This window comes from Syzygium oleosum, unplaced genomic scaffold, assembly GCF_021117445.2.
Source record: "Syzygium oleosum isolate NSW1041296 unplaced genomic scaffold, Sole_v2.1 Sole_v2.07, whole genome shotgun sequence".
NCBI classification, from domain to species: Eukaryota; Viridiplantae; Streptophyta; class Magnoliopsida; order Myrtales; family Myrtaceae; genus Syzygium; species Syzygium oleosum.
In genome coordinates, this window is record NW_026607491.1 from 1,666,015 (window position 1) to 1,729,738 (window position 63,724).

The window sequence follows — 63,724 nt, forward strand, 5'->3', positions numbered from 1 at the left end:
CCTCCTGATTGATCTTAAAGGCACACTCTCTTACGTTGATCCAGTGCATTCAGCGTTATACTTCTTGAGTGTTTCCAACAAAGCTAGAACTCAAGACTACAAAAAGAAGAGTTAATGTGACGCCCCTACCTCGGGGTCATTCATGCGACGTCCCGTTCATTATTATATTTCGTTACACACAGGCGGAAGCATATCACGGGACAATCACAATCAATATACACAGCGGAAATAAGACAAACAACATCATGATCAAACCTTATATTTACAATGCATACAAACATGTTTTAACAAGCCCTTCGGGCCATGACAACACATATTTCATAGCCGACTGAGTAACAAAACTCGGCTTGGGTGATCCTATCCCCTCTACGGCTTCTCGCTCCTCGCTTCTTCACCTTCACCCCGGTCCCGTCCGCCTGGCCATCTCACATCCCACCCGTGGCTTTATCCCGGAGCCGGCCCGCCCTGAGGCACCAAGTCCGTTAGGCCCTCATCGAACATCACAAGCGTCGTGATTCGACGGTAGGCGCGGTCTTTACTGACATCTATCACGGTGAGCACTTCGGCTCTCTGCTCCACGGGATTGCCAACGCGGGCTGGGGGAGACGCCATCCTACGGACCTGAAAAAGGGGAAACAACGGGGGATGAGTCGAGGAGACTCAGCAAGTGAAAACACTAATATCAAGCGAGGACGAGACAATCGTCGTTCACACAAGTCAATTCTTACCGTACCGGCATCAATGGCATTTAAAATAGCAAAGTCATGCTACAAAACCAACCAAACAAACATCAAACGTGAGTATCACACGTGAACATCATTAGATGAGAAACAACGAACAACCATGAAACTAGGAAACGGGCCAACCAACCCATGTTACAACGTATCGCAACTTCCTTTCCCGATATTAGGGAATTCACTTACTTAATGACAAACAAAACTAGAGAACGGGGTTCGAGACGGGCGAGCTCGGGAAATTTCGGGCTCTTTCCTTGCTTCCTCCTTGTTTGGCCGACCAAGACGAGGCCTACCAAGGCCAAACCGTGGCTCTTGGATGGGAACGAGTAGGAACACGGGCCGGTTCGGGGTTGGTTTTGGGCGTGAGCTTCTCGGCCAAAGTGAGAAAACAAGAACAAAGGAAGAAGAAGAAGATGCTGGCGTGGGATTGGAGGATGGCGTGAGAGAGGAGAAGGGGGGGGGGGGGGCTTCACGTGAGGCTTCTTGCTTCCTTATAGACAAATAGGCTTGGAGAAGAAGCCAAGTATTAATGTGCACCATAGTCATGATGGCCTTGCTTGAGTCATGGCATATGTCATCCAAGTATTTATGAGCATTTATGGGTTAATTGATGAAGGCTAAGACTCATCCTTTCCCTATTGGTTCTCTCTCTCTCTCTCTTTTCCTTCCTCACGGCCGAATGGCCTTCACGATGGTTCCCTTGGTTGGCCTTGCCTTGTGTCCCATAATGATAGGACCTCCAAAGTCTAATGTTATTAATGCTTGTCATCATGAAATAGGGCTTCTAAGTCAAGGGCCATTTAATGGCATTAATGAAACTTAATGATGGAAGCTTGAAGGAGAAGCTTTGACCATGACAAAGCCTTATCTTCTAGTTTCTTCCCAACAAAACAAACACGGAGCCTATTTCGGTCTTCTAGAAATGTCGGTTCGGCTCACAATGACTCAGCACCATCAGTTTGCACAATAACAACTAATCGACACTCAAGTCGTAAACCCGCATCATAATCAATTCCTTGATTTCCGAGGGTTTTCTACGACAAAACACGTATAATAATCTCATTCAACCCGAGCTTCGGCGCGGAAATGTCCTTAAATATCACCAAAAGACATCAAGTTGAGATTCCAACGTTCTCAAATAGAAATTGATAAATCTTGGAAATCTTATAAAACCGAACAGCTTTGCACTGTTCACGAAATCGAGCTTGAAAATATAGTAAATGGACTCCGAAAATTCTAAAATTTGAATATGTCATAAAAAAGACTTTACCAAACATTTCTTGTGAAGAACACAAATTTCGGAATCTTTCTGTAAACACCATTTTTAGTAGCTCAAAGACAGACTAAAAACAGTTCGCTGAAATGGGACTCTGGTTTCTCAAATTAAGCTTTGTCCAGAATCCAAATCATCTCGGAAAATTCCCAAATTTATACATGTTATAGAAAAGGACGTTCTCAACAACTTTTGTGAAGGAAACTTTTCCAAAATCGTCCCAGAAAAGCTTGTAGAAAATCAAGACAGTGTGAACATCACCGAAATACCCATTCTGGGCAGTTTTACACGGTCCGAAAATCAGGCCATCGTACCACTCATATCAATTCCAAAAATTCTGAAATTAAAGTATGTAAAACTTCATGATATTTGGAACAACTTTCAAGAAGAAAGTGTTTGGAAATTCGGATCACAAAAGTCTCCCCAAAAATAGCAAAACGAAGGGGTACCAAGGATCCGAAATATCGTTTTTCCAAAACAAGAGTAAAAATTTGGTTCCAATTGGAAAACTACCAAATTTAAACCATAGCCATTTTCCAGGGACTGAAATTGAGGATGTGACAGTTAACTCCTTCAATATGCTAGTTCTTTCGATTCTTTCTTCTTTTTCCTTCTTCCTCTAGTCTAATTTCGCCATCATGAGCCTATCTCCCCACTTATTTAGAGGAAGATCCATAAGCTTAGTGTCAGGGACCGAAGGTTTTCAAGGCATGATAGGCTGAGGAGGTGGCCAAGATGACTGAGCATGTCTTGAAACTTCTTAGAGTCCAAGATTTGATGAGAAATCTAGAATGTTCACAATGATATATTGGTAATGTACACTTATATTCTAGAAGATTCTTGTAATTAATGAGTTTAGTTGGTAGGTAGGAAAATTAGATCTGCATCTGGGGATCAAGGGAAGATCTACATACTGAAGTATGTATATAGGGGTCACATTCCCTTTGTATCATCGATCAAATTCGACACAACAAAATTAATAGAGCATTTTGTCCCAAAACATTCCCCTCTCCAAACTTCCTCTACGATCCGGGATGGGGAAAGGCTAAGCATAAGGGACTCATTAAGAGTGGAACGACTAGGGGTGAGCACAATTCCAGAATAGAACTGGGAACCGGAGAATTGGATCGGTGGTTCCGTTTTAATTCTCGGTTATAGGGTGGGAGGTTCCAGTTCTCAATTCCATTTTTTTAGGAACCGTCGATTTTCGATTCAGTTCCTGATTACTATAGGAACCAAACTAGAACTGGGAACCCTAAATCTAAAATCCCTAATTTATGCATATATTTGACATTGATATTTCCACCCCTTACAACAGTTTCTAGCTTCATCTTTACTATTTCCTTTTAGTATTGTAGGTGTGCTAGTTTGTTGACATTTTTATAGATATTTCTTCTGATCTTCTATTAATGCCTCATGTCTTAATGCGTGCTTTCATTGTCGTAAAGTTTATAGGTCCTATGTTCCTAAGTTGTATCATGTCTTTCTGTCAAAGAAATTTTGGCATGAAAATTTTCTTGTGTACATGTGGTACCCATAACTTTCAAATCCGACTGTCCAATTTGTATGATTTTTGTAGGATTGGAATGCTCGTCTCTAGAGCTTTTTGTAAGAGTTTTTCTGATGTGGGCTACATTAATTGATATTGTAATTTACCGTTTTTACGGGCTTGATCTAATAAGGTCAGATATAAAGTCTCTTAATTAGTCTAATATGGGATTGGCTAGTGTGAGTCAAATAAGGCCCGACCCGTGATGAGAGAGCATGACTTAAAACTCAATAAATAGTGCTCAAGTCCCTCCTCTAACCCTAATGCACACATACCTCACATAAGTAGCAAACACTATACATCGAGCCAGTGATATAGAGGGTAATAGAGGAGAAGACTTGCGCTGGGGATCATCGCTATTCCGCATCAAGAACGACGGATTCCAAATCAGGTGCACAAATTCCTTTTACTCTATTACTGTGTTCTATATTCTAGCTATGGAGATCTTGGGTATTGTTTTATCGCGATTAACATGTGGTATCAGAGCAATTATATCATAGAATTTGAAGGTACGAATTTTGACTTTTTCAGAATTTTTTGTTCTTAAAAAATAATTTTTAATTACATAAACGAGAAGAGCTCGATGAGACGAACATTTTGAGTGGTGGTGCGCCACTGGTGGACGCCGTACGTGCCCCTATGCGTGGCCACCCGTCGCTGTGCGGCGGCGTGCGGCGCCCACGTACCTCTACATGCTCACACGCGCAGTGATAGTTAGCACGTGCAATGCACGCGCTAGGACTGACGTCATTACGACATCAATGAATGGGGGATGACTCGACTCGGATTCGACCGGGGATCCGACCTAGATTCGACTGGGGATCCAACCCGGACTGGAATTGACTCGAATCCGACCCGACTTTGACCCGACCTGGTTTACTCGACCGGTCCGTTGATCGTGACCGGTCGGACCGGCAGTCAACCGGTCGGACCGGCGGTTAGATAGGTTTAGACCAGTTGACCGTGGGTCTTCACGTGCTGCACATTCAAGCGGCGTGTGAGGGCTCGTCCAACGTTCGATTTGGACGTTCTTGGTATGGACGCACTCGTATTGAAATTCTCTATAGTGGTATATTTATTTTACATGTTTGAGGCTTTTAAGAATGTGAAAATACATATAGAACCCTATATATGTGTATTTTTTAGGGTATTTTTACGTATTTTCTTGTATTTCTCTATGGTTTCGGAAATACATATGGTAGCTCACATGTATATCACCACATAAGGAATGTGTAGGGTGTAATTCATTGTCTATCAATGAATGAAGCAATGTAATTGGCATGGCATGTGATTTTAGTGACAAATTGCCCCTATCTTCAAGAAAATCACATGTATATGGTAAATGTGAGACATAAAGCTTATATCCCTGGTATATGAGAGTTTCAAGGATTCAATTGGGTTGTGACCGCCAAAGTAGCACACTTGATTGGGTTTGAGAAATAACGGTCTCATATTGTGGTATGATGTCTCCTATTCTAATGCGTGGTCATACTCCCAAAGGAGTTGATTGTGCATTAGTTTATAGAGGGACACATGTACCGCATATGCTTGAGGAGTGACTGATCATAGTGGTTCATACACCCAAAGGTGGTGAATTCACGAAGGTTGGAATATATTCTCATGACTGTTGTCAGGTGAAGAGTATACAACTGCATGTCATATATTCTGCCCAAAGGTGCTTGTATGATAATGTATGTAACTCTCAGGATGTGTACTTATACGGTTTTAAGTTACACAGAACTCACATATAATGCTAAATGTACATTGCTTATCAAATTAGTCACCTTATATGAAAACGGCAACTCTATTAGGATTGTGGTTCTTTCTGGTTCATACTTTAAGAAGTGAGAAGAGGATTTTCCGTTTGGAACAGAGTTGGCAAATGTTTGTATTGCTCTTACTAAGGCCATCAGTACGGATCCTGAAAAAGCACATTTTGCTACTTGGGAAAAGAGCAATAGGATTTGCTTACTATCAATGAAGCAATCCATTCAGGAACACTCGAAGAATGGTTTGCTAGCTGACAGCACTGCTAAATGATGGAAGCTTTGTTGGTTTGGAATCGTGTTTCATTCAACACTGAGATTGGAACATATCTGCAAGGACTCTTCAACATGAAATTTGATGGTTATGCTGAGGTTAGGGACAAGAAGAGTAAGAGGTCCAAAATCATATTCATAAAGGAAATCATGATATCATCGATCATTCTGACTATATGGGTCCTAAGAAAGCATCGTTCAAGCAGGATGGTGACCGCTACTTCTTTTGTAAAAAGAAAGTTCACATAAAGAAAGGCTGTGATAAATATAAAACTTGGTTGTTCAAGCGTGAGCATGTAGGTAATGATTCTTTGGCATTTGTTTGTGAATCCAACCTATCAAAAGCCCCGTCTAATTCATTGGTGGCTAGATAATGGTGCAACAAATCATGTTGCGTTTACCATACAGGGATTCATAAATCAAAGGAAGTCAAATAAGGATGAATCAAAGCTCATTGTAGGAAACAACAATAAAGTTGACGTCGAATTCGTGATATATATCATTTTAATTCTAGATACTGGTTTTAAAAACACATTTTAAGTATTTTCCTTTAGACGGAACTTAGTTTCCGTATCATGTTTAGACTTGTGTGGCTACTCATTTGAAATAAAAATAAATAAATATAAATATTATTTCTATGTTCTTTGGTTTAAATAAGGTTGAGTGTTACAGTATGTTGAATGGATTATACAAATTGTGTTTAACTCCTACTGATATGTACATCACTTCTACGGTTGAAAATTTTGTTTCTAAAAGACCTCTACCTAAAGAAGAATCTTATGCATTTTGGTATAAACAACTTGGTCACATCTCTAGGAAAAGAATAGAAAGGTTGATAAAGGCCAACATTATGTTTGCTCTTAAAAGCGACCTAGAGACTTACATAGACTGTTGTAAAGGTAAGATGACTAAGATAAAGAATAAAATTGTAGTCTATAGTTCTGACCTGTTGGAGGTCATTCACACTGATATTAGTGGGCCTTATACGACGATATTGTGTAGAAATTTTTATTTCATCATATTTATTGATGATTATTCCCAATATGGTTATCTGTACTTGATTAAGGAAAAGTCTGAGTCCCTTGATAAGTTCAAGATTTTTTCAGACTGAAGTCGAGAAACAGTTGGGAAAAGTCATAATAGTTGTCAAATTTGACCGTGGTGGAGAGTATTTAGGTAGGCATGGCGATGTTAGACAACTTAAAAGGGCCATTTGCCAAATACTTAAAGGATTCTGGGATAGTAACTCAATTTACTATGCCTGAGAGTCCTGAACAAAATGGTGTGGCCAAAAGGAGCAATTTCACCTTTATGGATATGATGAGGAGTATGATTAGAAGGACCAACTTAAATGATTTTTGTGGGGTGAAGCTTTGAAAGCAGCTCTCCATGTACTAAACTGTGTTCCTACCAAAGTTGTTCCATTGAACATTTTGAGTTATGAATGGGACGTAGATCTAACTTGAATCATCTTAAGGTCTAGGGATCTTCTGCAGAAATAAGGAACATTAAGTAAGTTAGATTTCAGAACCACTCAGTATTACTTCGTAACTTACTCAGATCAATCGAAGAGATATCAATTTTTTAAAATCTCAATGGAGGCACAAGAATTGTGGAATCACAAACGGTGAAATTTCTGGAATTTGACATGACCAAAGAGAGTAGCTACTCATAGATTTTTAAGGATAATAGTACGGTGGGGATCACTGTATCTATTTCTCAACCTATACAGACGATTGTGGAGCACCCTACACCACAGACTGAACCTGTTGAGGTTTAGGATCTTGTTTTTGAGGCACTTCCTAATGAAGTTATTCAAACCCCTCAGGTGCAGCATGAGGTTGTAGTAACTCCACTCAAGAGATCAATCAGGTAGAGACGATCAGCTTACCAATAGATTATATAGTATATCTAGAAGAGCATGACTACGATATCGGATGTGTGGTCGACCTAGTGACTTATGCAGATGTTGTTTCTTGTGCTCAGTCAGATCTGTGGTTAGATGCAATGAAAGACGAGATGCAATCTATGAAACATAATGGTATTTGGGAGCTTATTGAATTGCCTCAAGGTCATAAACCCATCGGCTGCAAATGGGTATACAAGACTAAAAAAGACTCCAAATGGAAGATTGAGAAGTTCAAAACCAGACTGGTAGCTAAGGTTTTCACTCAAAGAGAAGAAATAAACTTTAAAGCAACATTTTCCCCAGTCTCTTCTAAAGATGCTTTCTGTGACATTTTGAATTTCGATCCATTTTCGGGATTTATGAAATGAATATTTCTTCAATACGCTTTCAGTAAATCTCGCTCGGAATTGATCACTCTCGAGTAGACTAACCGTTAGAGAATGGCTAGCTAGGAATCAAGTACGTGGACCTAAGAACTTGGCCATGAATTGACACTTCGACCATAAAGATTGGCGAGGGAATATTTTGGCCCATTAAAGGTCGATCCAAGGATAGTTACGAAACGATTCGCAAATGTCGTGCAATTGGATCGCGGGTAATTCTGCTTGGCCATTGTATAAATTTGGAACGATCATAAACCTAATCCAAACAATCGCGTCATTTAGAACTAGTGATTGATCCTTGCAATTACATGACAACCGAGGTCGCCATGGCTCGAGTAAACTTAGATGTGTCTCGATATCAAATCGGCCATGAGTCGATACGCGTAAATTCCTAAAAGCCGCCCGTTAGTTCGAGATGCACTAAAGTCGCATTCGATTGAATTTGGCCATTAATTAGAATCCGAATTGGGTATTGAAGTTTCAAGATTTCCACGACTAATTTATTAGACGTCGTCTCGTTAAAGTGTAGCCAATTATCGGGTTGATCAGAATGGCGGAACAAGGAAAATTACGAACAAAATATTTGGGTGGATAATGTTGAAAATCTCTCTCTCTCCTCCCCCACGTTGCCGCTGCCCCACGTGCGGACTTCTTTCCGCTTACCTCCCCCACGTTGTTTCTGCCTTTGCTTTGCTGGTGCTTCTGCTTCACATTGCTGCTTTCCCCCCTGCTGACTGCTGTTTTGTTGACCACTGCCCTCACGTGATTTCTGTTTCTGCTCTGTTTTTGCTGACTGCTGACTTCTCCTCTGCTGCTGACTCCTTCACGTGTTATTGCTGCTTCTGTTCTGCTGCTTTTGCTTCTGCTTTGCTTCTGTTTCTGCTTCTGCCTTTGCTGCTGCTGCTGACTTCTTTCACCAACTCCACCATCCATCATCACTCCCCCATGCTTCAGCTGACTCCCTCACGTGCTGACTTCTCCCTTTCCCTCTTCTTTTCCGCTTCTGCTCCTTCGTTTTCTGCTGCTTCCTGCTCACTGCTTCTGGTTCTGGTTCTGCTTCTGCTTTTGCTTCTTCTTTGTTCTGCTGCTTCTCGCCTTTCTTGTTCAAGGCTGACCGGCCCACTTTGCTCAGCCTTGTTCCGACCAGCAGCCGCCGTCCGGGTCGTCGGAAATCGCCGAGCCACCCGTCTGACCGCCGGAGCAGCTGCTGCTTGCTTGGCTTGGCTTTGTTAGGCTCCCTAGCTTGAAAATCTTGCTTAGGCCTTGAGTAAGTACTCCCTAAACCTTGGTTAGGATAATGGGTTACTAATGGACATGTTTAGGGGTAGATTAGAGGCTGTGGATAGTTGGATTAGGGGTTGATTGAACTTGGCTTGCTAAATGATTCTTGATTGGTTGATTTTCGAATTCGCTACTGCACTGCCCTTGTGTTTTGTTATTTTTGTAGAGACTTGTGTGGGCCGAATTTGAGAAAGTGTTTCTTCATGAAAGTTGCTCATAACATCTTGTAGTATAACATATATTAAATCTGGAATTTTTGGAGATCATTTTGGTCCATTCGTAAGTCCACGGATTTCGTGCCATCTTCTATGTGAAATGTTGGGATGTGGTGAAGGCCCAGATTATCCAATTTGTACAGCAATTTTTTCGCACATGTCATTTGCCCCACCTCATTAATCATACTTTCATAGTACTTCTCCCAAAATCGCAGAATGCACATACCTTTACCCAGTTTCGTCCCATAAGTTTGTGTAATGTGAGCTACAAACTTATCTCTAAGTTGTTAGCCAATAGACTAAAAGGGTTTCTTAGCCGTTTGATTTCACCTCAACAATCGGCTTTTGTCCCGGGTAGAAGTATACAAGAGAACTCAGTTATGGCACAGGAAATCATAGACTCCATGAAAAAGAAACGAAATGGCAGGGCTTTTGTGGGAGTAAAGGTGGATATGTCCAAAGCTTACGATAGGGTTGATTGGGTTATTCTCGATACAATACTCCATAGCGTGGGGTTTTCTGATCACTTTTGTAGACTCATAAATCGGTGTATTTCAACAGTTCATTATACTTTGCTCATCAATGGTAGGCCGGCTGGAGGTCTTACACCTCAAAAGGGTCTACGACAAGGTGATCCTATCTCACCATACCTGTTCGTAATTTATTCTGAACTTCTATCTCGAATACTCAATCGGGCAGAGGACTTAAAGATGATCACAGGGATAAGAGCAGGGCGGGACAGTCCACCTTTGACACACCTTATGTATGCCGATGACTTCTTGTTATTTGTTCAAGCCACAAAGAGACATGTGAGAGCCGAAGGAAAGCATTCAAATTTCTTGCTCCTGGTCGGTCGAGCTTAAATCATCAAAAGTCGTCTGTTTTCTTCTCAAAAAACACTTCCACAAGAATGAAAAAATTTTGCATGGACGAACTCAACATGAAGAAGACCAATCCTGATGCACTGTACCTTGGCAACCCTCTCTTCAAACGTGGAAATGGCTGAGCTAGATACCAATTCCTTGAACAGAAGGTTGATAACAAACTTAGTCATTGGAAAAGGAAGTCCTTGTCTTGGGCAGGTAGAGCAACGTACATTCGATCGGTTGTTCAGAATAGTTCGATCTATGCTATGCAATCCAATAGGTTGCCAAGAGTCACATGTGACAAACTCGATGCAGCCACTAGGAAATTCTGGTGGGGTGTCCCGGCGGAGAAAAATAGGTTCTTCACACCTAAATGTTGGGACTCTTTGTGTAGAAATAAGAAAAGTGGTGGATTGGGTTTTAGACATACCAGGGATTTCAATAATGCTTTGATCCTCAAACTCAGCTGGGGACTGATACAAGATAGAGGCAAGTTATGGGTTCGACTCCTTGAGGGAAAATATTTACGGAGATCCAATTTTTGGAACCATGAGGTTAAGGCATCAACATCTCGGTTATGGAAGGCAATCATGGAGACTAGAGAAATACTCAAACTTGGCACTCTTTATCAGGTAGGAGATGGTAAGTCAATTGAGGTTGGTAATCATCCTTGGATTCCACACGTACCAAACCATCTCCCTTCTTTTATTGATCCTGATCCTATATTAAAGCAAAGGAAAGTAGCGAGCTTCTTTATCCCAAGGACAAAATCTTGGGATGTAAACAGTTTAACTCAGGTGTTTTGCCCAACCTCGGTCCAAGACATTCTTCAGATTCAAGTTCCATCCTCCATTTGGATGGATAAACCGATTTGGCAGCCAGCTATTGATGGAATTTTTACCGTTAAATCCGCTTATAAGCTCATCAAAGTGCCTATAGCAAATGGCTTTAACTCTGGAATCTGGACCAAAATTTGGAAAGCTAGAGTTCATGAGAGGCACAAGATGATGTTTTGGAGGACAACGGCCAATGTCTTGCCCTGTAGAGCTAACCTGGGTAGGTTATTTCACATTCCAGACCATTCATGCCCATTGTGTGGAAATTCAGAAGAAACTCCTGTCCATCTATTCACAGCATGCCCTTTGGCCCAGATTTTATGGAGACAGAGCCCATGGGGTATCATCTCATCTGTTTGGAACTTCACATCACCAAAGGAAATGATAAACCACTTCCTTGACCCAGGACGAATTGCAGAGATAATGGGATTCGATTGCAAACTCTTCACTCTCTATGCAGCGATTCTATGTACTAGAATGTGGTTTTATAGGAATTCCATTTTACATGATCAAGCCATTCCAAATCCTTCCCAGGCAATTAAGTTGGTTTTACAGGAGTTCATGGAATTTTCGAACAAGTTCAAGGAAGAAAACACAGTAGCACCAAGTCCAGAAGCCGATTCGATTGGAGTAGGAATAGACACTTGGCTCCCACCGTCAGATCAAGAGCTCAAATTTAATGTAGATGGTGCGTGGAAAGATGACAAAGGAGCCATAGGTATCATTGCACGATCAGCTAGCGAATTAGTAGTCCAAGCTTGGACAAGAAGAGGTCGTTGGAACTCGCCTTTGGAAGTGGAAGCAGCAGCTCTCCTTCTCGCCTGCAATTATGCTCAGTCTTTGGGCATTCGAAAAGCGATCTTTGAAAGCGATTGTAAGGTCTTAATTGATGCCATCCAACAAAAGGGTCTTTGCCCTTGGAGTATTCAACCTTTCGTTGCAGATTCTCGCTTTCAATTTCAGCACAATCCAGGTTGGAGCTTGGACTGGACCCGTAGATCCAAGAATGGAGCTGCTCATGCACTTGCAAATTGGGCCTCCAATCATATAGGCACCAAATCCTCTTTTCTTTACCATGATCTCCCTTCTAGAGTTAAAAATATTATACTAGTAGAGTCTTCTTTTATATTTCGCTCTAATGTAGGTAATGCTTCCTTTTTGTAATTGCTTTGTTTGCAATATAAAGTTTAATTTCTAGCAAAAAAAAAAAGTCCATTTTCAGACCATCACAAAACTGCTTGATTTACTGTTCACCCGACCTTCTTGTCTTTCCGAATTTTTATAAAATTTTCCAGGCCTTGTTTCAACAAACTTACTTCATGAAACTTGTTAAGAACACTTGTTTCTATGGAATATAAAAATTTCAAGGCTTTCCAAAGTGATTTGGATACTGAATGAGATGCATTTTGATGGTCAGGCGGCCTGACTAGACGGGTTGAATTTCGTCTGATTTCAATTGACAAAAAGAGGTGTTTACAGTTAGAACTGGGTTCCGAGTTCTTCACGGAAAATGTTTATCAAGATGTTTTATACGATATATCCAAAATTTAGAATTTTTGGAGTTGATTTACTATTTATTTAAAAAATATTTCGGTCACTGCGCAACAGCCCAGTTTGGCTCCGGTTTTGTACATACTCGGTTTTTCTCTCTCTCGGGAAATAATCGGTGTTACCATGACATTTTGGTGGATTTAGTTGGCATTGGGCTAATTTACAAAGATAAGAATTTGTAATGATTGCTGAGGTGCGTGCATGGTCACGACACGTTCCGTCTAGGCGGGATTTCTAGACGATGCCCGGCGAGAGTTCGGATGCCGTCTGGTACCCGGGGTTGCCGGGGGGTGTTCGATCCCAGATGATGCCGATCGTGGTGGAGGCCAGATCGATGCTTCTAAGTGGAATGCCGTTGGGTACCCGGCTTGCTGGGGGGTGTTCGATCCCCAACGTTGCCATCGTCGACGTAGCGGGACGATGCCTGATTACGCTAGAAGACCGGCGAGAGTTCGGTGGCCCGAGGGGTCGTTAATAATCTAGACTTAATGAGTACGATTTGCATTGGGGAATGCTTTGCCTGAGTTAATTGATGAGCACGTCTGGATTATTAATCATGTTATGCTTGATTATGCCATGAATTGCTTGCGCATGCTTGATGAGCAATTAGCCATGTTATGGCGGGATTCTAACGTGCATGGCTTGCGTATGTGCCGAGACGAGGTAAGGGCGCCTGTGATTGTTATGACATGTTAGATGTCGGTATTTCATGATTAGGATTGTTCGGAGGTACGTGTTAGCCTAAGCGAGGCTTAGGTAGTTACTTATTGAGATTTATCTCATCCCCCGTTGTTAAACATTTTTAGGCTTGGAATGACGAGTAGTCGTCACGTGCGGTTCGGAGTTCTGGAGTGATATTGGGCATTTGATGCTTCATTCCTTTTTGGATGCCTTTTTTTTGTAGAGGAGTTAAGCTTACCAACCACCCGATCCTTTTTGTTGTGCATGGTTTGTAGATAGTGGCCTCGTAGAAGGCTTGCAAATGTATTTGTTGTAATCAATGTTCTATTTATAAAATTGTCTTGTTGATGTGTATTCTTTGTCTCTCTACTATCCCATGGTTTATATATTGTATGGAGAGTTCGAGGTTGCTTTCGCATGCGTTGCTCGTTAGTGTTTCGATTGGGTCGGCGACAAGTCCTGGGATGTCGCATACATTACGACCTTTAAGGGATGATCGCGCACTCGTAGGGTTCGGGCCGTGACACTTTCAGAGTGATCATGCATTAATAGCTCATTTTGACTTGGAGTTACACTAGATCGATGTTAAAATTGCATTTCTAAATGGAGACCTTGATAAGAAGGTCTATATGGTACAACCTGATGGTTTTGCAGCAAATGATTCAAAAAAGCTTGTGTTTTGTTCGTAAAATTCTGTACATGTCAATGAACGTGTTGAACAAGTAATACAATGATGAGAAGAGTATCATCCCATAGAGATTGATGATAATAAATCAATTAAATATTAAAATAGACTAATTCTAAAATTTATCTAACAGATCAAAATAGAATTGAGATTAAATAAAATTTGACAATTTTTAAAAACGAAATTTTATAAACTAAAGGCACATAATCAATCAGGTAAAATATGTTAGAGCATTCGATTTCACCATAACCACTAGATATGAATTTCGGATCATTATGCATACAAGAACAATATCAAACATGTGATAGCGGAATTTCCTAGTCTATTTACTATCCTATCTCTAGGTATAGCAAACCTACTAAGTTTATCAATACACTATATTTCTATGTGAATTTAAATAAACATAAGTGCATTAAAATCTGTGAATATTCCCAGTTTACAATGAATCTTTTGGACCACCTTATCACCGAAGGCTACACAAATAACATGATATATTTCTATCCACATTTAATTCATGGTCATATATTATAATGAGCAATTGCATATTATCACTTCTCAGTCTCAAACATGCACATCAGATCATTTAAGTGATGGCCAGTCACTTAAAGGCATTAAGCACAATAATATATAACTCACACGAATGAAATTACTTGCAAAGCATGAAATTCATATCATCATGGTTAGGCTACATCGTAACTCTAATAAAGAAAATTTGAACATAATAGAAGAAGAAACGAAAATATAAATTAAACCAAACATCTTAAATCAAAGAACAAGAATTCTGTCACCACTTTTGTCTTCTCTTCAAAATACTTGAAAATCTCTCGGAACACTGAAAGCAAAAACAATCTAAAAAGAAAACTCAATGTTCCCCCAAGTTATCCTATTTATATGATAACATTCAAGACTCCTCTCACAAGGCAATTGCTTCTTTTTCGCATAAAATTAGGGAATAAATCGCAGAGTTCCCAATGTGATATCCACCTTCTAACTCCTCTCTGGGTCGCATATTCTTTTCCTTCTTTTTGCTATATTTTCCTTATTTTCTCCATATCTAAATATTCTGCATAAACAAGGAAAAATTAAGTAAATAAAACGAAATCTAAATATATTCTAACAAATATTGCATTATATATTGCCTAGAGTAGATTAAATAACTCTATTTTTATAGAGTTATCATGTGTAGACTGAAAAGGTCAATTTATCGCCTCAAGCAAGCTTCTAGACAATGCTACTTAAAGTTTCATAGTATTGTCATTTCATTCGGTTTTGTTGAGAACAAAGTACATCAATGTATGTACTGCAAGGTCATTGGGAGGAAATTTATTCTTCTCACGTGAATGACCTTGATGATGCGTCTTTTGTACTTGGCATTGAAATTCATAAGGATCGTTCTTACCATATATTGGGTTTGTCTCAAAGGTATGTTGATCGTATTTTACAAAGATTCAGTATGTAGCATTGCAAGCCAGGAATTGCTCCTCTCATTAAGAGTGATGAACTAAATCTGTCACATTGTCCTCATTCAAATATTGAGAAAGCCCAAATGAAAGATGTACCTTATATTAGTGCACTTGAAAGTATCTTGTATGCTTAAGTATGCACAAGACAAGATATTGCTTTCGCAATAAGACTTCTAAGAAGATATCGGTCCAATCCAAGACACGATCATTGGCTGCTGTCAAGAAGGTTTTGAAGTACTTAAAAAGGACAAGAGACTATATACTGATTCACAGACATGTTCAGGACTTGTAGCTAGTAAGGTATCCAGATGCAGACTTTGGTGGCTATCAGGATAAATCGAAGTTGACAATTGGATACATCTTTATTTTAGCAGAAGGTGCAGTATCATGGAAAAGCAAGAAACAGAAATCTATATTGTCCTCTACCATACAAGCGGAGTTTCTAGCATGGTTTTCAGTAGCTATTTAGGCAATTTGGCTCCGAAACCTCATTAAAGAGTTGACCGTATTTGACTTTATGGATAGGCCCATATAGTTGTATTGTAACAATAACTATGCAGTGTTGTTTATGAACAACAGCAGACGTCTCAAGAGGTCTAAGCATATGGCGGTCAAGTTTTTTTACCATAAAGGAAACAATTCAAAATGGTGACATTAAAGTAGAGCATATTCTCAAAGATGATATAGTTGCAGATCCACTAACTAAAGACATTTACCCTTGTGTATTGAACGACATGTCATTAACATGGGCTTATGAGCATCATGGGATACTGTTGTTTAGTGGGAGCTATTTTTGTTTTTACTCTAATAAAGTTTACATATGTGTTTTGTTACATTTAGTAACATGTTTTGATATGTATTAACTCCTTTGCATTCAATAAGATGTTTATGAATGCATTGTGTTATCATGTTGAATACATATATCTAGTGAAAATCTCAAGATATTGTGTAAACCTTGAGTGAAAGCTAGGGCATCCGGTTATTAGCCTTAAGGATATGTCTTGACACACATAAAGTAAAGTTAACCATAAGGATAAGATATATATAGGTTCATTCTAACCATAAGGATATTTTCTAGTGACACATCTGGTTTTGTGACACTTAAGGAAAGAGAATATGGACTGACAAGGGGATGACACATAAGATATTACTCTTTTTGAGGTGTTATCCAATTGCCACACTATCATATTAAATCCATATCAATAGAGTCAAAAACATTTGTGACCATAGAAGGCTTTGTGTGCATACATGCAGTTACCACCATGATTCGGTATTTAAGACTTTATGGGATCGGATTGACTATGAAGAATTATCACTAGATCAACATAAAGGTGTGCACATACAGTACAATTTCAATTAATATAGTCCAAGTGGGAGAATGTAAGAGTTTTTCTGATGTGGGATATATTAATTGATATTATAATTTACCCTTTTTACGGGCTTGGTCTAATAAGGTCAGATATAAAGTTTCTTAATTAGTCTAATATGAGATTGGCTAGAGTGGGCCAAGTAAGGTCCGGCCCGTGATGAGGGGGTCTAGCTTAAAACTCAATAAATAGTGCTCAAGTCCCTCCTCTAAGCCTAACGCACACATATCTCACATAAGGAGCAAACGGTATATGTGAGAGGCAGTTTCATCGAGACAGTGATATAGAGGGTAATAGAGAAAAAGACTTGCGCCAGGGATCATCGCTATTCCGCATCAAGACCAACAGATTCCAAATCAGGTGCACTAATTCCTTTTATTCTATTACTGTGTTCTAGATTCTAGCTATGGAGATCTTGGGTATTGTTTTATCGCGATTAACACTTTCTAGCAAACCCAATGTTGAGAGGTAAATCTCGAAATCATAGACGTAAGGTTTTGGCCCTTGTTGAGGCCTAATGCTTGGGTTTATGTATTAGATCTTGTTTCAGCAACTTGACATTTTCATAAATCATTATATATCATGACTTAGAGATTTGGAAAGTTTTGTTTGATTCCAAAACTTCTTGGTAAGGTTTTGGACTCCATGACTTTTTCAAGTGTTAGAAAATTTATTTGAAGTTTAACCGATTATAACTGATAACTCGTAAGCCAAAATCTGATCGTCTCGATTTTTGTTGGGTTGGAAGATTGCGATCTCTAGATTCATTATTTGCAATTAAATTCTAGAAATTGCAAACTTCCTATATGTGAAAAAAAAAACGAGCGATCAATTTCAAGGAATAAGGTAGGGGTGTCAACGGGTCGGGTCGGGTCGGGTTTTCATGATACCCGACCCGACCCGAAACAATGAATATATGTGCTTGGCCCGACCCGAAACAAGACCCGAACATGATATAGCCGCACAATCGGGTCGGGTTCGGGTCGGGTCGGGTCGGTTCGGGTTCGTGTTTGGAGGTTTACTAATCATTATTGAAATGATACAAAAGATAGAATAGAAGGGGGCTAAGTACATTGATAAGGTTTCGTTGACAAAACAATAAGCTGGCCTTTGCGGCTAATATGGACATTCTCTTTCCAACTATACATACCCCATCTACATTTTCGTTGACAATTGTTGTTTCTTCCTGCGGAAAAATCAGTCGATTGCTACGCTTTCTACCACCCATCAACTGTAGAATTCCTACCCTAGCGAAGAGCTTGTGTCTGCAGCTTCATCGTTACTCAAGCTAGATGGCATCTGTGTGGCAGAACTGCATTCCGCATAATGCAACGAGAAAACAGAAGCAACCAGATTCAGTGAATGCTGAAAGTCTTGTCAATAAAGGTAAAGCAGGAATTTGGGGGAAAGTTACAGCAAAGAACCCCGAGAGCATTGCAAAAGCTCCGAATTTGAACACTCAGCCTAGTAATTCAGCTAACAGAACCCCGCTGGATACGAAAATCAATAGCCAAGCAACACCACTGTCGCACCCGGAAACATCGCTTGAAATTCAGCACGCAACACTAGCACTAAAATCACGAATTACAACACCGTAACCCCTTTACCCCAAACTACACCCGAAACAGTCGAGAAAGCGAGCGGAACGCAGCTAGAATCGAGCAATCAGGCACCCGAGAGAACGGGGGGAGCACGTAATCAAACGAACGAGCCGGCAATCGGGTGCAAGAATCACGGAACACGACGACCCCATCCAGCGAACACCAACCAGAACACCCAAAGGGGAAGACTCACCCGGAAGGCTGGGACGGCGACGGCGACCGCTGCGACGGAGCCGGCGGAGCCATGGCGGCGGTTCCTCGGAGTCGGCGATCACGAGCTCCGCCCAGGCGCCGGCGAGAGAGATCCGGCAATTGAAGCGGGGAGAGGGATCTCCGGCGGGCGAACTCGAAGCTCGCGAGAGCCTCGGATATGGAGGTCGAAGGAAGGAGGGAAGGCGACGATGAAGTTCCCGTCGCGAGGAGGTTTCCGTCCGTCACTTTGAACAAGAAGATAGGGTTTCGGTGCGCTTGGAACAAGAAGGACAAATGGGTGGGCTTGTTTCGGGCGGGCTCAGGTAAATCCAAAACAAGTTGAAGCCTTGTTTTTATTATTACCCAAACAAGTTAAGGCCAACCCGACCCAATATGAAAATTCCTTGTTTGGATCGGGTCGGTTCGGGTCGGGTCATGTTTGAGCGGGTACTTTTGACACCCCTAGAATAAGGTATTAATTGTTGATATTGGATCATAATATAAGTGTCAAAAAAAGACTCGTCTTATTGAGAGAAATTCAGTTTTGAGGTTTTAAAGTGGGTTTTATACCTCGTATATCATTTGTCAAACCTAGCTCAACTATTCATCAACCTTAAGTCAAACTTAAAAGATTCTAAAAAATATGTGCAAAATTTGAGGTGTCAACCTCGACTATCGCAGTGGTGGTCGTGTATAACTTAAATCTCATTTTTCATTTTGGCCTTATTCTATAATTTAATCGAATTCTTTATTTTCCTTTCATTCCTAACTTAGGTACACCAGACACTTAATATGATCAGATATGACTATATCGATCCAACATTATATTTGGTATTTTCCCGAAACACAAGGATATAAGCAATACGGAAAATTTCTTATCCTATCTTCATCCTTCTCTTGATGATTGAATGTAACTTTACAGATTTAACCAAACATGAAGGTTCCTATATATCATAATCACTAGCTAGTGGGCTCGGCTAGATGACTATTCCAAATTAAATGGAACTTTGCTCGTACACTACAAGGGTTTTCGTACCCTCCAACCTCACTAGATAGTCCATACCAAATAAAGTTCTGCTGTTATTTGAGCCAATCCTATATATACACGTTGGATGAGCTCATGTTGACATTCACTTGGCACGACAACGGCAGTAACTACATGGTTTTCTTCTCTTTGGCCCCATAATGCTATGTCTAGTTCCATTCGATTTTTTATCCAGAGCACGGGCGTATAGACCCGGCTACCCAAAGGCCATGGGACACTCTATTAACCCCATGAACCGATTAATAACAAGCAATTGGCTCATGCAAATGGCCTTGATCTTGAGCAGTTTGCAAGCAGTTTGTGGGATTCGAACGGGCGACCTCCAATCTCTGAGCTTAAATTTCATCAACGCTCTAGCCAAATGCACCAAGTGTCGGGGTTCTGTTCCAAGCAGTGCTTAAACTTGATATGTAAAAAGCTTATGGTAGAGGTGAATGGGATTTTTTGAAAGCTTGCATGCTGAAAATGGGTCTTGTTGTCAATGGGTGAAGTGGATTTTGCAATGCGTCACTACTGTGTCCTTTAGTGTCAAGCTAAATGGAGAGCCTCTACCCTATTTTCAACTATCAAGAGGAATTAGACAAGGTGATCCCCTCCCTCCCTATTTGTTCATCTTGGTGGGTAATGTATTATCTTATTTGAAGAAAAAGGCAATGGAGGATGGAAGTATAAAGGGGATCAAGCTGAATAGATTCTTGCCCACGCTATCTCACCTCTTGTTTGCAGATGAATCAATCTTTTTCCTCGATGGAACGATTATGGAATGCCAGAGTGTTGCAGCTGTTTTGAATCAATACTACTTTGCTTCTGGGCAATTAATTAACTTAAACAAGTTAGGGGTATATTTTAGCAGGGATTGTCCACAGAGTTTGAGACTAAATATGACCTATAAGCTTAGAGTTCCAGAATTAGAGAAGACTGGGAAGTACTTAGGGATTCCTTCGGACTGGGGGACATCAAAGAAACAATTGTTTGCCTAGATACTAGCTAGAGTAAACATGAAACTAGAAGGTTGGAAGGAAAATCTTATGTCAAAAGCTGGAAAAGAAATACTCATTAAAGCAGTGGTGCAAGCATTACCACAGTATGCTATGTCTATTTTTAAAATCCCCATCTCCATTTGCAGTGCAATCGAAAAGAAAATTGCATCTTTTTGGTGGAAAAATTATGAAAAACAAGTTGGACTACATTGGAGGAATTGGGATGTGCTAAAACAAAGGAAGGATAGCGGAGGACTTGGATTCAGGGATCTAATGACTTTTAATGGCGCTATGTTAGGAAAACAAGCATGGTGAATTGCTCAAAACCCATCCTCATTGTGGACTCAAGTATTGAAAGGGCTTTACTGTTCTAATTGTGACTTCTGGCATGCTGGGAAAGGGACTCGACCATCATGGGGGTGGCAAAGTGTACTGATGGGGAGAGCATCTATTCATCCTTCCATTATGTGGTTTGTGGCTAATGGGGAAAGATTAACATTAGAGAAGACAAATGGCTACACAGGGGAGTTATTGGTGGTCCAGCTAATAGTGGAGAGCCTAAGAGGTTAGCTGAGTTAATTGTCCAGGAGGAGTCAAAGTGGAATGAACGGATGCTACAACAGCTATTTGACGAATAGATTGTCAATGAAATTCTTGCAATCCCACTGAGGTCACATGACACTAAAGACAAACTGGTTTGGTTAAATGCCAAATCCGGGTCCTATACAGTAAAGAGCGGCTATAATAGGAACAGAGACCTTGCAAAGAAACCAAACCCAAATCAGGCATCTTCTTCATATCAAACCCTTAGACCTTTGTGGATTAAAATTTGGAAGGCAAACACAGTACCGAAGATTCGATTTTTCTTATGGGCGATATGTCAAAATGTCTTAACAACAAAGGAAAATCTATTCAGAAGGAGTATTGTACCAGAACCGAGGTGTGATTTATGTCAGCAACATCCCGAGACTGTTGAGCATGTTTTTCTTCTCTACCCGTGGACGAAACAAGTCTGGTCCAATCCTTCGCTGCAAATTAAGATTCCCAATCAAGGTCTCCCAAGAATTGAAGAATGGCTCTTAAACTTTAGCGTCACAACTGTACCTTTCGAGCTACTTGTGACTGTCCTTTGGCTCATTTGGAAATCAAGGAGCAATTTCATATTCCGAAGACTAAAACCAAATCCACAGTAGTTGGTGAACTCAGCTCAGTTGACACATAATGAAGCACGAGGAAGCAATTTAGGAAAAGGAAAAGCTGTTGAAGGTCAAGACTTACCTTAGATTTGGCGAAACCCAAAATAGGGAGTACTGAAGATCAATATCGACGCTTCTTTTACTAAAGGTTCAACGACAGGAGCAGTTGTCGGTGCGATGCGAGATAGCCTCAGAAGAATTGTAGATGAATTTGCCAAAACAGTGAGGGTCAGCTCTGCAGCTCAAGCCGAGGTAAGTGCTCGTATAAAAACGCTAGTTTTCCTCTCTGAACATGCTATGGATTGCCTTCAACTAGAATCAGATTTTTTAGACATGGTAAGAGCTCTCACAAGTGCAGATCATTTCAAGTGGGATATACGTGTGCTTATCTTGAGAGCCAAAGATCTGTTGAAAAACTTTTCTAATATTAAGTTGGCCTATTGTAATAGAGAGTCCAACAAAGTGGCAGATTGGGTAGCTCAGGCACAAAGAAAAAATTCCCTGCCACAGAATTGGACCCTCTACCCCCCCTCCTGATCTTTGGAGTCTACTTTGTTTTGATGCTTTGCCGTTGTACTCGCAAGCTAAGACTTAATATATGAATTAATATCGTTATTCTGAACAAACAAAAAAAAGTTACGGCTTATTCGTGATTAAACCCTGAAGCAATTCAAGGGCATTGAAGACAATTAAATATTGTGGGTAAGATTTTGTGAGATTATTTAGCGAGTAATTGTGATGACTAAATATTGTGCGAGTTATAGGGTAAAATTGGAGGTTGGGAAATACTGGGGAATATTACCTAAGAAGTTCTAAACCTATTGCACTTTTACCATCAATCCTAAACCTTTCAATTGTACTAATTGAGTCATAAACCTTTTTACTTTTTGTCGATTGAGTCTATCTGACCAATTTTGGCAGGAGAATATTGACGTGAACGTCAGCCATCCTACGTGGCATGGCCGGCATTGATATGGACATTTTTTAAATAATTTTTCTTATTTGTTTCCCCTTTCCTTTTTGCCCGTGGTCGCCTGGCCAGATCATCTGGCGAGGCCGACCCTCACCTAAGCCATGACGGCCTCACTAGGTGTAGCCTTGGCCCAGGGAAGTCGGGCTAGGCCCAGCGAGCCTGACCCTCGCTTGTGGCGACACGGGTGACGCTCGCCCCCTTCGCCCAGCGTTGCTTGGGCCACGGTGATGCCCGGCGAGGTCGACCCTCGTTGGCCACTGCCCGTGGCCGGTGGCCATTCGTCAGCCACCGGCAAAAAGAGTAGGGCAAAAAAAAAAGAAAGGAAAAATTAGAAAAATTATTAAAAATAAAAAAAAATTATTAAAAATATCCACGTTAACGCTAGTCATCGTTCATGTTAGCGTTTTCTAGTCAAAATTGACTAGATGACCTCAATTGGCAAAATGTGAAAATGTTTAAGACATAATTAGCACAATTGAAAAGTTTAGAACTGAATTGGTAAATGTGCAATAGGTTTATAACTTTTTGGGTAATTTTCCCGAAATACTGAGTGTTTGAGTTGACTCGAGTGTAGTTATAATATCGTTTAATTTATGGTGGAATCTTATGCCGCTATCTCCGTGGAGTAAGTCACATCAACTGAACAACGCAAATCTGGTATTCAATTTATTTCCTTTTTGCTTTTATTTTATTATTTGATCGCGTGTTTTTCGCAACACTTTGCCCTAGCAAGTAAATTCAACTTAGCAGTACAAGAAGAAACACATTTCCTCGGGGGTATTCAAGGAAAACAATCCGGACGAAATCAAACCAAGTTTCATCAGTTTGGTTTTGGTTGGGGGAGTAAAAAGAATAAATCAATTGGTTTGGCTTAGTTTTGGTATACCTTTTCCGCATTTTAACAAGAACACTGTTAAACAGCCATGAACATTTCAGCATTTATATTGGTATGGTCATTCATATGAAGAATATGTACTAAACGAAGCAACCGATATTTTCTAATTCTTACTTAAAAACATTACTTTTTATTAAAGTTACAACATTGAACTTGCGATACTAATATCAAACCAGTGCAATTGGATGCAATTTGTGCGAGCTTCCCTCGTTTGGTTCAACAAAGTGCACAAAATCCCAGGATATTAGAGCTATTGATTTTTTTGGACACCTAAAAAAATTAAAATTTCACTTAAGGGTGGCTTTTAAGCCATTTTATGAAGTTTCGAAATTTTTGATTTTTTTTATATTTTTTGAAAAAAATTCACCAAATTTCTTATTTTCCCGAAATCTGACTTTTTTTTATTTTCTGGAAATTTTTATGAATTTTTCTGGAATTTTTCAATTTTTATGCATTTTCTGAAAAAAAAAATTTATTGAGATCTCAAAATGTGTTGTAAAGGCCACCAAAAAGAGAGAACAGAGGGAGAATGCATACTGGAAAAGAGAAGCTACAAAAAGTAACTTCTCTTTTTCTTGCCCAAAACTCATTCTGGAATCAAGAATGCATTCTGGAATCAAGTATTTTTAACAAACGCATTTTTATTTCAGAATGCAAAAATTAATCCAGAATCCATTTCGGAAATTTTTTAATAAACGCAATTCTGTTCCGGAATGCATTCTGGAGCAGAATTTCTACTCCAGAATGGATTTCATGCGCACCCTGAACAGCCAGAGTTCACAGGGAAGGACACTTAACAATGTGCAGTAAGAGCAAATAAGCACTTCAATCACATAAAGAAACAAAACAAAGGTGTAAACAAAGTGAGATTCCTACCATGAAATTCTGAATGGACTTTGCCCGTAGGAGCCTCATCTTTTGCCGACTCAGTCTGTCCATCAGGCCACCGATGTATGAGTGGTACCCCCTTCTTTTTGGAACTGTTCGCTCAAGCCAAGATGTACCATCAATAACCAAACCAAGGTGACAAGTTCTCCTCCTTTACTAAGTTGTTGAGCATGCACGTACGGTCGGCAATAAATCGCAGCGTACACCAGCAATTCCACCCATACTTCACTCACGATATCCCATTTGGTCTCCCCAAATTTCCCCAATTCTTTTGCGAGAATACGTGCATAAAAAAGCACGGATTTGCTTCTCTCCTTTCACATCAGCAGGCTTCACTTCTGTAGGAACTGAAAGGAGACTTTGGCAGGCATATTTGTTGGTTATGTTCGTTCTTCTCTCATCAAAGAATTTCTCATTGAAGAACCTGTACGTCTCAGCACAAGTGTCTTGGAACCTTATTTGGCCAATCCCAGCCACTGCAGACATCATGCCAGGTTGTTGATCATAAGATAAAGCATGTAATCTGACAAGACCTTACTGGTTTCACGATGTTGGTTTGTACTTTCATCAGTGTCAGTGTTGTAACAGATTTCGGTGGTAATGTGCCACAGTAAAAGGCTCTCACCATAATAGACATCACAGACAGCTGGAAGCAAGTCTTTGCAATCTCGCCTTGTTTTAGTATTCTCCAGAGCCCATTTACCTCGAGCAGCACATACCTCTTTTATGCTTTCCAAATCATCTGCAAATGATGCCTTCCGTTTCAGCTCATCAAAAATCAGTTCACCTAAATTTCACTGTATTTTTTTACTCGTCCAGACTTCAAGTCATCAAACAATTCTCCCAGAGGGATGAGACTTAGGAGTTCCTCAATCCCTTTTGGCCACTTTCTCAAGCGAGCATCTGTTAGTTTCTCAATCCATTTTGGCCACCTTCTCAGCCGAGATTCTATCAAATTGTACTGGAAGACAGATTTAGACCATCTATCACTTAGTATATGCAATGCAAATGGTGAACTTTCAGATTTGAATTTGAGGAGGAACTCGATGAAGATGCTTCCTTGAAACGAACTTCTACGATGTTTCTCAGATGTCCCGATTTTTGCAATTGTACAGTCAGAGCAAATGATCATACCATATTTTCCACACTCCTGGCCAATAGCTCCAAGGAGCAAGATAAATGTAATCCGTACATCATATTCGTGATAACCATGCTTGTTCAGGACATAGAAACTTGCAAAAGCAGCAACAGTGGAGCCAAATGTGATAGCTCGGAAAATGTACCCTGATGGACAGTGAACAATGGCAGCCTTGGTATAAAGAAGATCATAAAAGAAGTTGAGCTCAGCCTCAATGACCCGAAAAGCATCCTTTGCAGTTCTGCTCCTCCAAAATTGCATGCTATCGTCGCGTACATGGAAACTGAAGATGAGATCCACAAGGAGGCCTTGGAACATTTTGAAGTAAAAAAACGCCTCTTTTATCACTGTTCTTTCGTCCAAAATTTTTTCACCTTCCGCTCTTACAGGAGGGGAGTGATGTTGGGCCGTCGGCAACGGGGCTTTTAGAGGTTGGGTATTAGCTTCCCGAGCAATGTAATCTTCCATGATTTTGGCATAGTTCGGCCCGGGATCAGCAGATGGGAGCAAGGAAGCACGTAATATACGGAAGCTTGCAAGATACAGAGCACGTGTTCGCCCTATATATTTATTGCTTGCTCCAATAAACATGAGGATGGTTGGGACAATTAGCTTGTTACTGGGGTGGGATCGGTAAATCACCAAGCAAGCAATGACTAGATGTAATAAGCGACTAAGCATGCGCCTACCCCACAGCTCATTATCCTCGAGGGCGATAGCAGTTATGGTGTCTGGTCCTCCGAGGTGTAGCAGAAGAAATGGAGCCCAAAAAGTCAAAAGGTCACCAGATACATCAACCTGGGAGTCTGAAGTACCCCCGTTGATTTGGGCTTTGGAAATGAGTTCCAAAGGCATAGACAGCGACCCAGTCGGCAACCAAGTAAGCCGACCACAAGAGAGTCGAGATCCACCAGTTTGACCGCCTCTTTCAATTGGGTGCAAAAAATAGGAGAAAGACTTGCAGAGATAGGCTCGTAAGGATCGCCCCTCGGAGATTGAGTTTCATCCATAACTTCTGGACTTCTGCAAGAATTTTCGTATTTCCCATTTGATCCTCTCTTTCTCACCAGGTCCTGGAAGGAAATGATTTAGTTAGCATGAGCATGATAGAAAGGCAATAATGATTGCATAAATATGCAAAGCCGGAGAACACAATAACAAAAAGGTGACTATTGAGGGCAGAGAGTCGATAAAACCTTGAAATTTATTTGCGATCAGATAGGAGTGGACGCCTTGCTTTATGCAATCGAGTGCGGAGCAATGCCTAGCTGCATAGGCGTTAGAAGTGGCAGGACTCAAGCTGAGGCCAACGTGGAGTAAGAGGAGTCGGCGAGAAACTCGTGGAATATAAATTTAAGGTATGAAAATCAGAGCGCTTTAGCTATTGTTAGTGATGCACATTCTATTCTTTATTGCACGTTCTATTCTTTATCACACTTTATTCCTTATCTTTAGCCTCTCTTCTTCTTCTTCTTCTTCTTCTTTTACTTTTTTTTTTTTGTTCGGATTCAACCTCTCTTCTCATTCAAGCATCCTCATTGCATGAGTCATTGTTGATTTGAACAATTTTACGGAATCCGAACTCTTGCACTAAAAGATAAAAGAATTGGCACACTTTATTTATTATATTTGTTACACTTGTGGGGGCAAAAAGGAGAAGAAAGGAACAAAAGGCGAGCACTCTTTTTTTCATCTTGTGTGGTGGTGCGAGAGAAGGAAAAGTGGGGCCCAAGGAGTTGTTCAGAGCAAAGAAAACAAAAAAAAAAGAAAATAGATAGGGTTCTTCTGGGGCTCCAGACTAATTTGTCCTCCTTTTCCTCAAGTCCAGCCGAACAAAAAAATAAAAACAGAGGAGCGTGGGTCTTTTTTTGATTATTACCACGAAAAATCTTAAATTAATATATCTGTAATAAATTTATCCTTCGTTAGTATCTGTTAAATTTTATTATCAAATTACTTAATTAAATGATACATGACAGTTGACCAATATACCAATTTGGGATTTTACCTTTCGTTTGTCAAAAGTATACTAATTTATGATTTTTTTATTAATTTAATTTAATAGAAGGTAAATTTATCACATATGTACAGGTTTGAGATTTTTCGTGGTATTAACCCTTTTTCTTTTTCGTGTCTTGAAGAATATGGTCGCACAATGAAGGAAGGTGCGGGTTTCATGAGAGTTGAAGCCGCACAGTAACTTCCTGTTGGCCGTGGGTAAGAGCTGAGGACACACGTGGATTTGTGCTATGAGTTTCTTTTATCCAAATGAGTTGTTTAATTGCGAACAATTGAGGTTTCGGTTTAATCTAGGTGTGGAAAACACTTAAGCATGTGAGTGAGTGATTGTAACTTGAATTCCTCCGATTATTAGTAGATTATGTCTGCTGCTCTTCTTGTGTATGTAGATATCACTTTTATGGTTTGACATAATCACGAGATGCAATGAGAATATTTTAAAATAAATTCTTCTTTTTACCAGGAATATCATAAGCGTCCATCCCAAGTGATGATTTTAAAATCAATCAAGAGCAACTTGCTTTGATGATCGAAACAAAAACTTTTCTACTCTGGAGGAGCTTGGGGGGTATTTTTAGCAAAAGAGCATGCTTCGTGCTTTCTGTGAGAAAAATGTGGCATCTTGCCTTGGAATTTCGATGTCTTTTAAGTGATCTATGTACTTCCAAACTTATCAAGCGAGACCTTTGTGACATGTAAGTTATCAGTTAAAGCAACGACGTCTCTGACTCTTTTGTTTAAGAAGTTTAACATATTAAAATAAGTTCGTTCAAAATATAGAAAATTCATAGGACAGTGTCATAGAATAAGTAACGGATCAGGCAGAGTATATAATAGGACCTTACTAAGAGGACAGTGCCGTTATTTCTGATTAATAACCGTGCAATAGTGACCACATATTTATTTCACAAGTCCATGGCAACCGATTGGGACTTGTGAAGGAATTTAGATATAATTTTACGAGATACACATTCCTTATTTACTTCAACAATGGAAACTAAAGAAAAAAAAAGGATAACAGCACATCTAATCTCCGTGAATGTATAATCCCTTTGTTTTTATTAATTTGTTCAACTTCGTTAATGGAACTTTTTTTGTCGATGCAGTTTTGAAGTAATATGTTTTTTTCTCAAATTGATCATCACATTAAAAAAGTATATGAAAATTCCGAAGTGGTCGATTAGTCACCATTAAATGGTGAAGGGGTGTTGATGTGGCATCCTATGTTGCCTTGAAATTTTTTAAAAAAATGATATGTGCATTAAAAGTTCTAAAACTGTTATGAAAGTGCAATTAAGTTCTAAAACATACAAAAATTGCAATCGAGTCCTAAAACTTGTCAAATCGGTGCAATCGAGTCATTCCATTAAATCCATCCAACTTAATTAACGAAAAATACTGACGTGACTTTTTTTAAATATTTCCTCTCTCATACATGCCGATGACGTGGCTAAAATGATGTTGTTTTGATTCGAATTTGATTTTTAATACAAATTTTATTTAAATTAAATTTAAAAAAAAGCTAAATTTAAAAATAAAAAATAAAAATAATAATAATAATAAAAAGAAGAAGAAGAAGATAAAATTGTTGAGAGCCGCCGCCGCCCCACCATCGCCCGCAATGGCCGGCCCTTGCGGGCGATGGTGGGGCGGCGACGGCGAGGGTTGTGTAAGCCCTCGCCGCTTGATTCTTATCACTTTGATTTGTTTTTTATTTTTTGAATATTATCACTTTCATTTATTTCTTCATATATCAACCGTTTTAATTTGTTTCTTATGATTTTATATCCCAATTTAAGCTTGCAATGAAGAATTATAGAAATCTCAAAAAAAAGAAAGGAAAGTAGGGTCAAAATTTGAAACCGGTTGGCCAAGTATACCGGTTTCCTCCACAAAATCTTGTGGCTGAGGTCTGACCGTCATTCCGTCATTCTGCGGACTCAGCATTTTCCTATATAATATTCAAACAAGAAAGATAAAGTACCAATTCCTTGTTTTATGTCTTTCTCTTTAGATGTTTATTAAAATTTATTTATAATGCAACTTCTCAATTACAGAAGAATTTGATTAAAATAATTATCTATGTTATTATTCTTTTCGAGCCGGGGCACGGGTTCAACACTAGTTAGCACAAACCTATCAACCACAATCTCCTTTTAAATTAGCTTTTTTGGAATTTTCAAACTCTTCCATTTTCAAAAGTTTAATTTTCAACAACATTATCTGCTCCTCCCGCGTATCTTTCAGTATCACCATGAGGCAACTGCTCTTTCTCACGTTGAAGTCTTCTTACGTTTTCATCCAACAACGCATCTGAAGATGACCCGTGAACCAGCATTCAGAGCTGAATCATCACCCTCGAGTTGTTCTCCGATCAAAGCTTTCCTCGCAGTACCGAATCCTCAGGTCGTCCACCTCCTCCTTGTCAGCAGTGCGGCGACATTTTCCCTCGGGATTGCGATGACGGTCGAATGGTCTCTACACGCGAAGCGCCAACCTGGGTACGAGTGGTTGGTCTATTTGGCTGCACTTGTGGTTACCCTTCCGATCCTGGCCTGGACGGTCCTCATTCTCTCCACCGCTTTCTTGTGCGGCAGGGCTCGGAGTCCAGGGAGATCGAGAGTGACCGGTTCGCCCTGTTCAATCTCATCAAGGCAACGGAGCGAGGTCAGAGATGAGGAGGCGAAGCACGAAGAGATTTGCTCATCTGATCACGAGCAAGGGCTAGTGCAAAGTGAAGCAAGCCATATGCAAAACGAGGGTTTTGGTGATCATGCTCATGCTCACGGTTTGACGACTACCGCGAACGATTCTCGGATTCCTTCTAATTCCTCGAGGACTGCGCTGCATGGTAAGATTGCTTTCGAAAGAACGTTGTCTTTGCCGTCGATCGGCAATGCACTCGAGTACGAAGACATCGAGCGAAGGTTGAGCTCTCGTTTGTAATGGAACGTTCTTGTTTGTTCGCTCAAGTGATTTAAGTTGGTGCCATCTTCTCTTTTTTTACATTTATTTGCTTCGCTGTGGTTGTCAAGTTTGATTTGGCATGATTGGACTCGAAGATTATAATCTTCTGCATTTGGCATGATCACTGAATTTTGGTTTGATGTGTAATGTTATCCCTGAACTTTTAATACATTGGTTGTTTTACTTCACGCATCGCTTTTCAATACATCACTTGTTAATTTCTTTTCTTTTCTAGACTAGATTAGGATTAGTTTACAAATTAAATGGAAAATCACAAAAACATGTCGCATGATCATTAGATATGACATTGCGACTTTTACGATCAAAATGGTAAATCAAGATTGACCATGTTATAAAACAACCAACTAGTTAGCATTATCGAAAAGGCATTAATACCAATATTAACGTAAGCAAGTCTTGAACCTAGAAAACTCTGGTTACATGGATCGAGATAAATCTCCCATATCTCGATTGGTTTCTTAATCGACCCATCAATAATGGCTAGTGGCGACTCCTAGATAAAAAACTTAGATTAAGTAAAAATGACATGCAAGGTATGACGATTGGGAGTGTCTCCGTCCTTGGACAGATGAGCCTTTTGGTTTATCCTTAAAATACCAAAAATATGTAATAAATATAAATATTATATATATGTATATATTAAAATACCAAAAATATGTAATAAATATAAATATTATATATATGTATATATTGAATTTATATTAGAAGATAGAAATAAATTTAAATATATAAATACAAATAGGAATAAATAAATACAAAATTGTTGTTATTTTGAATTTTTTATATTATAGTTCAAATATTATTTTGATTCAAATATTACGTTAATTTTATTAATTTCATAAATTTTTTATTCAAGAAAAATAACTTTTATAGTATAGAAATTAGAAATCACATATACTTTTACCCCACCTTCTCTATGAGATAATTTTATCCAAGTTATATTATTCTTATATCTGATTTTATTCTATCTTGGACAAACTCCAAACACAGGACATGATATTTTATCTAGCCAAAGAGTCCGAGACTAATTTTCCTGAGAAATCACTTTCCTCATTTGATCCACAAGGTTTCCTAATCTAGTTGGAAATATATATTAATATTCAAGCTTGGGTTTTGGTCTTCATGCCGCTGGTACATAGTGGTGTACCTTTTTGTTTTTTGGTCATATAGTGGTGTACCTTGCATGTGCAATAGTTGGGCACTGAAGATACGGCTTATTCGTGACTAAACCCTGAAGCAATCCAAGGGCATTGAAGCCAATTAAATATTGTGGGTAAGATTTTGTGAGATTATTTAGCTAGTAATTGTGATGACTATATATTGTGCGAGTTATAGGGTAAAATTGGAGGTTGGGAAATACTGGGGAATATTACCTAAGAAGTTCTAAACCTATTGCATTTTTACCATCAGTCCTAAACCTTTTAATTATACTAATTGAGTCATAAACATTTTTACTTTTTGTCGATTGAGTCCATCTAGCCAATTTTGGCAGGAGAATATTGACGTGGACGTCGGTCATCCTACGTGGCATGGCCAGTGCTGACATGGACATTTTTAAAATAATTTTTCTTATTTTTTTCCCCTTTCCTTTTTGCCCATGGTCGCCCTTGCCAGATCATCTGGCAAGGCCGACCCTCACCTAGGCCAAGGCGGCCTCGCTAGGTGTAGCCTTGGCCCAGGGAAGTCGGGCTAGACCCAACGAGCCTGAACCTTGCTTGTGGCGGCGTGGGCAACTCTTGCCCCCCTCGCCCAGTGTTGCTTGGGCCACGGTGATGCCCGGCAAGGTCGACCCTCGTCGGCCACCGCCCGTGGCCGGTGGCCATTCGTCAGCCACCGGCAAAAAGAGTAGGGAAAAAAAAAGAAAGGAAAAATAGAAAAGAAAAATCAAAAAAATTATTAAAAAATAAAAAATTTATTAAAAATGTCCACATTAGCGCTGGTCATCGTTCACGTTAGCGATTTCTAGTCAAAATTGGCCAGATTGCCTCAATTGGCACAACGTGAAAATGTTTAAGATTCAATTAGCACAATTGAAAGGTTTAGGACTGAATTGGTAAATGTGCAATAAGTTTGTGACTTTTTGGGTAATTTTCATGAAATACTGAGTGTTCGAGTTGACTTGAGTATAGTTATAATATCGTTTGATTTATGGTGGAATCTTATGCTGCTCTCTCCATGGAGTAAGTTACATCAACTGAACAACGCAAATTTGATATCCAATTTATTTTCTTTTTTCGTTTATTTTATTGTTCGATCATGTGTTTTTCGCAACACTTTGCCCTTGCAAGTAAATTCAACTTAGCCGTACAAGAAGAAACACATTTCCTTTGGGGTATTCAAGGAAAACAATCCGGACGAAATCAAACCAAGTTTCATCAGTTTGGTTTTGGTTGGGGGAGTAAAAAGAATAAATCAATTGGTTTGGCTTAGTTTTGGTATACCTTTTCCGCATTTTAACAAGAACACTGTTAAACAGCCATGATCATTTCAGCATTTATATTGGTATGGTCATTCATATGAAGAATATGTACTAAACGAAGCAACCGATATTTTCTAATTCATACTTAAAAACATTACTTTCTATTAAAGTGACAACATTGAACTTGCGATACTAGTATCAAACCACTGTAATTGGATGCAATTTGTGCGAGCTTCCCTCGTTTGGTTCAACAAAGTGCACAGAATCCCAGGATATTAGAGCTATTGAACAGCCAGAGTTCACAGGGAAGGACGCTTAACAATGTGCAGTCAGAGCAAATAAGCACTTCAATCACATAAAGAAACAAAACAAAGGTGTAAACAAAGTGAAATTCCTACCAGTAAAAGGCTCTCACCATAATCGACATCACAGACAGCTGGAAGCAAGTCTTTGCAATCTCGCCTTGTTTTAGTATTCTCCAGAGCCCATTTACCTCGAGCAGCACGTACCTCTTTTATGCTTTCCAAATCATCTGCAAATGATGCCTTCCGTTTCAGTTCATCAAAAATCAGTAAACCTAATTTTTCACTGTATTTTTTTACTCGTCCAGACTTCAAGTCATCAAACAATTCTCCCAGATGGATGAGACTTAGGAGTTCCTCAATCCCTTTTGGCCACTTTCTCAAGCGAGCGTCTGTCAGTTTCTCAATCCATTTTGGCCACCTTCTCAGCCGAGATTCTATCAAATTGTACTGGAAGACAGATTTAGACCATCTATCACTTAGTATATGCAATGCAAATGGTGAACTTTCAGATTTGAATTTGAGGAGGAACTCGATGAAGATGCTTCCTTGAAACGAACTTCTACGATGTTTCTCAGATGTCCCGATTTTTGCAATTGTCCAGTCAGAGCAAATGATCATACCATAGATTGCACACTCCAGCCCAATAGCTTCAAGGAGCAAGATATATGTAATCCGTACATCATATTCGTGAAAACCTTGCTTGTTCAGGACATAGAAACTTGCAAAAGCAGCAACAGTGGAGCCGAATGTGATGGCTCGGAAAATGTACCCTGATGGACAGTGAACAGTGGCAGCCTTGGTATAAAGAAGATCATAAAAGAAGTTGAGCTCAGCCTCAATGACCCGAAAAGCATCCTTTGTAGTTCTGCTCCTGCAAAATTGCATGCTATCGTCGCGTACATGGAAGCTGAAGATGAGATCCACAAGGAGGCGTTGGAACATTTTGAAGTAAAAAAACGCCTCTTTTATCACTGTTCTTTCCTCCAAAAATTTTTCACCTTCCGCTCTTACATGAGGGGAGTGATGTTGGGCCGTCGGCAACGGGGCTTTTAGAGGTTGGATATTAGCTTCCCGAGCAATGTAATCTTCCATGATTTTGGCATAGTTCGGCCCGGGATCAGCAGATGGGAGCAAGGAACCACGTAATATACGGAAGCTTGCAAGATACAGAGCACGTGTTCGCCCTATATATTTATTGCTTGCTCCAATAAACATGAGGATGGTTGGGACAATTAGCTTGTTACTGGGGTGGGATCGGTAAATCACCAAGCAAGCAATGACCAGATGTAATAAGAGACTAAGCATGTGCCTACCCCACAGCTCATTATCCTCGAGGGCGATAGCAGTTATGGTGTCTGGTCCTCCGAGGTATAGCAAAAGAAATGGAGCCCAAAAAGCCAAAAGGTCACCAGATACATCAACGTGGGAGTCTGAAGTACCCCCATTGATTTGGGCTTTGGAAATGAGACCAAAGGCATAGACAGAGACCCAGTCGGCAACCAAGTAAGCCGACCACAAGAGAGTCGAGATCCACCAGTTTGACCGCCTCTGTCGAATGGGTGCAAAAAATAGGAGAAAGACTTGCAGAGATAGGCTCGTAAGGATCGCCCCTCGGAGATTGAGTTTCATCCATAACTTCTGGACTTCTGCAAGAATTTTCGTATTTCCCATTTGATCCTCACTTTCTCACCAGATACTGGTAGGAAATGATTTAGTTAGCATGAGTATGACAGAAAGGCAACAATGATTGCATAAATATGCAAAACCGGCGAACATAATAACAAAAAGGTGACTATTAAGTGCAGAGAGTCGATAAAACCTTGAAATTTATTTACAATCAGATAGGAGTGGACGCCTTGCTTTATGCAAATGAGTGCCGAGCAATGCGTAGCTGTATAAGAGTTAGAAGTGGCAGGACTCGAGCTAAGGTCAGTGTGGAGTAGGAAGAATCTGCGAGAAACTCATGGAACGTAAATTTAAGGTATGAAAATCAGAGCGCTTTGGCTATTGTTAGTGATGCACATTTTATTCTTTATCACACTTTATTCCTTATCTTTAACCTCTCTTCTTCTTCTTCTTCTTTTACTTCTTTTTTTTTTTTGGTTCGGATTCAACCTCTCTTCTCATTCAAGCGTCCTCGTTGCATGAGTCATTGTTGATTTGAACCATTTTACGGAATCCGAACTCTTGCACTAAAAGATAAAAGAATTGGCGCACTTTATTTATTATATTTGTTACACTTATGGGGGCAGAACAGGAGAAGAAAGGAACAAAAGACAAGCACTCTTTTCTTCATCTTGTGTGGTCGTGCAAGAGAAGGAAAAGTGGGGCACATGGAGTTGTTTAGAGCGAATAAAACAAAACAAAAAAAGATAATAGATGGGGTTCTTCTAGGGCTCTAGACTAGGTTGTCCTCCTTTTCCATAAGTCCCAGCCGCACAAAAAGAAAAACAGAGGAGAGTGGGTCTTCTCTCTCTCAGCTCAGCTCTGAGAAATGGCCACCTATCGGGTTCCTTGACAAGACCACACGTTGGAGAGAGACTGCGGTCACCATGGGTTCCTTTTCGAGTTATTATAAAAAAAAATTTAAAATTAATATATTTATGATAAATTTATTTTCTGTTAATATTTATTAAATTTTACTATCAAATTATTTAGTTAAATAACACGTAACAGTTGACGAATGTAACAATTTATGATTTTACCCTTCGTTTATCTTATGTGTATTAATTTGTGATTTTTTTTATTAATTCAATTTAATAAGCCAAACTATATAGTTTACGCACTGATTAGTGCAATATTGATATGGCACGGCTTGTTATTTTTGTTGTGAGGTATGGGACAGTGGGGTTTGGCAGGACAAAATAGTCATGCCAAATCAAACAGTTGACATTAATTTCTTTTATTTGATGGCTGAGATCGAGCACATAACTTCAAGCTCATTACTACTTATTATTTTTGTTACATCGATTTTTGTCAGTTAAATCTGTGTATCCGTACAACTACTCTTCTGTTCAGAATAGTATATAACGATTGAAAAGATGTGGAAACCTGAATCATGTGCATAGTACATCTCATGTTTATCACGAGTGGTTCAGGACAATCGATTACGAATCCCACGACGATATTGATATCATTAAAGTCTGAATCCGACCAAAGAAAAAGTCTAAAAATAGGACAAATAGATTGTTCGGTGACTGAGGCAAAGATGCTTGACTGTGCGAAACCGAAACGAAGTGAGAAAAGGAGCGATGAGGTTCGAGGAACGTGTAAAGCTATTTTCCAACCAAAGACTTTATCAAACAAAAGAGTACAGAGGACGGTGGACCTCACTTTTGCGGGCATGGTTCAATCATGAGATTGTGGTAATAATGCATGACTGCCTTCTTGAAAATAATACCTTTAATAATCAAATCATTCACCATGTAATGCTTATTATTAATAGGTACTCATATTTTCAAGCACCTGCCATTTGTAAAAGATGTGATTGAATTAAACACCAATTAAAAAATCGCAGTACGAGAAAATACATGGCTTATAAAATTACAAACGACTTTACCAAACTCTTGTGATTGCAGTTCGGACTTAGTAGAGAGCAAGACAAATGTAATCTAGTCCTCATCTTTTTGACAAGATGTAATGGATCTTCAGTTTCGTCGAGCGCGGTTTGTTTGAATGCCTCAGAGTTCCGATTCGATTATTTCCCCCACTATTTTCCTCGAAGAATGCAAAGAGAATTGTCTGCCCGTATGCATATTTGAACAAGCAAAGTATGAATATGAAAGACCATAATATAAGCACATAGAAATAGAGAACACAGCGATATGTATATTCACAGCACTTGACATTATTTGCTAGTTTCAGAAGTTATAACCTGCAGCCTTTAACTATATGAGAGGGTGCATAATCTGAAAGTCATCTATCTTAGCCTGTCAAAATTTGTGCTCTTAGACTATACATCAGGTACATAATATAATCTCAAGTCTTAGCCACAGGTATAAGGGATAAAGCAAACAAAGTGAAACTGGAGCTAAAAACAAACTAAAATACAAGGCAATCTTTCCATGAATATCTTCATATAAGATGGCCGCACCACCACTTTGAAAAATGGACGCTCCGATTCAAATTTGTTGGCTAATTGAATCCTACCAAGAATAATACATTTGGGAATGATTGATTAAATATGTGATAGTCCGACCAACGTATTCACTATCACTGTTATTAATCAATTTTATAAATTAATTCTTATAGTTGTAGTATTATTCTTTCTTGATAATACTCAAACGATATGTGTGCAAAAGAATTAAGAAAATTTATCTTAATTGGTGCTTGGCGAGACACAAGCTTACTCTAAACTCTAGATTGAGAAGACATTACAATTTCAAAAATAGTAGTACTCGAAAAAGACTAGCTATTTCGAACCAAATAATTGTAAAAATAAGAAAACTAAAAAAGATCAACTTGACCTTGACTATAAGCATGGCTCGCCATCAAAGCCAAATTTTTGAAGGAAAAAAAATGGTTTGTTAATTGCATGAACCCAGTCTTCTTGAGCCCAAATGATCTCACTTTTTATATTTCGTGATTTTCACTCAAGACCCAAGTGACACGCATTGAAACCCAAATATCTCCCAAATATCACTCTATCTAATTATTTTAATAGCATGGAGTTTTTAACATGTTGAAATAGAGTTTTATGATGAAGGGAGAACATAAAATTAGACGATCAAAATTGACAGGTGCAAATTGTCAATTTACTTGAGAAATTACGAAATGTATGGGGTAAGATTGTGTCATGATCAATATAGAGACATGCATAAGGATGTTTTATTTTCATCAAAGTTTGAGGTATTGGTGTTTTACTATTGCTTGGAAAATTGCACAGTCGGTATTAAACGTATTGCACAGAATGTAATCGAGTCCTAAATCTTTCAATTGAACTAATTTAGTCTTAACTTCTTTGAGAAAAAGTATAATCAAGTAGTCTCGATTAAGTTTCGCCTGATTTATTGGACGAGTCATCCTAATCATGGCTAATTGTCCTACGTGTAAGGGCAAAGGTGTGATGTTGACAAAAATTACATGAAACAACTTTATTTGTTCTTTGATAAACGGCGTCGTTGCTTGGTCGAGCGGTTAAAGCCTCTAATTACCAATGAAAAAGTAATAGTACATTTCACACCCCATTTATCTAATGTCTAGTCAAACTATTGCATCTCGTGGACCTGAGCAACATACATAGCTTTTTTCCAACAACAGAGCTCTATCGATTGGGAATCCTTTGAAGATATTCATATCATTACAGTTTAAAAAAGAACAAATAGATTGCGCGGTGACCAAGGCAAAGATGCTTGACAATAAGAGACTGAAGGGAAGTGAAAAAAGGAGCGAAGAGCGACTCCAGGAACACAGGCCACCACGAAGCGGGCATGGAAGTTGCTTTAAGGAGAACTTTGGGCCGGTTTTCATCTGGGAGATATATAGTCCAATTTACTTTGTCGATTCTCCTTGGATGAGCTAAAGACATAAAAAAAAAAAAGTATATAGTATTAAATTATGAAATTATATGCTTCTTATGAAACATTTGGTGTAACTAATATGGCTAACTATAAGACAAATTTCATGTGCTTCCAAACAAAGTTAATTAATTTAGGACATCTGCGTTATCAGAAATCTTTTTCACGTTATATCAATTATTTAGATTCGCAAATGTAGCATTTCCAAATTTATGTTGAGTTGGCAAACATTTCATGGATGAGTTTTGACGATTAAGTCTATTTGTGTCATTCAATTATGTGTATTTCTGAATATTATGATTTGTCAAATGTAATATAACTTTATGTAATAGCTATTATAAAAATATTTTTTTAAAATGCTCATAAATTATTTAGTAGCTAAGATGATAAAGGAACACATAAGAGTTCCAGTACATTAGATCAGACATTTCCATTTTTTTAAGTATTCATGACTTTTTTGGCCAGATCATAGCCAGACTTCTGAATGACTAAACTAAAAGGCACATTTCTTGCCAGAATTTTTTTTAAAATTTTATTCTTTGCTCCAAGGGCCTGGTCCTTCAGGCCATTTTATACTGGGCCAACCAATGGCCATTAGCCATGCGTGTTGTGCTCAAGCCAAGCCAGCCCATTTTCCAATCCTAGAGCGAAGCTGTAAAACACCATCTAACCACTGAACAATCAACACAGAACCTTCTTTAAAACCCATATTCCCAAATAGTGTTTTCCCCCCTTTTCAATAACGCGTGGTATCCAAACTTTCAAATACTCAATCTGCTTGACAGCCCTAGTGCACTTGATTAGCATTGACTTAAAATATTCGATTAAGTTAGAAATTTGCTTATCTGATATGTAAAAAATGGGTTACTTAATTTATTCAAACAATTGATGGTAATTAGAATTTCCCAATTGTATGATTATGGCCTATCAATTACGATTGCGGTTCTATGTTTGGAAAGAAATTCCAAATATTTATTGATTGTTGAACAACTTTTTATTTTTATTTTAACACTTAGGATTGCCATTATATACACAAGTAAAACTTTCATTCCAACATGAGTCCTCTCTTCTTTGCTTCTCTCTTTGACATCTCCAACTCAATCCAATCACTTATTCATTCCATCCCTGATTTAGGTTGAAAAGAAGCAGCATCTCCCTCTAAATATTTGCTCTTTAAAATTTTATTCTTCCAAATCTTCTCTTCAAGATTCACTTTCTCCCTAGTCTGTATTAATTGAACCTTCTCCTTCAGCTTCACCTTTTGAGCCATCATCATCGATATAACTTCATCTTCCTATAAAACATTAAGGGGAAAAATGTCAGAAAAGTCATAATCCTAAATCTTTTGTATTTGTGCCAATTTAATCCTAAACTTTTATCTTTATGCCAATTCAGTTTTTCCGGCTAATTTTGACCGAATATTATTGACGTGGACACATGCTGGCCTACGTGGCACCGCCGGCGATGACGTGGATAAATTTTAATAATATTTTAAGAATATTTTTAATTTCTTTTCTTTTCTTTTTCTTTTTCTTTTTCTTTTTTTTCTTACCCTTTCTTCTTCCTCAGCCGGTCGCCGAGGCTAGGGCCAGTGAGGTTCACCGGCCTCTGGTGAGCCTCGCCCCGCTGGCCACTAGCAAGGGCGGCGAGGTTCAACCCTCGCCAGATGACCGCGAGGGCGGCCTTGCGGTGGGCTGGGCGAGGCTCGAGCCTCACCGGCCATCGGGAAGGCTTGACGTTGCCATATCCGGCGAGGGCTCGAGCCTTGCACTGGGCTGGGAAAGGCTTGCCCTCGCCGGCCATAGGTGATGCCCGACCTCGCCAGATTCGGCAAGGTCGTGCCTCGCCTAGCCGCTAGCGAGGCTTGCCTTCACCGTCGCTAGCGAGGGCGAGCCTCGTTAGTGGCCGGCGGGGCTTGCCGACCCTAGCCTCCAGCCGGTCGCCGGTTACTGGAGGAAGAAGAAAGGGTAAGAAAAAAAAAAGAAAGAGAAAAAAATTAAAAAATTAAAAAAATCGAAAAATATTAAAATATTATTAAAAAGTTGTCCACGTCATGGTCGGTAGTGCCACGTAGGCCGGCGGCGTCTATGTCAGTAAAATCCAATCAAAAATAGCCGGAATGACTGAATTGGCACAAAAACAAAAGGTTTATGACTGAATTGGTACAAAAAAAAAGGTTTATTACTAAATTGGCACCAATACAAAAAGTTTAGGACTTTTTTTACACTTTTCCCAAACATTAAGTATCACTACAGCAAATCTTTGTTCGAAGCAATCCACAATCAAGCATCAAAAGCAATTACTCATTCTCAAAGCAGGATTTACAATATGTATCGACAACAAACCCAATGAAAACCAACCTCACTGACAACTTCAGTCGTCGCCACTAGAAAGAGAAGATCGATAAAATCCTTTGTTCGAAGAAAATGTGGAGAATCGACTTGTACTTAGTCAGTCGAAACGTTGTTCGAAGAAAATGTGGAGAATCGACTTGTACTTAGTCAGTCGAAACAACATGCATAAAATAGTTAGGAAGCCTCATCTCTTCGAATTTCCCCACAAATTGACATTGCAGTGCCTGAACGTTCCCCAAATCAAAACTGTAATGGGTCAAAGTGCCATCCACACGCTGCCAATCTTCAATTTGGACTTGCTCGCAAACCCTCTCTTGGCTTAAAAGCAAAGCCCCATCTCATGATTTTGCTCATGTTCTTGCGCTCGCAAGAGAAGCTTTCTCTTATACTCCATTTTAAAGAATGGTTGATCTTGAGTTCCGAAATGAGAATTATTCTATTCAAACTGCTTCTCATGTATTCGAGTTAAGAGATGAGTCCGCAAGGAAAAAGGGAAGTGCCAATGTAACAAAAATTTGTTGGTAATGCCAATATATAATGTAATTTTGATTCTTGTACTCTAAAATTTGACTAATTTTAGGAGGGGAGGAGCTTTTCTTTTCGCCCTAATTATTATTTTTGATTTTGTGGAAAGTATTTTTGAGGAATTTGTTAATCAATGTAGAATGCACTTTTTAAACAAGCAATTTAGGAAAGTATTGAGCTTCCCATAGCACTAACTTTAGTGTTATCATGTATGTTGTCGACACCTGAATTTCTGTCGACAATTCAAGCGTCATCCTTATAAACAACAAAAAGAGCGAAAAAGAATAGATAAATAAATAAATAACACCTTGACTTATAAGATTTAATTTAGCGTTTAGATCAACACAAAACCTTCTTTAAAACCCACATACCCAAATTGCGTTTTGCCCCCTTTTCAAGATCGTGTGGTATCCAAACTTTCGAGAAGTCAACCGGCTTGACTGCCCTAGCGCACTTAATTAGCATTGACTTATAAGATTTAATTAAGTTATCATTCAAACAATTGATGGTAATTAGGATTTCCCAATTGTATGGTTATGACCTACCGATTACGATCATAGTTTTATGTTTGGAAAGAAATTCCAAATATTTAGTGATTGTCAAACAACATTTTATTTTTATTTAACACCTAAGACTGTTATTATAAATATCACAAGTAAAACTATCGTTCCAACATGAGTCCTCTCCTTTCCTTCTCTCTTTGACATCTCCAACTCGATCCAATTACTTAGTCATTCCATCTCTGATTTAGGTTGATAAGAAGCGAGATCTCTCCCTCTAAATATTTCCTCTTCAAAAAATTTTGTTCTTCCAAATCTTCTTTACAAGATTCGTTGTTGTCTCAAGATTTGACTTTCTCTCAGCATCTCTCAATTGAACCTTCTCCTTCAATTTCACCTTTTGAGCCATCAACATCGATCTAACTTCTTTGTTGTGAATGGAACTTTCAGGATCATACCATTTGAATAAATCCATAATCATCTTCCTATAAAACATTAAGCTATCTCTGCAGTAGGTCTTTGCTGGAAGCAATACACAATCAAGCATCAAAATCAAATTACTCATTCTCATAGCAGGATTTACAATATGCATTGAAAACAAACTCATTGAAAATCACCCTCATTGACACCTTCAATCATCGCCACCAGAAAGAGAAGATTGATAAAATCCTTTATTCGAAGAAAATGCGGAGAATTTATTTGTACTTAATCAGGTGAAACAAACTATATAGTTTATGCACTGATTGGTGCAATATTGATATGGCACGGCTTATTATTTTTGTCGTAAGGTATGTGACAGTAGGGTTTGGCAGGACAAAATGGTCATGCCACATCAAACAGTTGACATTAATATTCTTTTATTCGATGGCTAAGATCATGCACATAACTTCAATCCCATTACTACTTATTATTTTTGTTACATCGATTTTTGTCAGTTAAATCTGTGTATCCGTGCAACTACTTTTCTTTTCAAAATAGTAGATAATGGTTGAAAGGATGTTGTGGAAACCTAAATCATGAGCATAGTACACCCCATGTTTATCACGAGTGGTTTAGGACAATCGATTACGAATCCTACGATGATATTCATATCATTAAAGTCTGAATCCGACCAAAGAAAAAGTCTGAAAATTAATGTCAACTCTTTGGTTGGAAAATCGCTTTGCACGTTCCTCGAACCTCACGACAAAAAATATAAGCGGTGACATTTTCCCTCGGGATCGCGATGATGGTTGAATGGTCTCTACATGCGAAGCGCCAACCCGGGTACGAGTGGTTGGTCTATTTGGCTGCACTTGTTGTTACCCTTCCGATCCTGGCCTGGACGGTCCTCATTCTCTCCGCCGCTTTCTTGTGCGGCAGGACTCGGAGTCCAAGGAGATCGAGAGTGACCGGTTCGCCCGGTTCAATCTCATCAAGGCCACGGAGCGAGGTCAGAGATGAGGAGGCGAAGCACAAAGAGATTTGCTCATCTGATCACGAGCAAGGGCTAGTGCAAAGCGAAGCTAGCGATATGCAAAACGAGGGTTTCGGTGATCATGCTCATGCTCACGGTTTGACGACTACCGCGAACGATTCTCGGATTCCTTCTAATTCCTCGAGGACTGCGCCGGATGGTAAGATTGCTTTCGAAAGAACGTTGTCTTTGCTATCGATCGGCAACGCACGTGAGTACGAAGACATCGAGCGAACGTTGAGCTCTCGTTTGTAATGGAACGTTCTTGTTTGTTCGCTCAAGTGATTTAAGTTGGTGCCATCTTCTCTTTTTTGACATTTATTTGCTTCGCTGTGGTTGTCAAGTTTGATTTGGCATGATCGGACTCGAAGATTGTAAACTTCTGCTGTTTAATCTAATTTACTACATTGTATTATGTTTCATAGTCGTATATGAATTATTGTGAAAATTAAACTCATCATTTGTAATTTCCTAGCCAATATGGGAATAGCCAATATGGGAATAAACAAGAGAAACTCTTACCAACATAGATACGAAAAAATGTGAGCCTGAAAATGCAATATTTCCTAACATCTGGTAAGACATTTTTAAGTACTTCTTGCTTTTTTTAAAATTTTTGGTTCCTGAATTTTCCTTTTATTTAATGCGAAACATCTAAAAATTTTCGAATCACATTTATTGAAATGGAACTTTATATGTAATTTTCAGAACTTAGAATAATTATCTTTATATTAAATTGTTGGAAAATTTTGAATTTTCTTTTAGAAAAAAGCCAATCGATCAGCCTAATAATAAAGATAGCAACTGGAGCTTTACGGTAGTTCAATATTGATTTCTTTTTTCTTTCTCTTGAAGTTTTTTTTTTTTATGGTTTCCTCTGGACCCTTGTAGAGTATCTAAACAAAAAATTAATAATAAAGAGCGCCAAGCAATGTCAAAAACGATAAAATAAGTAAACGAGAATATAAAAGTATTGGCGAAAATTAAAACTTAAGTGACAAATGAGGTGAATCTCGCAATGGAGCAACTTTGCTTGTTGTAGCGCTCGCTACTTACATAAGAAAAAGAGGAAAAGTGTAAAAAAAAAAAGGTCCTAAATCTATTATATTGATGCTAATTTAGTCTTAAATCTTTTGCATTTGTATCAATCGAGTCCATTCAGCCAATTTTAACCGCAAATTACTGACGTGGACACCTATAGTACCACGTAGGACAATCGGCGTTGACCACCTAGGAAATGGACCACCCGAGGACATTATCATATTGGACTAATTAAGAATATTCATATCTTACCTTATTAGATAAATCCCGTAAAACGGTAAATTAAAATATCAATTAATGTAACCCAAGCCACCAGAAAAAAATTAAGTTGAGACCTCATTATCCATGATTTCAAAGAGCAAGAGACCACTACCCACGATGGAATCGGTTCTTCTTCTACTCTGTACCTTGCGACAACGGGGGACTAGGGTTTTGACGTAAGTGTTGATCATCTTTGATTGAAGGGCTTGAGGTCGATGGGGAACTCCATGACAATGAGCCAATACTCATAGTGGCAGCCATCGAGGAGTATCGTCTCCTTAGGAGGGCAGTTGCTCTAGGTGGACAACAGGTCCTTCAGGGGCAAGTAGCGAGACCTGGGGGTCTTGGATGAGTCGGGTCTGGGTTTTGGCAAGCGTGAGGCGTTGAGCAGAGGAATGGAGAGGCGAGAGCGAGAAGATGAAGGTGGAGTTGGGGGAAGGAGCGTTTGAGCGAGGAGTGATTTTTGGTCGTTTTCTTTTTGTTAGATTAGAAAAAGTGGGTTCAAAGAGGAGAGAGAAGAGTTAGGCGGCCATTTCAAAATTTGTAATAAAACTGTTGTGCATTTATGATTCTCAACTCTAGCTTTTACAAGGTTCTTTTTCATTTATAATTACAATACTTTGCCACTTGTCGAACCATAAGTGGCTCAACTGGATAAATGCGCGCACGTCCACGACTGACGTGGTGCTTTGATACCACTGAATATTTTCCTTAATCGTACAATCATAATGAAAATGGTGGGTAGTTATAGACCATTAATCACAACTACAACAAGCGGTCACCATATTTGAATACAGTTACAAATGCACACCCTCTGAAATTCTTGGCGTGCTATTCATACGTTGACAATCATTATCCACAAGTAATTACAACTTCCAAAACCACTGGTATGCTCAACCGTCACTCGGTATATTGGCACCCCCATTCGACGCCGTGATTTTTGTGTTATTCTCTTTAGTCTCCAACACTTGGTAAAATTTTAAGACAATTAATCCCCAATGCTCTGTTGATGAGTCACGATACTCAGTGCACATCTCTCGACTGCTAGTCAATATCGATATCCTATCACTGTCGATGACCATAGTACATAGCCATCAATGTCCACACCATACAATTGTCGATTTCCTCTATAACTTGAATCATTTTCACCTATCGATGTCTCCCAATCGATTAAACTCAATCGTCTGTCCATCACAGAGAGTCGACCACTTTATTTTTCGTGTAAACAACTTGACTAGAAAAAAAAAATCATATTAAGTTTAGAAGGCAAGAGGAAATTACTCACTAAAATTTTGAAATTTATTATGTTGTTTGGTACCCATCACTCACTTTCCTCTCATTCCCCTTCTTCCCAAACAAAGCATAAAACAGAGGAGTAAATTAAAAAAAAAAGGAAAATAATACAAATGATCACTGAACTTTGGTCCGATGTGTAATGTTCTCCCTGGACTTTTAATACATTGGTTGTTTTACTTCATGCATCGCATTTCAATACATCGCTTGTTAATTTCTTTTCTTTTCTAGACTAGATTAGGATTAGTTTAGAAATTAAATGGAAAATCACAAAAACTTGTCACATGATCATTAGATATGACATTGAGACCTTTAGGACCAAAATGGTAAATCAAGATTGACCATGTTATAAAACAACCAACTAGTTAGCAGTATCGAAAAGGCGTTAATAGCAATATTAACGTAAGCAAGTCTTGAACCTAGAAAACTCTGGTTACATAGAATCAAGATAAATCTCCCATATCTCGATTGGGTTCTTAATCAACCCATCAATAATGGTTAGTGGCGACTCTTAGATAAAAAAAACTTAGATTAAATAAAAATGCCATGCAAGGTCTGACGATTGGGAGTGTCTCCGTCCTTCGAGAGATGAGCCTTTTGGTTTATCCTTAAAATACCAAAAATATGTAATATATATAAATACTATACTATATATATATTGAATTTATATTAGAAGATAGAAAGAAATTTAAATATATAAATACAAATAGGAATAAATAAATACAAAATTATTGTCATTTTGAATTTTTTATATTATAGTTCAAATATTATTTTGATTCAAATATTACGTTAATTTTATTAATTTAAGAAATTTTTTATTCAAGAAAAATAACTTTTATATTATAGAAATTAGAAATCACATATACTTTTACCCCACCTTCTCTATGAGATAATTTTATCCAAACTATATTATTCTTATTTCTGATTTTATTCTATCTTGGGCATACTTCAAACACAGGACATGATATTTTATCTAGCCAAAGAGTCCGAGACTAATTTTCCTAAGAAATCACTTTCCTCATTCGATCCACAAGGTTTCCTAATCTAGTTGGAAATATATATTAATATTCAAACTTGGGTTTTGCTCTTCATGCCGCTGGTACATAGTGGTGTACCTTTTTTTTTTTTTGGTCATATAGTGGTGTACCTTGCGTGTGCAATAGTTGGGCACAGAAGGTACGACTTATTCGTGATTAAACCTCAAGCAATCCAAGGGCGTTGAAGCCAATTAAATATTGTGGATAAGATTTTGTGAGATTATTTAGCTAGTAATTGTGATGACTAAATATTGTGCGAGTTATAGGGTAAAATTGGAGGTTGGGAAATACTGGGGAATATTACCTAAGAAGTTCTAAAACTATTGCATTTTTACCATCAGTCCTAAACCTTTCAATTGTATCAATTGAGTCATAAACCTTTTTACTTTTTGTCGATTGAATCCAACTGATCAATTTTTGCAGGAGAATGTTGACATAGACGTCGACCATTCTACATGGCACGGCCGGCACTGACATTGACATTTTTTAAATAATTTTTCTTATTTTTTTCTCCTTTCCTTTTTGCCCGTGGTCGCCCTTGCCAGATCATCTAGCGAGGCTGACCCTCACCTAGGCCATGGTGGCCTCGCTAGGTGTAGCCTTGGCCCAAGGAAGTCGGGCTAGGCCCAACAAGCCTTACCCTCGCTTGTGCCGGCGTGGGCAACGCTCGCCCCCCTCGCCCAGCGTTGCTTGGGCCACTGTGATGCCCGGTGAGGTCGACTCTTGTCGGCCACCGCCCGTGACCGGTGGCCATTCATCAACCACCGGCAAAAAGAGTAGCGCTGGTCATTGTTCACGTTAGCGATTTCTAATCAAAATTAGCCAAATTTCCTCAATTGACAAAACGTGAAAATGTTTAAGACTCAATTAGCAGAATTAAAAGGTTTAAAACTGAATTGGTAAATGTGCAATAGGTTTATGACTTTTTAGGTAATTTTCCCGAAATACTGAGTGTTTGAGTTGACTCGAGTGTAGTTATAATATTGTTTGATTTATGGTGGAATCTTATGCCGCTCTCTTCGTGGAGTAAGTCACATCAACTGAACAACGCAAATTTGGTATCCAATTTATTTCCTTTTTCGTTTATTTTATTGTTCAATCGCGTGTTTTTCGCAACACACTTTGCCCTTGCAAGTAAATTCAACTTAGCAGTACAAGAAGAAACACATTTCCTCGGGGGTATTCAAGGAAAACAATCCGGATGAAATCAAACTAAGTTTCATCAGTTTGGTTTTGGTTGGGGGAGTAAAAAGAATAAATCGATTGGTTTGGCTTAGTTTTGGTATACCTTTTCCACATTTTAACAAGAACACTGTTAAACAGCCATGAACATTTCAGCATTTATATTGGTATGGTCATTCATGAAGAATATGTACTAAACGAAGCAACCGATATTGTCTAATTCTTACTTAAAAACATTACTTTTTATTAAAGTTACAACATTGAACTTGCGATACTAATATCAAACCAGTGCAATTGGATGCAATTTGTGCGAGCTTCCCTCGTTTGGTTCAACAAAGTGCACAAAATCCCAGGATATTAGAGCTATTGATTTTTTTGGACACCTAAAAAAATTAAAATTTCACTTAAGGGTGGCTTTTAAGCCATTTTATGAAGTTTCGAAATTTTTGATTTTTTTTATATTTTTTGAAAAAAATTCACCAAATTTCTTATTTTCCCGAAATCTGACTTTTTTTTATTTTCTGGAAATTTTTATGAATTTTTCTGGAATTTTTCAATTTTTATGCATTTTCTGAAAAAAAAAATTTATTGAGATCTCAAAATGTGTTGTAAAGGCCACCAAAAAGAGAGAACAGAGGGAGAATGCATACTGGAAAAGAGAAGCTACAAAAAGTAACTTCTCTTTTTCTTGCCCAAAACTCATTCTGGAATCAAGAATGCATTCTGGAATCAAGTATTTTTAACAAACGCATTTTTATTTCAGAATGCAAAAATTAATCCAGAATCCATTTCGGAAATTTTTTAATAAACGCAATTCTGTTCCGGAATGCATTCTGGAGCAGAATTTCTACTCCAGAATGGATTTCATGCGCACCCTGAACAGCCAGAGTTCACAGGGAAGGACACTTAACAATGTGCAGTAAGAGCAAATAAGCACTTCAATCACATAAAGAAACAAAACAAAGGTGTAAACAAAGTGAGATTCCTACCATGAAATTCTGAATGGACTTTGCCCGTAGGAGCCTCATCTTTTGCCGACTCAGTCTGTCCATCAGGCCACCGATGTATGAGTGGTACCCCCTTCTTTTTGGAACTGTTCGCTCAAGCCAAGATGTACCATCAATAACCAAACCAAGGTGACAAGTTCTCCTCCTTTACTAAGTTGTTGAGCATGCACGTACGGTCGGCAATAAATCGCAGCGTACACCAGCAATTCCACCCATACTTCACTCACGATATCCCATTTGGTCTCCCCAAATTTCCCCAATTCTTTTGCGAGAATACGTGCATAAAAAAGCACGGATTTGCTTCTCTCCTTTCACATCAGCAGGCTTCACTTCTGTAGGAACTGAAAGGAGACTTTGGCAGGCATATTTGTTGGTTATGTTCGTTCTTCTCTCATCAAAGAATTTCTCATTGAAGAACCTGTACGTCTCAGCACAAGTGTCTTGGAACCTTATTTGGCCAATCCCAGCCACTGCAGACATCATGCCAGGTTGTTGATCATAAGATAAAGCATGTAATCTGACAAGACCTTACTGGTTTCACGATGTTGGTTTGTACTTTCATCAGTGTCAGTGTTGTAACAGATTTCGGTGGTAATGTGCCACAGTAAAAGGCTCTCACCATAATAGACATCACAGACAGCTGGAAGCAAGTCTTTGCAATCTCGCCTTGTTTTAGTATTCTCCAGAGCCCATTTACCTCGAGCAGCACATACCTCTTTTATGCTTTCCAAATCATCTGCAAATGATGCCTTCCGTTTCAGCTCATCAAAAATCAGTTCACCTAAATTTCACTGTATTTTTTTACTCGTCCAGACTTCAAGTCATCAAACAATTCTCCCAGAGGGATGAGACTTAGGAGTTCCTCAATCCCTTTTGGCCACTTTCTCAAGCGAGCATCTGTTAGTTTCTCAATCCATTTTGGCCACCTTCTCAGCCGAGATTCTATCAAATTGTACTGGAAGACAGATTTAGACCATCTATCACTTAGTATATGCAATGCAAATGGTGAACTTTCAGATTTGAATTTGAGGAGGAACTCGATGAAGATGCTTCCTTGAAACGAACTTCTACGATGTTTCTCAGATGTCCCGATTTTTGCAATTGTACAGTCAGAGCAAATGATCATACCATATTTTCCACACTCCTGGCCAATAGCTCCAAGGAGCAAGATAAATGTAATCCGTACATCATATTCGTGATAACCATGCTTGTTCAGGACATAGAAACTTGCAAAAGCAGCAACAGTGGAGCCAAATGTGATAGCTCGGAAAATGTACCCTGATGGACAGTGAACAATGGCAGCCTTGGTATAAAGAAGATCATAAAAGAAGTTGAGCTCAGCCTCAATGACCCGAAAAGCATCCTTTGCAGTTCTGCTCCTCCAAAATTGCATGCTATCGTCGCGTACATGGAAACTGAAGATGAGATCCACAAGGAGGCCTTGGAACATTTTGAAGTAAAAAAACGCCTCTTTTATCACTGTTCTTTCGTCCAAAATTTTTTCACCTTCCGCTCTTACAGGAGGGGAGTGATGTTGGGCCGTCGGCAACGGGGCTTTTAGAGGTTGGGTATTAGCTTCCCGAGCAATGTAATCTTCCATGATTTTGGCATAGTTCGGCCCGGGATCAGCAGATGGGAGCAAGGAAGCACGTAATATACGGAAGCTTGCAAGATACAGAGCACGTGTTCGCCCTATATATTTATTGCTTGCTCCAATAAACATGAGGATGGTTGGGACAATTAGCTTGTTACTGGGGTGGGATCGGTAAATCACCAAGCAAGCAATGACTAGATGTAATAAGCGACTAAGCATGCGCCTACCCCACAGCTCATTATCCTCGAGGGCGATAGCAGATTATGGTGTCTGGTCCTCCGAGGTGTAGCAGAAGAAATGGAGCCCAAAAAGTCAAAAGGTCACCAGATACATCAACCTGGGAGTCTGAAGTACCCCCGTTGATTTGGGCTTTGGAAATGAGTTCCAAAGGCATAGACAGCGACCCAGTCGGCAACCAAGTAAGCCGACCACAAGAGAGTCGAGATCCACCAGTTTGACCGCCTCTTTCAATTGGGTGCAAAAAATAGGAGAAAGACTTGCAGAGATAGGCTCGTAAGGATCGCCCCTCGGAGATTGAGTTTCATCCACAACTCCTGGACTTCTGCAAGAATTTTCGTATTTCCCATTTGATCCTCTCTTTCTCACCAGGTCCTGGAAGGAAATGATTTAGTTAGCATGAGCATGATAGAAAGGCAATAATGATTGCATAAATATGCAAAGCCGGAGAACACAATAACAAAAAGGTGACTATTGAGGGCAGAGAGTCGATAAAACCTTGAAATTTATTTGCGATCAGATAGGAGTGGACGCCTTGCTTTATGCAATCGAGTGCGGAGCAATGCCTAGCTGCATAGGCGTTAGAAGTGGCAGGACTCAAGCTGAGGCCAACGTGGAGTAAGAGGAGTCGGCGAGAAACTCGTGGAATATAAATTTAAGGTATGAAAATCAGAGCGCTTTAGCTATTGTTAGTGATGCACATTCTATTCTTTATTGCACGTTCTATTCTTTATCACACTTTATTCCTTATCTTTAGCCTCTCTTCTTCTTCTTCTTCTTCTTCTTTTACTTTTTTTTTTTTTGTTCGGATTCAACCTCTCTTCTCATTCAAGCATCCTCATTGCATGAGTCATTGTTGATTTGAACAATTTTACGGAATCCGAACTCTTGCACTAAAAGATAAAAGAATTGGCACACTTTATTTATTATATTTGTTACACTTGTGGGGGCAAAAAGGAGAAGAAAGGAACAAAAGGCGAGCACTCTTTTTTTCATCTTGTGTGGTGGTGCGAGAGAAGGAAAAGTGGGGCCCAAGGAGTTGTTCAGAGCAAAGAAAACAAAAAAAAAGAAAATAGATAGGGTTCTTCTGGGGCTCCAGACTAATTTGTCCTCCTTTTCCTCAAGTCCAGCCGAACAAAAAAATAAAAACAGAGGAGCGTGGGTCTTTTTTTGATTATTACCACGAAAAATCTTAAATTAATATATCTGTAATAAATTTATCCTTCGTTAGTATCTGTTAAATTTTATTATCAAATTACTTAATTAAATGATACATGACAGTTGACCAATATACCAATTTGGGATTTTACCTTTCGTTTGTCAAAAGTATACTAATTTATGATTTTTTTATTAATTTAATTTAATAGAAGGTAAATTTATCACATATGTACCAGTTTGAGATTTTTCGTGGTATTAACCCTTTTTCTTTTTTCGTGTCTTGAAGAATATGGTCGCACAATGAAGGAAGGTGCGGGTTTCATGAGAGTTGAAGCCGCACAGTAACTTCCTGTTGGCCGTGGGTAAGAGCTGAGGACACACGTGGATTTGTGCTATGAGTTTCTTTTATCCAAATGAGTTGTTTAATTGCGAACAATTGAGGTTTCGGTTTAATCTAGGTGTGGAAAACACTTAAGCATGTGAGTGAGTGATTGTAACTTGAATTCTCCGATTATTAGTAGATTATGTGCTGCTGGCTCTTCTTGTGTATGTAGATATCACTTTTATGGTTTGACATAATCACGAGATGCAATGAGAATATTTTAAAATAAATTCTTCTTTTTACCAGGAATATCATAAGCGTCCATCCCAAGTGATGATTTTAAAATCAATCAAGAGCAACTTGCTTTGATGATCAGAAACAAAAACTTTTCTACTCTGGAGGAGCTTGGGGGGTATTTTTAGCAAAAGAGCATGCTTCGTGCTTTCTGTGAGAAAAATGTGGCATCTTGCCTTGGAATTTCGATGTCTTTTAAGTGATCTATGTACTTCCAAACTTATCAAGCGAGACCTTTGTGACATGTAAGTTATCAGTTAAAGCAACGACGTCTCTGACTCTTTTGTTTAAGAAGTTTAACATATTAAAATAAGTTCGTTCAAAATATAGAAAATTCATAGGACAGTGTCATAGAATAAGTAACGGATCAGGCAGAGTATATAATAGGACCTTACTAAGAGGACAGTGCCGTTATTTCTGATTAATAACCGTGCAATAGTGACCACATATTTATTTCACAAGTCCATGGCAACCGATTGGGACTTGTGAAGGAATTTAGATATAATTTTACGAGATACACATTCCTTATTTACTTCAACAATGGAAACTAAAGAAAAAAAAAAGGATAACAGCACATCTAATCTCCGTGAATGTATAATCCCTTTGTTTTTATTAATTTGTTCAACTTCGTTAATGGAACTTTTTTTGTCGATGCAGTTTTGAAGTAATATGTTTTTTTCTCAAATTGATCATCACATTAAAAAAGTATATGAAAATTCCGAAGTGGTCGATTAGTCACCATTAAATGGTGAAGGGGTGTTGATGTGGCATCCTATGTTGCCTTGAAATTTTTTAAAAAAATGATATGTGCATTAAAAGTTCTAAAACTGTTATGAAAGTGCAATTAAGTTCTAAAACATACAAAAATTGCAATCGAGTCCTAAAACTTGTCAAATCGGTGCAATCGAGTCATTCCATTAAATCCATCCAACTTAATTAACGAAAAATACTGACGTGACTTTTTTTAAATATTTCCTCTCTCATACATGCCGATGACGTGGCTAAAATGATGTTGTTTTGATTCGAATTTGATTTTTAATACAAATTTTATTTAAATTAAATTTAAAAAAAAGCTAAATTTAAAAATAAAAAATAAAAATAATAATAATAATAAAAAGAAGAAGAAGAAGATAAAATTGTTGAGAGCCGCTGCCACCCAACCATCGCCCGCAAGGGCCGGCCATTGCGGGCGATGGTGGGGCGGCGGCGGCGAGGGTCGTGTAAGCCCTCGCTGCTTGATTCTTATCACTTCGATTTGTTTCTTATTATTTGAATATTATCACTTTAATTTGTTTCTTCATATGTCAACCGTTTCAATTTGGTTATTATGATTTTGTATCTCAATTTAAGCTTACAATGAAGAATTATAGAAATCTCAAAAAAAAAGAAAAAAAGAAAGTTGGGTCAAGATTTGAAACCGGTTGACCAAGTTTACCGGTTTCCTCCACAAAATCTTGTGGCTGAGGTCTGACCGTCATTCCGTCATTCTACGGACTCAGCATTTTCCTATATAATATTCAAACAAGAAAAATAAAGTACCAATTCCTTGTTTTATGTCTTTCTCTTTAGATGTTTATTAAAATTTATTTATAATGCAACTTCTCAATTACAGAAGAATTTGATTAAAATAATTATCTATGTTATTATTCTTTTCGAGCCGGGGCACGGGTTCAACACTAGTTAGCACAAACCTATCAACCACAATCTCCTTTTAAATTAGCTTTTTTGGAATTTTCAAACTCTTCCATTTTCAAAAGTTTAATTTTCAACAACATTATCTGCTCCTCCCGCGTATCTTTCAGTATCACCATGAGGCAACTGCTCTTTCTCACGTTGAAGTCTTCTTACGTTTTCATCCAACAACGCATCTGAAGATGACCCGTGAACCAGCATTCAGAGCTGAATCATCACCCTCGAGTTGTTCTCCGATCAAAGCTTTCCTCGCAGTACCGAATCCTCAGGTCGTCCACCTCCTCCTTGTCAGCAGTGCGGCGACATTTTCCCTCGGGATCGCGATGACGGTCGAATGGTCTCTACACGCGAAGCGCCAACCTGGGTACGAGTGGTTGGTCTATTTGGCTGCACTTGTGGTTACCCTTCCGATCCTGGCCTGGACGGTCCTCATTCTCTCCACCGCTTTCTTGTGCGGCAGGGCTCGGAGTCCAGGGAGATCGAGAGTGACCGGTTCGCCCTGTTCAATCTCATCAAGGCAACGGAGCGAGGTCAGAGATGAGGAGGCGAAGCACGAAGAGATTTGCTCATCTGATCACGAGCAAGGGCTAGTGCAAAGTGAAGCAAGCCATATGCAAAACGAGGGTTTTGGTGATCATGCTCATGCTCACGGTTTGACGACTACCACGAACGATTCTCGGATTCCTTCTAATTCCTCGAGGACTGCGCTGGATGGTAAGATTGCTTTCGAAAGAACGTTGTCTTTGCCGTCGATCGGCAATGCACTCGAGTACGAAGACATCGAGCGAAGGTTGAGCTCTCGTTTGTAATGGAACGTTCTTGTTTGTTCGCTCAAGTGATTTAAGTTGGTGCCATCTTCTCTTTTTTTACATTTATTTGCTTCGCTGTGGTTGTCAAGTTTGATTTGGCATGATTGGACTCGAAGATTATAATCTTCTGCATTTGGCATGATCACTGAATTTTGGTTTGATGTGTAATGTTATCCCTGAACTTTTGATACATTGGTTGTTTTACTTCACCCATCGCTTTTCAATACATCACTTGTTAATTTCTTTTCTTTTCTAGACTAGATTAGGATTAGTTTAGAAATTAAATGGAAAATCACAAAAACATGTCGCATGATCATTAGATATGACATTGCGACTTTTAGGATCAAAATGGTAAATCAAGATTGACCATGTTATAAAACAACCAACTAGTTAGCATTATCGAAAAGGCATTAATAGCAATATTAACGTAAGCAAGTCTTGAACCTAGAAAACTCTGGTTACATGGATCGAGATAAATCTCCCATATCTCGATTGGGTTCTTAATCGACCCATCAATAATGGCTAGTGGCGACTCCTAGATAAAAAACTTAGATTAAATAAAAATGACATGCAAGGTATGACGATTGGGAGTGTCTCCGTCCTTGGACAGATGAGCCTTTTGGTTTATCCTTAAAATACCAAAAATATGTAATAAATATAAATATTATATATATGTATATATTGAATTTATATTAGAAGATAGAAATAAATTTAAATATATAAATACAAATAGGAATAAATAAATACAAAATTGTTGTTATTTTGAATTTTTTATATTATAGTTCAAATATTATTTTGATTCAACTATTACGTTAATTTTATTAATTTAATAAATTTTTTATTCAAGAAAAATAACTTTTATAGTATAGAAATTAGAAATCACATATACTTTTACCCCACCTTCTCCATTAGATAATTTTATCCAAGTTATATTATTCTTATATCTGATTTTATTCTATCTTGGACAAACTCCAAACACAGGACATGATATTTTATCTAGCCAAAGAGTCCGAGACTAATTTTCCTGAGAAATCACTTTCCTCATTCGATCCACAAGGTTTCTAATCTAGTTGGAAATATATATTAATATTCAAGCTTGGGTTTTGGTCTTCATGCCGTTGGTACATAGTGGTGTACCTTTTTGTTTTTTGGTCATATAGTGGTGTACCTTGCATGTGCAATAGTTGGGCACTGAAGATACGGCTTATTCGTGATTAAACCCTGAAGCAATCCAAGGGCATTGAAGCCAATTAAATATTGTGGATAAGATTTTGTGAGATTATTTAGCTAGTAATTGTGATGACTATATATTGTGCAAGTTATAGGGTAAAATTGGAGGTTGGGAAATACTGGGGAATATTACCTAAGAAGTTCTAAACCTATTGCATTTTTACCATCAGTCCTAAACCTTTTAATTATACTAATTGAGTCATAAACATTTTTACTTTTTGTCGATTGAGTCCATCTAGCCAATTTTGGCAGGAGAATATTGACGTGGACGTCGGTCATCCTACGTGGCACGGCCAGCGCTGACATGGACATTTTTAAAATAATTTTTCTTATTTTTTCCCCTTTCCTTTTTGCCCATGGTTGCCTTGCCAGATCATCTGGCAAGGCCGACCCTCACCTAGGCCATGGCGGCCTCGCTAGGTGTAGCCTTGGCCCAGGGAAGTCGGGCTAGACCCAACGAGCCTGACCCTTGCTTGTGGTGGCGTGGGCAACTCTTGCCCCCCTCGCCCAGTGTTGCTTGGGCCACGGTGATGCCCGGCAAGGTCGACCCTCGTCGGCCACCGCCCGTGGCCGGTGGCCATTCGTCAGCCACCGGCAAAAAGAGTAGGGAAAAAAAAAAGAAAGGAAAAATAGAAAAGAAAAATCAGAAAAATTATTTAAAAATAAAAAAATTTATTAAAAATGTCCACGTTAGCGCTGGTCATCGTTCACGTTAGCGATTTCTAGTCAAAATTGGCCAGATTGCCTCAATTGGCACAACGTGAAAATGTTTAAGATTCAATTAGCACAATTGAAAGGTTTAGGATTGAATTGGTAAATGTGCAATAAGTTTGTGACTTTTTGGGTAATTTTCATGAAATACTGAGTGTTTGAGTTGACTTGAGTATAGTTATAATATCGTTTGATTTATGGTGGAATCTTATGCTGCTCTCTCCATGGAGTAAGTTACATCAACTTAACAACGCAAATTTGATATCCAATTTATTTTCTTTTTTCGTTTATTTTATTGTTCGATCATGTGTTTTTCGCAACACTTTGCCCTTGCAAGTAAATTCAACTTAGCCGTACAAGAAGAAACACATTTCCTTTGGGGTATTCAAGGAAAACAATCCGGACGAAATCAAACCAAGTTTCATCAGTTTGGTTTTGGTTGGGGGAGTAAAAAGAATAAATCAATTGGTTTGGCTTAGTTTTGGTATACCTTTTCCGCATTTTAACAAGAACACTGTTAAACAGCCATGATCATTGCAGCATTTATATTGGTATGGTCATTCATATGAAGAATATGTACTAAACGAAGCAACCGATATTTTCTAATTCATACTTAAAAACATTACTTTCTATTAAAGTGACAACATTGAACTTGCGATACTAGTATCAAACCACTGTAATTGGATGCAATTTGTGCGAGCTTCCCTCGTTTGATTCAACAAAGTGCACAGAATCCCAGGATATTAGAGCTATTGAACAGCCAGAGTTCACAGGGAAGGACGCTTAACAATGTGCAGTAAGAGCAAATAAGCACTTCAATCACATAAAGAAACAAAACAAAGGTGTAAACAAAGTGAGATTCCTACCATGAAATTCTGAATGGACTTTGCACGTAGGAGCCTCATCTTTTGCCGACTCGGACTGTCCATCAGGCCACCGATGTATGAGTTGTACCCCCTTCTTTTTGGAACTGTTCGCTCAAGCCAAGATGTACCATCAATAACCAAACCAAGGTGACAAGTTCTCCTCCTTTACTAAGTTGTTGAACATGCACGTACGGTCGGCAATGAATCGCAGCGTACGCCAGCAATTCCACCCATACTTCACTCACGATATCCCATTGGTCTCCCAAATTTCCCCAATTCTTTTTCGAGAATACATGCATCAAAAAGCACGGATTTGCTTCTCTCCTTTCACATCAGCAGGCTTCACTTCTGTAGGAACTGAAAGGAGACTTTGGCAGGCATATTTGTTGGTTATGTTCGTTCTTCTCTCATCAAAGAATTTCTCATTGAAGAACCTGTCCGTCTCAGCACAAGTGTCTTGGAGCCTTATTTGGCCAATTCCAGCCACTGCAGACATCATGCCAGGTTGTTTGATCATAAGATAAAGCATGTAATCTGACAAGAACTTACTGGTTTCACGGTGTTGGTTTGTACTTTCATCAGTGTCAGTGTTGTAATAGATTTCGGTGGTAATGTGCCACAGTAAAAGGCTCTCACCATAATCGACATCACAAACAGCTGGAAGCAAGTCTTTGCAATCTCGCCTTGTTTTAGTATTCTTCAGAGCCCATTTACCTCGAGCAGCACGTACCTCTTTTATGCTTTCCAAATCATCTGCAAATGATGCCTTCCGTTTCAGTTCATCAAAAATCAGTTCACCTAATTTTTCACTGTATTTTTTTACTCGTCCAGACTTCAAGTCATCAAACAATTCTCCCAGATGGATGAGACTTAGGAGTTCCTCAATCCCTTTTGGCCACTTTCTCAAGCGAGCGTCTGTCAGTTTCTCAATCCATTTTGGCCACCTTCTCAGCCGAGATTCTATCAAATTGTACTGGAAGACAGATTTAGACCATCTATCACTTAGTATATGCAATGCAAATGGTGAACTTTCAGATTTGAATTTGAGGAGGAACTCGATGAAGATGCTTCCGTGAAACGAACTTCTACGATGTTTCTCAGATGTCCCGATTTTTGCAATTGTCCAGTCAGAGCAAATGATCATACCATATTTTCCACACTCCTGGCCAATAGCTTCAAGGAGCAAGATATATGTAATCCGTACATCATATTCGTGAAAACCATGCTTGTTCAGGACATAGAAACTTGCAAAAGCAGCAACAGTGGAGCCAAATGTGATAGCTCGGAAAATGTACCCTGATGGACAGTGAACAATGGCAGCCTTGGTATAAAGAAGATCATAAAAGAAGTTGAGCTCAGCCTCAATGACCCGAAAAGCATCCTTTGCAGTTCTGCTCCTGCAAAATTGCATGCTATCGTCGCGTACATGGAAGCTGAAGATGAGATCCACAAGGGGGCCTTGGAACATTCTGAAGTGAAAAAACGCCTCTTTTATCACTGTTCTTTCGTCCAAAATTTTTTCACCTTCCGCTCTTACATGAGGGGAGTGATGTTGGGCCGTCGGCAACGGGGCTTTTAGAGGTTGGATATTAGCTTCCCGAGCAATGTAATCTTCCATGATTTTGGCATAGTTCGGCCCGGGATCAGCAGATGGGAGCAAGGAACCACGTAATATACGGAAGCTTGCAAGATACAGAGCACGTGTTCGCCCTATATATTTATTGCTTGCTCCAATAAACATGAGGATGGTTGGGACAATTAGCTTGTTACTGGGGTGGGATCGGTAAATCACCAAGCAAGCAATGACTAGATGTAATAAGAGACTAAGCATGTGCCTACCCCACAGCTCATTATCCTCGAGGGCGATTGCAGTTATGGTGTCTGGTCCTCCGAGGTGTAGCAGAAGAAATGGAGCCCCAAAAGCCAAAAGGTCACCAGATACATCAACCTGGGAGTCTGAAGTACCCCCATTGATTTGGGCTTTGGAAATGAGTCCAAAGGCATAGACAGCGACCCAGTCGGCAACTAAGTAAGCCGACCACAAGAGAGTCGAGATCCACCAGTTTGACCGCCTCTTTCGAATGGGTGCAAAAAATAGGAGAAAGACTTGCAGAGATAGGCTCGTAAGGATCGCCCCTCGGAGATTGAGTTTCATCCATAACTTCTGGACTTCTGCAAGAATTTTTGTATGTCCCACTTGATCCTCACTTTCTCACCAGATCCTGGAAGGAAATGATTTAGTTAGCATGAGCATGACAGAAAGGCAACAATGATTGCATAAATATGCAAAGCCGGAGAACACAATAACAAAAAGGTGACTATTGAGACTGAGAGTCGATAATACCTTGAAATTTATTTACGATCAGATAGGATTAGACGCCTTGCTTTATGGAAACGAGTGCTGAGCAATGCGTAGTTATATAGGAGTTAGAAGTGGCAGGACTCAAGCTGAGGTTAGTGTGGAGTATGAGGAGTTGGCAAGAAGCTCGTGGAATGTAAATTTAAAGCATGAAAATCAGAGCGCTTTCGCTATTGTTAGTGATGCACATTCTATTCTTTATCACACTTTATTCCTTATTTTTAACCTCTCTTCTTCTTCTTCTTTCACTTCTTTTTTTTTTTTGTTCGGATTCAACCTCTCTTATCATTCAAGCATCGTCATTGCATGAGTCATTGTTGATTTGAACCATTTTACGGAGTCCGAACTCTTGCACTAAAAGATAAAAGATTTGGCTCACTTTGTTTATTATATTTGTTACGCTTGTGGGGTCAAAAAGCAGAAGAAAGGAACAAAAGGCAAGCACTCCTTTCTTCATCTTGTGTGGTGGTGCAAGAGAAGGAAAAGTGGGGCACATGGAGTTGCTCAGAGCAAAGAAAACAAAAAAAAAAAAAATAGATAGGGTTCCTCTAGGACTCTAGACTAGGTTGTCCTCCTTTTCCTTAAGTCCAGCCGCACAAAAAAAATAAAATGGAGGAGACTGGTTTTTTTTCGGATTATTATCGCGAAAAACCTTAAATTGATATATCTGTAATAAATTTACCTTCCGTTAATATCTGTTAAATTTTATTATCAAATTACTTAGTTAAATGACACATGACAGTTGACGAATATACCGATTTAGGATTTTACCTTTCATTTGTCCATTGTATACTAGTTTTGTGATTTTTTTTATTAATTTAATTTAATTTAGGGTAAATTTATCACATGTATACCAGTTTAAGATTTTTCGTGATATTAACCCTTCTTTTTTTTCGTGTCTTGAAGAATATGGTCGCACAATGAAGGAAGTGTGGGTTTCGTGAGAGTTGAAGCCGCACAATAGCTTCCTGTTGGCCATGGGTAAGAGCTAAGGACACACGTGGATTTGTGCTATGAGTTTCTTTTATCCAAATGAGTTGTTTAATTGCAAACAATTGAGGTTTGGGTTTAATTTAGTTGTAGAAAATACTCGAGGATGTGAGTGAGTGATTGTAACTTGAATTCTCCGATTATCAATGGATTATGTTATGCTGGCTCTTCCCGTGTATGTACGTACCACTTCTATGGTTTGACATAATTACAAGATGCGATGAGAATATCTTAAAATAAATTCTTCCTTTTACCAGGAGTATCATAAGCGTCCATCCCAAGTGATGATTTTAAAATCAATCAAGAGCGACTTGCTTTGATGACCCGAAACAAAACCTTTTCTACTCTGGAGGAGCTTGGAGGGGTATTTTTACCAAAAGAGTTCGTGCTTTTTGTGAGAAAAATGTGGTATCTTGCCTTGGAATTCTGGTGTCTTTTAAGTGATCAATGTACTTCCAAACTTATCAAGCGAGACCTTTGTGACATATAAGTTATCGGTTAAAGCAACGACGTCTTGGACTCCTTTTTTTTAAGAAGTTTAACATATTAAAAAAAAATCGTTCAAAATATAGAAAATTCATAGGACAGTGTCATAGAATAAGTAACGGATCAGGCAGAGTATATAATAATCAAACAAGAAACATAAAGTACCAATTCCTTGTTTTATGTCTTTCTCTTTGGATGTTTTTTAAAATTTATTTATAATGCAACTTCTCAATTACAGAAGAATTTGATTAAAATAATTATCTATGTTATTATTCATTTCGAGCCGGGGCACGGGTTCAACACTAGTTAGCACAAACCTATCAACCACAATCTCCTCTTCAATTAGATTTTTTGGAATTTTCAAACTCTTTCATTTTCAAAAGTTTAATTTTTCAACAACATTATCTGCTCCTCCCGCGTATCTTTCAGTATCACCATGAGGCAAGTGCTCTTTCTCACGTTGAAGTCTTCTTACGTTTTCATCCATCAATGCATCTGAAGATGACCCGAGAACCAGCATTCAGAGCTAACTCATCACCGTCGGGGTGTTCTCCGATCAGAGCTTTCCTCGCAGTACCGAATCCTCGAGTCGTCCACCTCCTCGTCATCAGCAGCGCGGCGACATTTTCCCTCCGGATCGCGATGACGGTCGAATGGTCTCTCCACGCGAAGCGCCATCCCGGGTACGAGTGGTTGGTCTATTTGGCTGCACTTGTTGTTACCCTTCCGATCCTGGCCTGGACGGTCCTCATTCTCTGCGCCGCTTTCTTGTGCGGCGGGGCTCGGAGTCCAGGGAGATCGAGAGTGGCCGGTTCGCCCAGTTCAATCTCATCAAGGCCACGGCGTGAGGTCGGGGACGAGGAGGCGAAGCACAAAGAGATTTGCTCATCTGATCACGAGCAAGGCTTAGTGCAAAGCGAAGCTAGCGATATGCAAAACGAGGGTTTCGGTGATCATGTTCGTGCTTCTGGTTCGACAACTACCGTGAACGGTTCTCGGGTTCCATCTAATTCCTCGAGGACCGCAGTGGATGGTAAGACTGCTTTCGAAAGAACGTTGTCCTTGCCGTCGATCGGCAATGCACGTGAGTACGAAGACATCGAGCGCAGGTTGAGCTCTCGTTTGTAATGGAACGTTCTTGTTTGTTCGCTCAAGTGATTTAAGTTGGTGCCATCTTCTCTTTTTTGACATTTATTTGCTTCGCTGTGGTTGTCAAGTTTGATTTGGCATGATCGGACTCGAAGATTGTAATCTTCTGCTGTTTAATCTAATTTACTACATTGTATTATGTTTCATAGTCGTATATGAACTATTGTGAAAATTAAACTCA

General features: G+C 39.0%; 2 protein-coding genes across 2 annotated transcripts; both read right to left on the reverse strand.

Annotated features, from left to right (window-relative positions):
- Positions 1–33,484: 33,484 nt before the first annotated feature.
- Positions 33,485–43,008, reverse strand: LOC130138600 (uncharacterized). The gene is made up of 5 exons (XM_056313073.1): positions 42,987–43,008; positions 42,695–42,891; positions 40,231–40,284; positions 33,568–35,022; positions 33,485–33,514 (listed from the first exon to the last, which is right to left on the reverse strand). Exons 1-5 carry the CDS (start codon positions 43,006–43,008, stop codon positions 33,485–33,487), a joined length of 1,758 nt encoding a protein of 585 aa, XP_056169048.1.
- Positions 43,009–58,857: 15,849 nt separating this feature from the next.
- Positions 58,858–60,714, reverse strand: LOC130138601 (uncharacterized). Its single transcript, XM_056313074.1, has one exon. It carries the CDS (start codon positions 60,712–60,714, stop codon positions 58,858–58,860), a length of 1,857 nt encoding a protein of 618 aa, XP_056169049.1.
- Positions 60,715–63,724: the final 3,010 nt, after the last annotated feature.

Coding starts and splice junctions, on each gene's coding strand:
- LOC130138600 (XM_056313073.1), bottom strand. CDS start 43,008: ATGATTGAAGGTGTCAATGAGG. Junction 40,285..42,694: donor TTGAGACAACAACGAATCTT/GTAAAGAAGATT, acceptor AATGTTTTATAG/GAAGATGAAGTTATATCGAT. Junction 35,023..40,230: donor AGGTGAAGCTGAAGGAGAAG/GTTCAATTAATA, acceptor CCCATTCGACAG/AGGCGGTCAAACTGGTGGAT.
- LOC130138601 (XM_056313074.1), bottom strand. CDS start 60,714: ATGAAACTCAATCTCCGAGGGGCGATCCTTACGAGCCTATCTCTGCAA.